This window comes from Mus caroli, unplaced genomic scaffold (assembly GCF_978045245.1).
Source record: "Mus caroli unplaced genomic scaffold, Mus_caroli_1 scaffold_9, whole genome shotgun sequence".
NCBI lineage: Eukaryota > Metazoa > Chordata > Mammalia > Rodentia > Muridae > Mus > Mus caroli.
This window is the reverse complement of record NW_028227264.1, coordinates 85,889,254-85,961,342: the sequence shown is the minus strand read 5'-3', so window position 1 is coordinate 85,961,342 and position 72,089 is coordinate 85,889,254. Positions and strand designations below refer to the sequence as shown.

Genomic DNA, 72,089 nt, shown 5'->3' with positions numbered 1-72,089 from the left:
GTGGACCTCTGCCTGTTTAAGAGGACAATGCTACTGGTAGCTTTTCCTAGGATCCCTATACCTTGTGGACTTGGCCTGGTTTGAATTCTCCCAGCTCCTCAATCAAGTATAGTGGTAAGCCAGTGGTGCAGGGAATTCCCTATAGCTTGCTACATGATGTTTAATCCCAAGGCTTTGAAAGACAGTCTGAGTCTTAAGACCCAGTCTTTTGAAGCCTTAGTCTGGGAGACCTAGTCTTTTCCTCTGAGATATCTAAATCCCAAGACAAGAAATCAGGTAGAGCAGGTGCTAATGGGATATTCCAAGTGTGAGATAGATGGGAGGCTGGATCCAGAGATGCCATGTGCCTGTCAGCTGGGAACAGGGGTGTGATTCACAGATTTGGCTAAGGACTCCTGGGGTGGCTTTCCCCCAAGGGGGCTGTATTCACTCAGAAGGCCATCTGACAGGGGCTTTACTCTAATTTGTGTTTGGACTGAATATGAGTGAATGGATCACTTTCTCTGGGCCTGTAGTTGCTTTATCCTCTTGTCTGATGGGGCTGGGGTAACTGGGATTTACCTGCTATGGCATGGCCTAAGGTCAGTAACCACATGGACTGCTTGGTGTCTGTAGGCTTTGGGGTAATTATTTGAAGTCCTTCTCCATCTGGCTGTGTGTAGAGAGAAGTAGGAAGCCATGATTTGCTTAGAAGCCTGGTCTTCATCCTGGGTTGGATCTCTGAGCTAAGAGAACCTTTCAAAGTGGTACCTCCACAGTGAGATCCAGAGGGCCATAGAAATGGTAGGAGGGATGGGAAGTGGGTTAGTGGGTGAGAATGCATTATCAGAAAGTAAGAGGGCAACTCATACCCCAAGCATGATTCTCACCAATGTGTCTGGCTCAGGTTTAGCTTTCTGTCTGGCTTCAAGAGGCTGTACCAGCAGCAGATTAGTGCCTTTTGTGAGGCAAGGCTCACCTGCCTTGTGGGGAACCATTTTGCCTGCTTCTGTGAAAAAAATGCCTGTCAGGCAGAGTCAGGTCAAGCTGTGGTCAACTGGCAGATTTCCTGGTTTCATGTTGCATAGAAGGATAACAGGGGATACACTAGAACCTCCTGTTGAGGGGCACAATGTTTGTTAATCTTGGAGGAAGGAACAGGGAGGAATAGAGAGTCCTCCCTCCAGATGGGTACAGATATTTAATGTATGTCAGCCATTGTCTCTGATGGCTTGGGATATTTGTATCCCACATATTGTAATATATGTAAAGCCTAAGAAAAGCTGGAGGCTGCTGCAGTATTGACTCGACAGCCTTCTCGAATTCTTTTTCTTTTTTATCTATTAATCACTCCATTTGTTTACATCTCAAATGATATACCACTTCCAGGTTATCCCTCCATAGACCCCCATCCCACATCTGCTCTCTCCCCCCTCCCCTTTGCCTCTATGAGGGTGCTCCCCCAACCACCTTTCTCACCCTTCTGCTCCAGCATCTCCCTAAGCAGGGGCATCAAACCTCCACAGGACCAAGGGCCTCCCCTCCCCTTGCTGTCAGGCAGGGCCATCTTCTCCTACATATGTATCTGGAGCCATGAATCACTCTCTGTAACACTCCTTGGTTGGTGATCTAATCTCTGGGTGCTCCGGGAGGTCCAGCCAGTAGATATTGTTCTTCCTATAGGGTTGCAACACCCCTACACTCCTTCAGTCCTCCCGCCAGCTCCCCCATCAGGGTCCCTGAGTTCAGTCTGAGGGTTAGCTCCAGGCATACAGATCTGCATTGGTCAATGGCTGGCCGGACCTCCCAAGTAACAGCCACACCAGGTTTTTGTTGCAAGAGCCTCTTGACAAGGGCAACAGTATCAGGTTTGTTGTCTGCAGACACAATGGATCCTCAGATTGGAACAGTCCCCAGATGGCCCTTCCTTCATTCTCTGCTCTAATTTATTGTCTCTATTCTTCCTTTAGACAGGAACATTTCTGGGTTAAAACCTTTGAGATGGGTGGGTGGCCCTACCCCTTGACTGGGGGGCTATGCCTACCTACTATAGGTGATATCTATGGGTTCTGTCTCCTCTCTTCTCTGCACATTTTGGCTAAAGTCATTGGGAGCCATTGGGCCTAGGAGCCTCTCATTTGCCTGGTGTTGGCACCTTCCAGTGGCTATCTCCAGTGTCTCATCCCCCCTCCCCATTATATATTTTTATTCCATTTCCTGACCCTCTCTAGCTCTCTCCCATCCCCTGGTACCAGATAATCTCCCACTATTTCCTACCCTCCTCTCTGCCTACCAGGTCCCCCCCCCCCTCTACTTTCTGCAGTCATCCTGATACCCCTCCAATGCAGGACTGAAGCATCCACATCCTGATCTTCCTTCCTCCTAAGCTCCATATAGTCTGTGGGTTGTATCATGGGCATTGTGAACTTTTGAGCTAATATCCGTTTATCAGTGAGTACATACCATATGTGTCTTCTTTGGCCTGGGTTTTGTCTGGGTTACCTTACTTAGGATGATATTTTCTAGTTCCATCCATTTGCCTGCAGATTTCATGAAATCATTGTTTTTAAACTCTGAGTAGTACTCCACTGTGTAAATGTATCCCGTTTTCTTTATTCTTCTTTCCAGGGGTTAACATCAGAATCCTCTTTCAGGATCCATGTAGGTGCAGAGATTGCTCCAGGCAGAAACATATTGACCTGATAATGGAGAATGACCTGCAATAGGAGGAAGAGGGGAAGAAAATATTTGGACAGATAGCAGCAGACATAAAGCAGGTCAGAGCCATGAACTTCTCTCTAATCTGTTCCAGACAGATACCCTCCACCTAGTGAACACTGAGTTCCAGCCTGCAATTCTCCAGGCCCTCACTTCTGCTTCAAGTAGGTTCTGACACCTACAAGGAACTGACAGCTGCTTCTGACACTTTGACAGTCTACCTGAGTCCCTGCCTCTCGTGACATTTCACCTGGCCCTAGCACTGCTCTTTCCATTTGTGTGGTACACAAGTGTCCTCGTCAGCATGTCAACAACAAAAGCAAAGGAATCTGAATGGAGGGAAATATGATTGGGAGAATGTCTGCATCACATAGACTACAGGAAAGATGTGGGGAGTTGCCTCATCAGTGACTGCTATGGGAGTGTGGGTATCCCACTGCAGGAGGTGCCATTACTGGGCAGCATGTCCTGAGTAAGAGACTCAGGTCAGCAAGCCAGTCAGCAGCCCTCCTCTCTGGGCTTTCTTTCACTTCCTGCCTCCAGGTTCCTACCCTGTTTGAGTTCCTGCCTCACCTTCTCTTCAGAGATGATCAAGGATCTAGAAACGTGAGTCTCATAAACCTTTTGTGTCACACATTTCTTTCGGTCCTAGTGTCTGTCACATCTATGACAGACTTGCATTTTGTACACTGGTCCTCAACAGGCAGTGGATGTCCCAGGGCAGAGCATGAAGAAGAAAGGGGGTTGGAGGGCAGAACTTTGAGGAATGGGCAACTCCTAACTGCCACAAGCTGTAGTTGAACTTACATTAACTACCCCACTGCCTGAGATGAGGTACTCAGATAGGCTGCCTTTATCTCCACATGGTATTTCTCACTTGAGGACAGGGTGGTCTCAAGATAGGGTTTCTCTGTATAGGCCTGACTGTACTGGAACTCCCTCAGGAACTCAGAGATCCACCTGTCTGTCTACCAAGTGCTGTAATTAAAGGGGTGCACCTCCACCACAGGTCCTCATGACATTTCTAACCATTCAAATACAAAATATGGAGAGCCCAGTGACCATCCACAGCCACCAGGCACAAAGAAGGGGCAGATGGGAAGCAGGCCCTGTGGCCTAAGGGAACAAAGTTTCAGGTGGGCAGGAGGAATACATTTCAGACATTATACACAGCAGGGTGACCCACATCCTAATGCAGTCTTTTCTAAGATGTTCAGAGCAACTGCCAGCTTCCTCTGGCCCTAGCACCTTAAGGAGACAGCATGAAGACCCATAACCCCTGGAATTGAGGGTAGTGGGTAGAGAATCAGTCAAGTTTGGATTCCTTCCAGAGTCAAATCATAATGTCTCCATATTCTGTGTGCAGGTCCCAGCCTATTGGCCTCCATAGTTGAACATTCAAGAGGCAGGAAGTATTGAGGCTGCAGTTGACCTGGCCCATGATACAAGTCCTCTACTGGATAAAATGCACCAAGATGCCCTTGGGAAAGAATATGAAGGTGGCCTGAGGAAGCAGAACTAGGAGTCCTCTGTCCTTTTCCAGAAAGCTGTCTAAAAAGCTGAAAAGGGAGTCTGGACACATTCCTGTCTCCAATTTATTTTTTAAATATAACTGAAATTAAGTATAGCAAATACTGAAACTTCAGTAAGTGCCTAGACAGATGGTGACTTCCATGTTAGTTGTCATCATACCTAAGTCAAGGCATGCAGGGGAAACACCAAGCCTTTGTCCTCAGCCTTTAAAAGACCTGCTGGAAGGTCTAATAAAAGAATGCTGGCATGGGTGTACTCTTCTGCCACCAGGAATAACAGCTGTGAGTGAGACCTTTCTAGCTTCCAAAGTTTTGCTCAATGCACAGCTCCATGCCTCTGAGAATGTGATATGGCTATCCAAGGGAGGGCAAGCATGGCTGAACGCAACAGCTCCCACATGCTGCTCTCTGGGAGGCCATATCAAAACACAGTTCTAGGACAGTCACAGTGACCTCAGAGGACTGAAGAAACAAAGGACAGTAGAGCAGGGTGAAGATACAGCCAGGTGCAAGGAAGCCCTGGAGGATGTGGGTCCTGTGATTATGAAATTGATCCTGGTCGCTTGATAGTAATTAATGAACTTACAATTCTGTCTAGCTGGGCCCTCACCAGGTATCCAGAACTGCTGTTCTCCCCATCCCATGAATGGGTCATGAAAGCCCAGCCTCCCTTGTGACAGAGGCTGACATCAGGTCCTGAGGCAGTGAGCACCTCACAAGGATACAGTGATGCTGGTGGTGCCCTAGGTCTGCTGTACCTATATAAAGAGGGAGGAGTGTATCTCAAGGAATGTGGGGTTTGCTCAGTTGGCTTCTGCCTCCAAAGAGGGTCTTCCTCCAAAGAGGGACCTGGTGAGGATCTGTCACCTCTGATGAGACAGGCGCCCCATCATGAGTTCCACTATAGGCTTCTTCCTACAGAGGACAGTTAGCCATCAAGGCGGGATGTTCCTGACCTTGGAAGAAGAGGGGTGGAAAGGCTTTCAACAGCCTCTGAGGCTTCTCCTGCAACTTTCAAAAAGTGCTTCCCATAAGGAGAGAAGGCAGTGCCCCTGAAGGAAGAGAAAGCGATGACTTATGATGAGACCTCAGGCTCATCAGATGGTCCACACCAAAAATTCATTCATTCATTCATTCACTCACTCATTCATTCTCTCCCTCCCTGCTCTCTCTCATGCCTCCATCCCTCCCTCTCATACTGAAGGAAACAAACAAGCAAACAAAAACAAACAAACAAAAAAACCCTACCATGTGACCATGAACCTGGTCTCCAAAGTCACGAAATTTGTTGTTCTGCCTCCCATAGTAGGATGTTTTTGGATTCAGGTCTCTGAGCTCAATGCCCTATTTCCTGGAAGTCACAGAAACTTTGCCAGACTGCTGCCTCCCAGAGCACCCAGCCTGCACTGCACTATGCTGAGCTTACTCGGTGCACGTTGGTGGTCATGGGTTCTTTCCTTTGCTTGGGAGCCCCATTCTGCAGCTGTGCCTTGCTTCTCCTCAACCCCCAACACCCAGATGATCCTGTTTAAGTGAGCTGTAGACTTCATTAAATCCACTGGGGTCCCTCTGCTCTCTGAAAACACCCTGGAGGAATCCCGAAGTGAGTCTTCACATATTAGTGGGAACCTGAGAGATTGGAAAAGCTGGAAGGCCCTGGCTAAGCTGCCCAGGCTTGTCCTGCAGATTACCCTCTCTAGGCATGAGGCATCTCCAGGTTTCTAGCAAGGGCAGAAATGGTAGGGCCTCCTTGTGTACACATGGAAAGATACCCAGGGTCAAGCCTTCCGCTGTACTTAGGGCATGAGCATAATGCTTGTTACTGTGCATTCCGTAAATTCTCTTAGCATGGGTCCAGGTTGAGTTCCCATAGAGGACTACATAGAGAAACTTCAGGAAGAAGGACTGGGTTACAGACTGAAGATAAGGGGAGGAGCCTTGCACTGGAATGCTGTCTCCCAGCACTTGGGGGATCAGTGGGAGTAGCGGGGATGGCGTGGAGGGGACACACACTTAGGGCTGAGCTGGGCACTTTGTTCTCTATGTTTTAGGATGGACACAAATACTCGACATACCCTGGCTGTCATGTTAAAAGAACAGATTTCCACACAGAGCTCATGGATATATGTCCTACAGCTTCCAAGGGAGGTGAAGCAATCATTTTTGTGGAGCATTGTACACACTAAGGAGCACAGGTTCAACTCAGTGGCTTGATGGAGGTCACAACAAATGAGGTCTCTGGGTCCCTTCATCCTCTGCTTGCTGCCCCCTGTAATCCCCTGAATCAATTATTCCTTCCATTGCGACACCCAGTGCTCTTTTACATAGCTGACACTGCATGCTGTCTCTGGACAGATTCTATTACCATGATATTGTTGACTGCATTTAGGAGGATTCACATACTCTAAAATAAGGATAATGTGACAGGAATGTTATTTCAATCAGTTATGACCAGTGTATAATATTCCTAGGATATACACCTGGGAAAATTACTAATTTTTTTTTATTTATTATATATCTTCAGACACTCCAGAAGAGGGCGCCAGATCTCGTTACGGATGGTTGTGAGCCACCATGTGGTTTCTGGGATTTGAACTCTTGTCCTTCGGAAGAGCAGTCGGGTGCTCTTACCCACTGAGCCATCTCACCAGCCCATACTATTTCAAAGAAAAGCTATATTTTTCTCTCTCTGGAGTCTGACTTTTGTGCACAGTATAATTCAGTTGGTCAGTGGTGGGCTGGTTTTTTAGACTCCGGCATGTCCTCATCTCTTTAGGGATGCTTCTGAGTATGGATGGGCTTTGTGCAGGCCTCTTTTTCCTTAATATGACCTAGTCTTGAGCCCTCAGCGTGTGTTCAGACGCCAGAGGAAAATGCATTTGCAATTAGTACTCATCAAATGACACATGAGAGTATTCCCAGCGACAGCCCTCCCGGTACCCAGAGGCTGCCATTCTCTGGGACCTGGTGCACATATAACTCTTTTAGGTGAGAAGATACAGGTTTATTTATAAGAACTCTGGATCTGCAACTTGGTGTTGCGGCCCGCCCGCGGTCCACAACACGAACGGTTCACTGAGAATGGCAGTTCCCTGCAAAGAGAGGAATCTAGATGGGGCGGAAGAAACAATGGAGTCAAGACAACATTCGGATCAAGACTCAATTTAATATTTCCAGACACTCAGTTTATAAAGGAAGGGGGAGGGAACCCAATTTCCCGCCAAGTAACTCAGGGTCCAGTAGCAGGACGAACACGTGTGTGCCTCCAGGCAGCAGAGGGCAGGTTCCAGCAGTGGGCGTGGCAGGACGAATGAGCCGGTAGCTCCACCCTAGAGCAGGCAGGTTCCAGGCTGGGGGGAAGGGAGGCCACAACTTGGAAATTGTATTCTATTAGCTTCTACAACTTGAAGAGTGTTATCGGGTTTAATATATCCATGAGCAATGTTAGGCTGTGGCAGTACTTTATGGCTGCCACTATCTCCCTGAATATCTTCTTCCCTTGTTCCTCCTGCAGGAGGCTATTCTCCATTATCAGGTCAAACATGTTTCCTCCTAGAGCACACTCTACTACTAGATGGACATACTCGGATGTTAATCTAGAACCTGGAAGAGGCTGATGTTAGGATGGTGTAGTGAACAAGGTCAAGGTTGTGATGCACCCTCTTATGCTGGCTTACAGTCTCAGTTGGTTCTTTGTTTTGCCTCTTACAGAGGACCCACTTTCTTGGAAGGCATATGGGGGATTTTTGTCTTCAGAGACTTCTTGAAGCAACAAAGTCTTGCCAGGGAAGCCCTGATTTTCCTGCACAGTCTCTCTAAGCACACAATTGTCTGTGGAGATGATGAGGTTACTTTGTGAAATATTCCTTAAGTCTCAGGGGCATTTCCTATTGGGATATGCTGCTGTAGACACAGGGGGACAGACACATCTCCAGAAGGGAGGGGCCAGGCTATATCTGGGCTCTTCTTTGAACAAGTAAAGCAATTGCACAAATCGAAGCATTTCTTGCCACACGAATCCTGATATTGTCAGGACAAAGGTCCATGATCTCCTGTGGGCCATCTCTAAAGGAGGCTAAAGTTGGACACAACCAGAGATAAAGAGATGTGTTGCCAATGGGGGTGACATAGGACTTTGATTCCCAGACTTTACTGAAGTTGTAGATCCATGCTCCAGCTCATTGTGTATCTGTTCTTTTATAATCAAATATTGCCCCATTATTTTGCCATATTTATTCTTTTTCAGTGATTCTGATATCTCATTGGCATTAAACCCCATGCCTCAGAGCATGTCTAGAATGTTAGAATCTGGATAGGTCTCCTTTTGGGTATATAGTTCACATATCATAACCCATGGATGTCTTTCCCTGTTTTCAGTGGAGGACCTCATCTCTGGAAAACTGTGAGGATCTGGTGAATTAGGTTTTCAAGTTGCCCAGAGAGGTGAGTTAGAATGTCATAGGTCCCTGTGACAATCTTTTTCTTCTGTCTCTTTTATGGTGATAAGATCACATGTCCAGGCTCCACATGTCTGCCCATATGGCTTCCCTGAGTTCTGGTGAAAAGAAACACTTGGTCCTACACTGCCATGGCAGTTATTGGTGAGGTCGATCAACTTCACATCCCTCTATGAATCTATGAGTATATTAAAAGGTTTTAATGTCAGGATTGACTATGTTAAGGTTGTGGCAATACTTTATGGATGCTACTATCTGCCTGAATGTTTTCTTTGTATCTTCCTCATGCGGCAGGTCATCCTTCATTATCAGGTCAAACATGTTTCCTCAGGGATTGCTGGGATTCATGGCCTCAGCCTTCGCCTTGTGGATATTTTATAGCTTACATAAGCAATCCTTTTGGACATTCATTGTCATAACAGTAAGAATGTTTGTTGGTAAAGAGGACAGTTGGCCATTGGTTCCAGGACATGAAGTTTGCCACCTGACATTCAGAGAGATCCGGGCTCTTCCCCTCTTCCCTTGGAGCTTCATCTTCTTTATGCTTACATTGCCACTCTTGAATAATGTTTTTTAGAGATTGATCAGTATGATTGACTTGCTCTCATTCTTTGTGTCTCTTTCCCTCCCACTCTCTCACTCCCTTGTTCTGGGTCCCCACTGATTATCCCTGCAGGTAAGGGCACTGGAGTATACTCAATAACTAGATGGACCCACTTTGATGTTATTAGAACCTGGAAGAGGTTAGTGATGTTAGACTGATATAGTGTGACACATGTTGATATTTCTGACAGGATTCTCCTGACAGGCTGCTCAATGTTCTCTACAGCTTTTATGGTCATGGCAGCCTGTGGTTTTCTGTGGCAGGCAAGATTCTCAGTACCAAATGCACCCTAGACAATTGGAAAAAGGATCATATACTGATTCCTGCATTGGTTCTTTCCATGGATGCTGGCCATAAGGATAGGTTTTCTACATTGCTCATGACAGTACTCTACACAATTTATCCCTTGCTTCCCACCCACTTTACAAGATTTATTGCTTTTTCCATTCCACATCTGGTCCTCATTGCACTTTCCTGATTGGTCAGGTAGGGTACTTAGGAATTGGAAAGAACTTACAGACTCTGAGGGATACTCCTACCTTGGCACAAATAATTCCAAGAACCAGTCTGACACACTGTTACCTAGCTTTCTAAGGAACTGGGAAAATTCTATCCTGAAGTTGTGAGACAGAAGGTTCCCATGTTCTACTGCTCCAATTCTTAATTTGAGTGGTCTTTGAGAGATGTCAATTCTAGGATGTTGATTCTTGGCCCCCCAGAGTAGTTTTGTTCTAGTTAATGTTTTAACAGGCTGATAGGAAGGCAGTTGGTGAGAGATGTTCTATGTACAGAGAGGAAAGCACTTTGTGAGAGATGCCCTATGTATAGGCAGGAAAGCAATGGGAAAAAGATGCTCATTGTAGAGGAGGAAGGCAGTAGGAGAGAAATGCCTATGTACAGGGAGGATGGCAGTGGGTGACAATTCTCTATGTTCCACTGATCTTCTCATGTTCATCTGGGCTCATCCAGATTTTTAGATTAGACACTTGGATTCTAGCTATGTTTGGCTCACCTACGACAGCATGTACCAAGGAGATGAGAAAATCCCTATGGAAAGAACTGCCCAATATTCAAAGAGTTCTTCACAGTTTTGATAACTTAGTGTACTCTATCCTAATATCCCTAAATGAGCCCTTCAAAGATGCATAACCTGTTTAGAAATTCGGGCTTGTAGTAGAATGCTTTCCCTTAGTGAACACTGGGACCCCTGAGGACTCCAATGCAGATACAGGTCTGATTTTCCTTGTCTTTCAAAGGAATCAGAAGAGATTAAATATTTTTCACTGACAATTCTGACCAGTCATGTCTGAGCATTTAAATATATGAACCAACTGTTTATTGTGCCACTAAAGATATGAGAATTTTGGCCCATGGCCCCCTAGGCAGGCTGGGACCTTCCTCACTCCACCAGGAAGAGGCTTGAGAGGATCCTGGGCAAGGCAGCGTCTAGTGATCTGGTTGTCCATGGGGCTAAGAGGCTGGACAGATGTCCTCCATGGAACATCAGCTGTGTCTACTGTGTATCAGCTCCACCATCTCAAGTGACTGCCTTACCTGCTATAACCCCAGTATACTTTGCTTTGATTTGTTAGAACTGAGGAAGGAGAGACACTGAACAATAAAGAATGGCAACTGCAGACCTCAGCCCCATGAAGAGTGCGCATTAGGAAAATAACGGTAACTTTGTTGGAAAGATACAGATGGCTCAAGAGATCATGTACTTTCCTTCTGCCCTGATGGTCACAGCAATGAGACAGAGTATCTGAGGGAAGGATAATTTTGTGCTTGTTCACACAAGAGGTGAGTTGGGGTCATTAATTACTGCAGAACAAGGGATATTTCTCATTATCATCATCATCATCTTCTTCAACAACAACTACAAGTGACTTAGTGATAGGCAGAGGACTCTGAAAGTAGTCATTTTGAGAGTCTAATTAATAGGCCCAGCATGTCTGCTGAGGCTATGGTATATGTAGTAGTTTGGCACCTTCTTAGCTGGCTGAAGAAATAGGACATGCTGGCTTGAGGAGAGAACAGGATACAAGCAAGCAAGATCCAACTCCTCCTGGAGTGAGCCAGGCAATAAAGCTTGAAATACTGACATCTATGGCTATGGTAGGAGTGCAAAGCCAAGAAGAGCTTGCTGACCATAGTTAGGACAGAGGCAGTGTATAGGTCTGGCTGGTAGGAAGTTGAGCATCCTTGTGAGGGGATTATAGGAAAGATGAGAAAGAAGACTAGAGACAAAAGTTACCAGTAATGGGCATATACCCCAGAAATGCTCCAACATATGACTACACTATGTTCATAGCAGCCTCGTTTATAATAGCCAGCATCTGGAAACAACCCAAATGCCTCTCAACAGAAGAATAGATACAGAAAGTGTGACCAATTTACACAGTGGAGTACTACTTAGAGTTTAAAAGCAATGGTTTCATGAAATTTGCAGGCAAATGGATGGAACTAGAAAATATCATCCTGAGTAAGGTAACCCAGACAAAACCCAAGCAAAAGAACACATATGGTATGTACTCACTGATAAGTGGGTATTAGCTCAAAAGTTCACAATGACTATGATACAACCCACAGACTATATGGAGCATAGGAGGAAGAAAGACCAGGGTGTGGATGCTTCAGTCCTGCATTGAGGGTGGACCAAGATGATTGCAGGAAGGAGAGGGAGACAGGGACCTGGTAGGCAGAGAGGAGGGAAGGAAATAAGGCAGGCAGTATCTGTTACTAAAGGGAATGGGAGAGAGCTAGAGAGGGCCAGGAAATGGAATAAAGACATGTAACAGGGAGGGGATGAGGAACTAGAGTCAGCCACTGGAAGGTCCCAGACACCAGGGAAGTGAGAGGCTCTCAGGACACAACGGGGATGACTTTAGCCAAAATGTGCAGAGAAGGGGGAGGCAGAACCCTGTAGAGACCACCTGCAGTAGAAAGGCCCATACACCCATCTCAAAGATTTTAACCCAGAAATGATCCTGTCAAAAAAAAAAAAAAAAGAAAAGAGACAAATAATTTGGGCAGAGACTGAAAACAGGGCCATCTGGAGACTGCCCCTACTTTGGGATCCATTATGGCTGCAGACAACAATTCTGACACCTTGTCAAGAGGTGTGTGCTGAAAGAAACCTGGCATGGTTGTTACTTGGGAGGTCCAGCCAGCAACTGACCAATGCAGATGTGTATACTTGGAGCCAACCTTCAGACTGAACTAAGACATGTTGGGACCCTGTTGGGGGAGCTGTCAGAAGGACTGGAGAAATGAAGGGGGGTTGCATCCCCACAGGAAGAACACCACCTACTGGCCAGACCACCCAGAGCTCCCAGAGATTAGATCACCAACGAACAGTGTACAGGAAATTATGCATGGCTTCAGATATGTAGCAGAGAGGGAGGGGAGGCCCTTAGTCCTCAGGTGGTTTGAGGACCCAGCTTAGGGGGATGCTGGAACACAGGGGTGGGAAAGGGTGGTTGGTTGGAGGAGCACACTCATAGAGGCAAGGGGGAGGGGGAGAGGTCAGTTGTGGGATGGGGGTTTGTGGAAGGGTAACCTGAAAGTGGAATATCATTTGAGATGTAAATGAATGGAGTGATTAATAAATAAAAGTAGAAAAAGAAAAAAGAATTGGAGAAGGCTGTCCAGTCAGTACTTTGGAGCAGCCTCCAGCTTCTCTTAGGCTTTACATATGTTACAATATCGTGGGAATCAAAGTCCCAAGCCAGCAGAGACAATGGCTGACATATATTCAATATCTGTACCCATCTGGAGGACTCTCTATTCCTCCCTGTTCCTTCCTCCAAGATTAACAAACATTGTGCCCCTCAACAGAAGGTTCTAGTGCATCCCCTGTTATCCTTCTATGCAACATGAAACCAGGAAATCTGCCAGTTGACCACAGCCTGACTTGACTCTGCCTAACAGGAATTTTTTTTTTTTCACAGAAGTAGGAAAAATGGTTCCCCACAAGGCAGGTGAGCCTTGCCTCACAAAATGCACAAGTCTGCTGCTGGTACAGCCTCTTGAAACCAGATAGAAAGCTAAACCTGAGCCAGACACATTGGTGAGAATCATGCTTGGGGTATGAGTTGCCCTCTTACTTTCTGATAATGCATTCTTACCCACTAACCCATTTCCCATCCCTCCTACCACTTCTATGGCCCTCTGGATCTCACTGTGGAGGTTCCACTTGAAAAGGTTCTCTTAGCTCAGAGATCCAACCCAGGATGAAGACCAGGCTTCTAAACAAATGATGGCCTCCTACTTCTCTCTACACACAGCCAGATGGAGAAGGACTTCAAATAATCCACCCAAAGCCTACAGACACCAAGCAGTCCATGTGGTTACTGACCTTAGGCCATGCCATAGCAGGTAAATCCCAGTTACCCCAGCCCCATCAGACAAGAGGATAAAGCAACTACAGGCCCAGGTCATCAGAGAAAGTGATCCCTTCAGACATATTTGGCCAAAGGTAGTTGGTTGGTATGCAAACCAACCAACGCCAGAAATGGTTACTTGCTATACCAATTAGAATAAGCCAGCTAGCCCTGTTGCCTAAATCTGCCCCTTACAAGGTATAAAAAGTGTGTTCTTTGTTCATTCTGGATCTCTCCTCTTGCTTGCGTGCTGGGAGGGGGGAAGAGGTCCCCCAACATGTTGGATTAAAAAAAAAACCAACAAAACAAAACAAAACAAAAAAACCTCTTGCCATTTACAGTGATGTTGGTCTCTGTGGTCTTTGTTAGTGAGGTCTTTTGGTGGACTCCAACATTGGTGAACTTCTGGAGTACATGAAGGGGCCTATCCTACTGATCCAAAACTCCATGAACTCTGGGACACAGATGATCTCCATGACAAGAAGATATGAGAGGAGTCATATTGAAATTCAAATGTTGATAAGAGTAGCAGAGGCCTCGTACCACAAAAATCAGCCATTATAATGAACATTGCAGGCAAAAGGGTGAGGAACCCATGATGACATACTTCAACAACATTGTCCCCTATAATTGGGGAAAGGGACAAGGGTGAAGAATGGACTGTAGGGTAGGGTGAGTTAGTGGGATTGTGAGTTGTGAAGTGAAATTCACACAAACACACACAGAAATACACACACACACACACACACACACACATTGTCTTAGTCAGGGTTTCTATTCCTGCACAAACATCATGACCAAGAAGCAAGTTGGGGAGGAATGGGTTTATTCAGATTACACTTCCACACTGCTGTTCATCACCAAAGGAAGTCAGAACTGGAACTCAAGCAGGTCAGGAAGCAGGAGCTGATGCAGAGGCCATGGAGGGTTATTATTTACTGGCTTGCTTCTCCTGGACTTCTCAGCTTGCTTTTCTATAGAACCCAAGACTCTGAGCCCAGAGATGGTACCACCCACAAGGGGCCTTCCTTCCTTGATCACTAATTGAGAAAATGCCCCACAACTGGATCTCATGGAGGCACTTCCCCAACTGAAGCTCCTTTCTCTGTGATAACTCCATCCTGTGTCAAATTGATACAAAAAACCAGCCAGTAGAATTGACCCCTTGTCAACTTGACACACAAACACATCACTATCAAGCCTGAACCCTTACTTTTTTATTCATCTCCAAGATCTAAATAATTTCAAAAGCCCCACAGACTTAACATTAAAAGTTCAATTCCTTGAAAATATCCAATATCTTTAAAATCCAAATTCCTTTTACAATTAAAAGTCTCTAAATGTGGGCTCCACTAAAATACTTTCTTCTTTCAAGAGGGAAAAATATCAGGGCACAGTCACATTCAAAAGCAAAATCAAACTGCAATAGTCCAATGTATGGGATCCACTCACCATCTTCTAGGCTCCACCAAGGGCTTGGGTGACTTTACCAGCCCTGCCCTTTGTAGCACACAGCTTTTCTTCTGGTATCCAGCCAGCAGTACTCCACTGATGCTGCTGTTCTTGGTGATCATCTCATAGTACTGGCATCTCCAAGACTCTACTGTTTTCTGTGGGGCATTGGGCTATGCAAAGACAGCCTGGTTTCCAGTTGAGGGTAGATGGTGAACCCCAGGACCCGGTGGTGATAATTCACCTACATGACATTGTAGGCATTCCCTCATGCTCCTGGAACTCTGGCTCCTATCTAAGTTACCACTCCCTCAGCCCCCACAAGAGAAACATGGTTAGTAGTCACTTAGGCAAGGTCCCAAGCTACAAACCTTCAGGCTAATCTCTTCCCCAGTTACCTAGCAAAAGTAAGATAAAGCAGCCCACTATAAGAGGGGCTGTTTGGCCCCTCCTCACTCTCTCACTCCTCTTGCTCTCTTGCTCTTACTCCCCTTATGATCTCCTCTCTCCTCTCTGTTTGTCTTCTCCACTCCTGTCTCCTCTCTCCTTTCTCCTTGCTCCTCTCTCCTCTCTCTCTCTCCCTCATATTCTCTAGCCTTTAGCCTCTCTCTCTCTCTCTGTCTTTCTCTCTCTCTCTCTCACTTTTCTCTTTCCCCCTGCCTTTCTACAATAAAGCTCTTAAAATCATAGACAGTCTCTGCTCATCAAGGCCCGCTGTGCAGATTCTCGCCTGTGTGGGAACCTATCCCCTTTGCCCTCAATTCTATAACCCTGGGGCTACAGGGTGTCGCTCTGGGCCCTCGGTCAGGGCTGCCTCTTGTCCACCACCGCACCCCCGTCAAGTGGGCTCAGTGGATTAGATTCCCACCCGGGGCCGAGTAGAAAGCGTCTTGCAGCCCTCCCACATCTGCCTGCCCAGAACATAGGAGGAACTCTAGCCTGAAGTGGGCTATCCTTCCTTCCCCTCCTTCCCCATCCCCTTTTACTTCACACAGTTTTCCAGTGTAACTAGGCTTAGCCAACAGCCTCTCATAGGCTCTCTTCATGGTGCCAAACCTCAACTCCTTTGCATGACCCCTTCAGTCCTGGGCCATCAATTCCAACTGAGGCTGCACCTTCACCAATGGCCTTCCATGGCCTCTCACAGTGTTGAGCCTCAGCTGTACTGCATGAATGCTTCATGCCTTCAAAACCAGTACCACCTGGGTGACTCTTACACATTACCAAGTCTACTCACAGCACAAGGTACAACCTTGGCTATCTCTGGAACATAGCCTTTATGCTCTCAGAAAACACTTCCCAGAAGATTTCACCTCAGTGATGCTGGTCTCTTCTTAATCACCACTAATTTCTTAGCTCCAGCTAACCAGCACCAACAGTCGCACCAACACAAAGGTTTGCTTTATTATTTATGGTATCTTGGTAATCACTGATGATTCTTCAGCCCCAGCTAACCAGAACCACAGAATCTTCATAATCAAAATAGCAATGGCCCTGAAAAGAAATTTCACAAACCAAGCCTCCATCTTCTGCACTATTCTCAACATTATCTTCCAAGCTCCCACACAACATCCCACAGAGCTCTTAACACAAAATGGACCTTTTAGCCCAAAGTTCCAAAGTCTTTCCACAGTCCTCCCCAAAACATGGCCAGGTTGTCACAAGAATATCCCACTATGCTGGTTCCAATTTGCCTCAGTCAGTGTTTCTATTCCTATACAAACATCATGACGGAGAAGCAAGTTGGGGAGGAAAGGATTTATTCAGCTTACACTTCCACACTGCTGCTCATCACCAAAGGAAGTCAGGGCAGGAACTCAAGCAGGTCAGGGAGCAGGAGCTGATGCAGAGGCCATGGAGGGATGTTACTTACTGGCTTGTTTCCCTCGACTTGCTCAGCCTGCTTTCTTATAGAACCCAAGACTCCCAGTCCAGAGATGGTACCACCCCCAAGGGGTCCTCCTTCCTTGATCAGTAATTGAAAACATGCCCCACAGCTGAATTTCATGAAGGCATTTCCCCAACTGAAGCTCCTTTCTCTGTGATAACTCCAGCCTGTGTCAAGTTTCAACAAAACACCAGCCAGTACACACATACACCACTCAAAATAGCACAAAGTTAAGCAAAACAAACAGCAGAACTCCAAATCCAAAGATCAGGGATCATGAGGATGAGAGCTAGAAAGCTTGTGGATGACAAAGTATAAAAGATATTCCAAGCTAGAGCAGAGCAGGATGTGCTTGGTTACAGCTGCTTTTTAAACATTGTCAGAGCATCCAGGACCTTGAAGGCAGCCTGGGCCTTTCCATTTCATGTGGTTCTTGCTTCATTTTCATGTTTTGAACTTCAAAGTTGTCTTAAGTTATGTTGAAGAAATTGCATCACCCGGGAAAGCCCAGCCTCCTGCCTGTTATTTCAGGTTCTTCTCCTGATGTTTCTGGAGTGTGGAAAATGCCCAAGACATGCAGCTTAGAAGAGGAGGCCAGGGTCCTCAGCAGGCTCTTCAGGTACTAGATGTATGTCCTTACATTTTTCTGCAGGTGAGGGAATCAGGACAAGAAGGAGAGCACAGAAGGTCAGGAGTCCTAAGGACAAGACCAAAGGGCTAACATGTCCCCCTCCTTACCTGTCTCACTTCCACTAGTCAGTGTGTCTTTACAGCTGCCCTGGACAGCAGGAATGTGGTTTCTTTCTTTACTTTTTAATTTTCCTTTGGCATTTGTGAGTGTTTTGTTTGTTTGGATGGCTGTGTACCCCTGCAGTGCTTGGTATGTGAAGAACCTAGAAGATTGTGTTGATACATTGGAAATGGAGTTTCAAGATGTTTTTAGCCACAGTATACGTCCTGAGACTCGGAACTGCTTCCATTGCAACAGCAACCAGTGTACTTAACCACTGCAGTATATGACAGCACACCCATATTATATTATTAATTATAAACTCAAATCCAGATTAACTTCTGGGTTATCTTCCTCTACTTTGATTAAATATATTCCTCCAGCATTGAGAAAAGTTTGTTCAGTTGATGAAAATTAGAGCCCCTAGTTTTCTCCATGGAGTCTCATGGTAATGCCTGGGTTCTCACCATGCCACACAGATGGACATAAAATTTAAACTATGTAAAGTATTTATTTGTGGAACTTTACATTAAATATTTATTCTCTTTATATATACAAGAAGCTGAAATAGTCCCGTGCATCCTATCAGATTACCAAGTACTATGGATAGTCTTCAATAACAACAAAAACAACAGAAAATCACACATGTATCACAGGATGGCCTTGTTGGTCTTTAATGGGAGGAGAGGCCCTTGCTCCTGTGAAGGCTCCATGACCCAGTGTAGGGGAATGCCAGGGCCAGGAAGCTGGAGTAGGTCGGTTGTTGAGCTGGGGGAGGAGAGAGGAGATAGGAGGCTTTGGGAGAGGAAACCAGGAAAGGAGATAACATTTGAAATGTAAATAAAGAAAATACCTAAGAAAAAATTATAAAATTAGAAACTGTGTAAAGGTTTGGAATCTCTGGCTCTAAGTGAAATAAATGTTGAAAAATTCAGATTATAACACATGTGTGTGTTTTTAATGATTCAAAACTATATTAAATACAATATTCACTATGGTTAGCTCTGAATATATGTATTAAAGATAATTTTCTGTTCTGCTATCATATTTTAAAAATATGTAAAGTGTTTATTTTTGCAACTTTACACTAAATAGTATCCCCTTTTTTCAAAACATTGTTTTTAGTTCTATTGCTTGCTTGCTCACTCACTCTCTTTCTATTTCTGTGTCTTTCTTTGTGTCTGTTTCTCTTTTTCGAAACTGTGCATGTAAGTGCAGGCACCTATGACATCCAGAAGAGGGTACTAGATCAACCTGGAGCTGGAATTACAAGTGAATTTTAATGCAGGGATATGAGTTCTGGGAACCAATATAAGATCATTTCCAAGAACCGTAACACTTTAACCAACAACCTTTCTCTAGATGGTCCCACTCTGATTCAAAGGAAGCTATTGATGAACTGGACTTGACTTTGGGGAGAATTGTGTCAGAAAATTCTTCCCAAGAAGAACTTTTTAGACTTGGACTAAATACTAAATAGATCTTTAGAGAAGAGACTTGAGGTAGACTTCCAAAACTGGACATTCGCTAACATCTATCTATGCCCCAAATGCTAGGACACTCACAATCATAAAAGAAACTTGACTAAACCATGAAAAAAAACCACAATGAACCCTACACAATAATAGACAGAGACTTCAACACCGGACTCTCACTAATGGACAGGACATTGACGCAGACATTAAACAAAGGTACACCAAAATTAAGAGATTATGAACCAAATGTATTTATCAGATATCTACAAAATATTTCATACTAAAACAAAATATACCTCCTTTTCACCACCTCATGGTACTTTCCCCAAAATTTTCCACATAATCAGACATTTAAAAAGCCTCAACAAGGAGACTGAAATAGTTCCGTGCATTCTCTCAGATCACCGTGGACTATTGCTAGCCTTCAATAACAACAACAACAACAAAAACAAAAAAACCAGAAAACCCACATACCCATTGATGTCTTATGCCTTTGTTCTTGCTTTCACCTTGAACTGGAAGCTGACCCTCATAGACTGTTTTTGTACACCTCAAACTATGGCAGGTAGGACATCACCATGCCCAGGGTGAAAGCTCCATTCTGCCAGTGAGTGCACTCCATGAGCACAGGTTAGGAAGGAAAACTGCTTCTGAGACCTTGTTCAGGTTATGAGATTGTAGCCAATCAGTCTCTGGTTGCCTTTATAGCAGGAAGTTAAGGGGCCCTAGGATCTTCTCAGCCTTCTTGTGACTCTGCCACATTCACCCATGTCAAGATGCCTGGACGTCATGGAGATGGCCCACACAGAATTCACACATACACATATACATACATACATACTTACTTACGTACATACATACATACATGCATGCACACACACATGTATGTGTGTATTCAAACCTGTCACCTTGCTCGTAAGTATATAAGACAATCCAACCTCTGTCTACTTCCCCATGCTTCTCCAAGGCACTTCCAGAGGCCCAATGCCATTACCTACATTGACTCAGCTGGAGAACTGGTTCACCCTTGCAATCTACTGACCTCTGTCTGCATTGTCTCAAAGAGCTGTGACTGACAGTGCACACGTGAGATTAATAGGGGACTAATAGCTTTTGAGGAGCTCATGACTGAAGAAGGGTTCATTGCTTCTCAACACTGCATTCATGGCAACAATGAAATAGCCTATTGATGACAGGTTAAGTGTTTTCAGATTTGCTGTCTGCTTAGCATTCTGTCTTTGTCTCTGTTATCATCATGATCCACACTTATTGTCTGACTAGTAGATATCTGATTGCAGGATCAGGAATCCATTAACTAGCTATGTGTAATCCTTATCTCTAGCAGGCAAGCTTTTATCCATATTTAGGGGATTAGAAACTGTAAGTCATTCAAGCACTGGTGCAGAGACTATCACACACCGGTAGCACAGTAGCATGGGGTAGGTGGGGTAATCCATGTAGAGATGCACATTCACAGGTCACAACCTCAACTGAGGCTAAAGACTGGACCCTGAGCTGATTTACCTTAGATTCAATTGATGGAGATAAGAGAGTAGAAAAAAATCAGTGGAAGAGTCTGTGGTCTTAAAGCCTTGGGTTCTCTGCAAAGCTTGGGAGGCACTGGTAATGCCTTAGTGACTTGGAAAGGGGCAAACACATATGGCGAGTGGAAGACTCTAGTGTTGAGAGTGGATTTTATGACTTACTTTTCTCCCATCGTGAGAAAATATTGAAGAAAAGCAACCTAAAGGATGGTGTGTCCTGGCTCAGAGGTGATGATGATGATGATGATATAGTGGTGGGAAGAGCAGGGCGTTAGCAGAAAGAGGAACGGATTTCATTGTGACCATGATCAGGCATCCCAGACTGCTGAGGTTTGGGAATCTCGTTGCTTTCTCAGTTTGATGCAGCTGGAAATGCAGCCCGAGGAAAGGTTCCAGAAAACACTGAGTGTGAGCAATTAACTAATTTTGACAAAATCTCTCTAAAACACACACAGACACAGGCCTGTTTCTTTCCATCTAAGCACCTGTCACAGTACTCAATAAGGTTAATTTCTGGGAAGCCAAGGTGCCCATAAAGTGAAGCACTTATGTTCAGAAAGATCATTTCACATCAAGACAAATGTTGGCTAAAAAATGGAGTTGGGAGGACACAGAGCTGGGAAATTGCATGAGGTGGTTTGCACATGCTTGGCACATGGAATGGCACAATTGGAGTGTGTCGTTATTGGAGTACATGTGTCACTGTGTGGGTGTGCTTGGAGACTCTCCTCCTTCCTTCCTGGAAGGCAGTTTTCTGTTTGCCTTTGGAACATGATGTAGAACACTCAGCACCTCAGTGCCATGCCTGTCTAGAGGCTGCCATGCTTCCCACCATAACAATTTGGATTGAAACTCACAACCATTGAGCCAGCCACAATAAAATACTGTACATGACAAGGCAGCAAAATATTGCCTGGGTCATAGTGTCTCTTCACAGCAATAGAAACTTTCACTGTGACAGTTCAGGGGAAGTAAGAGTCATTGCATGCCAGGGGAGGAAACTGTTGAAGATGCAGGCTAGATCACAAGTAGAAGGCTGCTCTGTCGCTTGCTCTCCTTTGCAAGCATTTGAGGAAACCAGTAGGCCTGCCTCTAAGTTGGGATCAGACTGGGCAGAGGAAGCATGGAGATGCCGCCTAAACCAAGAGAGAAGAAAACTAGAAAAGAGAAGCCAAAATCTAAGACCAAAGAAGAGCCAGGAGGAATGGAAGAGGCTGATTCTTCCAAAGAGAAAACATTTAAAAAGAAAGAGCCTTCTGAAGATGGCATGGAAACCCAAAATCCAAGAAGTTCAAGATGCAGGCAGAGGTGCCTCAAGATGACACTGCTTCTAAATGCAAATCCTCCAAGAAGAAATAGGAGCCCCTTGAGAAGGAAGCAGCCACTGCTAAAAAACCATAGAGATAAAAAAGTAAAAGGAGGAGGAGGAGGAGAAGGAGGAGGAGGAGGAGGAGGAGGAGGGAGACCGAGCTCAAGAGTGCCCATGTAGACATGCATGTGTGGGAGCTGAAGGAGAGGCAGCTCCGGAAGAATATTGCCGGAGAGTACAACGTGGTACCAGCCTTCCTGGGCAAGGACAAGAAAGAAAATAAGAAAGTCATTGAAGAGAAAGATCACCAAGGAGGAGAAAGAGGTGCGGCTGAAACTACGGCCACTCTACCAGTTCATGCTCTGCAAAGAATTTGATGATTTATTTGAAAACATGCACAAAGAGAAGATGCTTCGCGCCACGATCTGAGAGCTGCAGCGGTACCCATGCAATGGGATTAAGAAGATGGAGGAGTCAGCCGAATATGAGGCTGACAGAAACAAATGGAAGAGGAGGAAGGAGAACAAAAACCTGGCCAGCTCCAGAACGGGGAAGGAGGATGGCAAAGACAGTTTGCAGCTATTGAGAACCTTCCTGGGTTGGAGCTGCTGTTGGATTGCAAAAAGGTTCTCTGTAGTTCCTTGAATTCGAGTACTGCATGCTATTTGACTGTGAAGACTATGATAATTAAAGATCACCTCCAGACTCGATGAGAGAGCCCCTCTAAAAGTCGCCTTCCCACTTATCTGGACAAGGTCCTAAAGAAAAGGATTTTAAATTTCCTCACAGAAAGTGGGTGGATATCCAGGGATGCTTCCTGAGGCCAGAGGATGCTAAAGTAGCTTGTGATGCAAATGATTGTGGGTCTCCCCCAACATTGTTGCTCTTTTAAACAAATTGAATTCATTTTTCAAGGCTTAAATTTTTTTTCATGGCCCTCTGGAAGAAGCAATTGTAGCAGTCTTACATTGGACTCATGGGGGAGATGGGCATGTGTCTTTATATCATAGTCTAAAGGAATCCTTTCAGAAGACAGCTTGCCTTTGTGTTCCTCTGAAGACTGCCCCCACCTTGGATAAGTCCCCTTTATTTCATGAGCCTTTCTCTGTGTGGGTTTAGAAGCTGTTATGTTGTGGGAGCCAGGAGCCCTGTGTTGTGCCATCAACTTATACCTGGTGACACAAGCTTTACTCAGGAGAGCTACTGATGACACCCTTTTGCTGAGGCCACTGCTGCCTCCTCCCCCCAGCTGACACCCCAAGCACAGCCCAGGCACAGCACACTTTACCAGGAGGCAGGGTGTGCACAGAACCCTCTGCTGAGGAGGCCAGAGACCACCACCAGGCCTGCTCCAAACTGAGCCACTTAAGATGAGCCCCTCATTTGCACACAGTGACCACATGAGCTTCCACTTACCTGACAACAGCCATTTCAAGCCCTCAATAATGCTTGCTTCATCTTAGCCTGGCCCCAGCGTGGGCTGAATGGACAGGCTCTCCTGGCTCATTCCTGTCCCTTGTAATTGGGAAAGCAGTTAATGGGAGGGAAACGGGGTCAGATGGGGCCTGCCTTTCGCTGCAGAGAACACTTATAGTACACCTGACTTGGAAGATGCTTTTGAGTTCAAGGTAGAGGGTGCAGTGGTGAGATGGGGCAGTAGGTGCTCAGGACTTCCACCAGGATTGCAGATCCCATTTCACTAAATATAAGACACACTAGCTAGCCTGGCTCAGTGAGATACTTAAGGTATGGCAGGGGGCCTAGAAGCCATCCTGTCTATGCCTTGGAGCCTGTCTGCTGCTTTTGTTTGTGATCTTGCAACAAACTCAGAAATGACTCCTTCCCAGCTTGTTTCTGGGGCCTCCTTCAGGATTCATAGGATCCCTTCCTTCTAAACGTGAGGAAGGCCTTTGTTTTCCACCTGCTCAGGGCTCTCATGCCCAGACCCTGCTTTAGAGTCCTGGAGTGATATCTAGGTCCTTTCAGCAAAATCTTGCTAGTGTATGCAATGGTGTCAGCGTTTGGAAGCTGATCATGGGATGGATCTCTGGATATGGCAATCACTAGATGGTCCATCCTTTCGTCACACTTCCAAATTTTGAATCTGTAACTCCTTCCATGGGTGTTTTGTTCCCTATTCTAAGAAGGGGCAAAGTGTCCACACTTTGGTCTTCGTTCTCTTGAGTTTAATGCGTTTAGCAAATTGTATCTTATATCTTGGGTATCCTAAGTTTCTGGGCTAATATCCACTTATCAGTGAGTACATATTGTGAGAGTTCCTTTGTGATTGGATTACCTCACTCAGGATGATGCCCTCCAGGTCCATCCATTTGCCTAGGAATTTCATAAATTCATTCTATTTAATAGCTGAGTAGTACTCCATTGTGTAAATGTACCACATTTTCTGTATCCATTCCTGTATTGAGGGGCATCTGGGTTCTTTCCAACTTCTGGCTATTATAAATAAGGCTGCTATGAACTTAGTGGAGCATGTGTCCTTCTTACCGGTTGGGACATCTTCTGGATATATGCCCAGGAGAGGTATTGCTGGATCCTCCGGTAGTACTATGTCCAATTTTCTGAGGAACCGCCAGACTGATTTCCAGAGTGGTTGTACAAGCTTGCAATCCCACCAACAATGGAGGAGCGTTCCTCTTTCTCCACATCCTCGCCAGCATCTGCTGTCACCTGAATTTTTGATCTTAGCCATTCTGACTGGTGTGAGGTGGAATCTCAGGGTTGTTTTGATTTGCATTTCCCTGATGATTAAGGATATTGAACATTTTTTCAGGTGCTTCTCTGGCACTCAGTATTCCTCGGGTGAGAATTCTTTGTTCAGTTCTGAGCCCCATTTTTTAATGGGGTTATTTGATTTTATGGAGTCCACCTTCTTGAGTTCTTTATATATATTGGATATTAGTCCCCTATCTGATTTGGGATAGGTAAAGATCCTTTCCCAATCTGTTGGTGGTCTTTTTGTCTTATTGATGGTGTCTTTTGCCTTGCAGAAGCTTTGCAATTTTATGAGGTCCCATTTATCGATTCTCGATCTTACAGCACAAGCCATTGCTGTTCTATTCAGGAATTTTTCCCCTGTACCCATATCTTCGAGACTTTCCCCTACTTTCTCCTCTATAAGTTTCAGTGTCTCTGGTTTTATGTGGAGTTCCTTAATCCACTTAGATTTGACCTTAGTACAAGGAGATAGTAATGGATCAATTCGCAATCTTCTACATGATAACAGCCAGTTGTGCCAGCACCATTTGTTGAAAATGTTGTCTTTTTTCCACTGGATGGTTTTAGCTCTCTTGTCAAAGATCAAGTGACCATAGGTGTGTGGGTTCATTTCCAGAGATCCATCCCATGATCAGCTTCCAAACACTGACAACATTGCATACACTAGCAAGATTTTGCTGAAAGGACCCTGATATAGCTGTCTCTTGTGAGACTATGTCAGGGCCTAGCAAACACAGAAGTGGATGCTCATAGTCAGCTAGTGAATGGATCACAGGGCCCCCAATGGAGGAGCTAGAGAAAGCACCCAAGAAACTAAAGGGAACTGCAACCCTATAGGTGGAACAACAAAATGAACTAACCAGTACCTCGGAGCTCTTGTCTCTAGCTGCATATGTATCAAAAGATGGCCTAATAAGCCATCACTTGAAAGATAGGCCCATTGGACTTGCAAACTTTATATGCCCCAGTACAGGGGAATGCCAGGGCCAAAAAGGGGGAGTGGGTGGGTAGGGGAGTGGGGGGGTGGGTACGGGGGACTTTTGGTATAGCATTGGAAATGTAAATGAGCTAAATACCTAATAAAATAAATGGAAAAAAAAGAGTCCTGGAGTGACCACGGCCCCTGCCACCTGTCCTTGAGGTACAAGAGCATGTTTACTTCATAGAATGTTTGGTCTGAGAAGTAACAGTGAAGTCATTTTGAAGAAAACAGTTCATTGCCAAGGATGACAGGAAGACATACCCTTGAATTTTATATCCTCTGTCTTCTAAGGTAAGTTTTCCAGCATTAAGTAAATCATTTCAATTATACTGTACATGGCTTTAGTTGTAAAGTGCATTGTGGGCTAGCAGGGGAGTGCCCTGTGAGCAGGCTCAGATTTCTCTTGACACCAGAAGATGCTGAAAAATGCGGTCAAAGGACCAGCTCCACACAGCCCCCTGCAGTTGAATAGTGGACAGTAGCTGGTGTGACTGAACAGCAATGGGATTGTTGGTGCTCGATGCCTAGGTAAGCCAGTGGTTCTCAAAGTAGGGTTCCCCAGGCACTGTCAGAAGTACAGTCATACCCCAGGTAATCTCTCAAGGCAGAGATCTGGGGGCTTCATTAACAGGGACTAGCAGGGTGATTTTCAAACCATTCCCATGACTGGCAGGCAAGCTCAAGTTTGAGAACTACTGGTTTTGTCCTGGTATCTCCAGTACCAGAGTCTCAGCTTGGTGAGTTTTGAAGTTTCAGGTTATCTTCTACAAAAAGACTGACAGACCTATATTAGCTTGAGAAGCAGAGGATTCTGTCAACATGTGCCAGGGGCTGGTGGACAAAAAGCTGTGCTTAAGCAGGCATAAGGTATGTGTGCATCTTTCAATGATATAAATTTATTTGGGTGTGATTGCTTTAAAATACAATAATGAAAGTATAACCATGTCCAAGTCTTAATATTGTTACAAGGGAAAAGTAATATTAGGATTGTTTGCTCTCATGTCTGCCCCAGCTGCTTCTGGCATGTTACTCTCTGTTAGCTCAGACGTTGACAGGTTTCTATTGAATTCTCTTGATACATTAGCTGCTAAAAGCCAATGGAACCAAGTCTTTTCAAAGTTAAACAAACTGTCTTCGGATCAGAACAGTCAGCTAAGTATTCAACAGTTGGAAATAATGCTCTCTGGAAGGCCAACAATCCAAGAATATATTTAGACCTGAAACCCCCTATCATTTTATTATACTTTTGCATTAAAAAGTTGAGACCAACAAAAAAAAGTTGTAGTGAGACAGAAAAGTAAATACCCATGGAGCAGAAGGAAGGAGATTTCTCTAATTTTCCCATATCTGAAGAGAATGTCAAGCTTCTCAGAGCTCCCAGGGTGAACTTCATCTTTCCTACACAAGCCAAGATTTTGCACCATGTAGATAGAGGGAAAGACTTAAATGCTCAAGCAGGGTCAGGACCCAGAAAGGCCTTCTCCTTTGCTATCCCTTTGACTGAGAAACTTCAATGTGGGCTACAAGAGAAGAAGAGAGGCCATGCCTGTCCGGTACTAGTTCAGCACCTACAAGAGAATTAGCAAACCATGTGAGGAAAGACTTCAGGGACTTAAACAAAATGCTATCACTAGCTTGTTTTTATGGTGGAAGTCCCTACAGAGGTCAAATTGAATGAAGGCAGAGTAGGATCGATATCCTGTTTGGGACCCCAGGTCCATAATAAAGAAAACTTGCAGAATGACAAGCTAGACCTTACCAAACTTAAACATGTTTTCCTGCAAAAAGAGGACCAGATGTTGGATACGGGTTTTGCTGATCAGGTGGAAGAAATTTTATGTGTGGCATACAAGAAAGATTCTGAAGACAACCCCCAAACATTACTTTTCTCTGCAACTTGCCCTATCTTGGGTATTTATTATTCTAAAAACTCCATGAGATCTACATACGAACAGGTGGACCTGATTGGTATAAAGACTCAGAAATCACCTATAACTGTGGAGCACCTGACAATTGAGTGTCACTGGACAGAGAGCACAGCAGGGATTGGGATGTGATCCTAGTGTACAGTGGTCATCAGGGCACACAACCATCTTCTGTGGAACCAAGAAGGATGCCCAGGAGCTGGTGCAGAACACATGCATGAAGCAGAATGCCTGGTCCTGACTTGGAAACATTTGGCAGAAGCAAAGGGAAATTACACTGGAAAGATTTTCAAAATGGCAATTTTGGAGTTTTGGTGGCAACCAATGTTGCTCCCCTGGGTTAGACATCCCTGAGTTTGACTTGGTTGTTCAGAGCTGTCCACACAAAAATGTGGGGTCTTCCATTCATGATTCAGGGTGAACAGACAGAGATGGAAGGATAGAAGTATGCACCTGCTTTTACCAGCACAAAGAAGAGTACCAGTTAGCTCAAGTGGAGCAGAAAGCAGGAATTACGTTGAAATTGATGGGTGTTCCTTCTGCAACAGAAATCATAAAAGCCTCCAGCAAAGATGCCATCAGGCTTTGGACTCTGTGTTTCCCACTCTCACTGGACACTTCAATAATTAACTGAGAAGCCGATAGAGGAGAAAGGAACTAGAGAGGCCCTGGCAGCAGCTCTGGTCCACATCTCAAGGGCCACATCAGTCATCCAGCGCTCCCTGATCAACTCGCAAGCATGCTTTGTGACCATGATCATGTGGAGTTCTATGAGATGCACAGTATCGGTTATGCTTGGCAAAAACTTAAGGAGCAGCTTGACTGAGAGCATCGATGACAAACTGAAGGGGATGGTCCTCCTTAAAGAAAAACTGGGAGTTGGTTTTGATGTCTGCGCTGAAGCAGTCACAGAAATACAGGAGGAATGGCATGATTTGAGATGCTGGCAGCTCACCATGGCCACTGAGCAGCCAGAGCAGGAGGGAGCCTGGGAAGGATATGGAGGCAGCAGTCTGCCAGCTGTGGATCTTTCAGAGGAGAACAGAGTGGAAGCAGTCATGTGCAGGGACAGGGGCAGTGATAGCAAGGAGAAAGTAAAAACTTCAGAGAAGAGTGACCAGGAGGTGGCAACAAAAGTAACAAATCCCCAAACAAAGGCCAGAAGCAGTGTGTTTAAAGCCTCTGGTCAGCAACAGGCAAGAAGGAACTGTTCCAACTGTGGATGCCAGGGCTAGTCCTCCTGTCAAAGCCCCCAGTGCTTCCTTACATTTTTATCATTTCTCAGCACACCCCCTGCCCCCACGTCCTTGCAGATAGAGGCTTCTGACTGGCAGACTAACCACCATGACCTGTCTTCACTTTGGAAAATGATAGGAATTCATTGCATCATTTTCCAGCATACCTCTAGATTTTTCAAACAAAATCAACCACAGATCTCCATTTTTAAAAAAATGTAGAGGCTATCATTGGCCATCCACCTTCTTAGAAAACACAGCCTCTTCTCAGTCTGCTCAGTGTGAAGGAACTAGACTCACACTGAGAGAAGGCAAGACTATTGGAAGACTTTTGTCAACTTGACACAAGAGATAAAAGTGGAGATGAAAATTCATCTAAGAAATGACCTCCACTTTTTGCGCTGTGGTCATGACCATGGACCGTTTTCTTGATCCCTGAAGAAGTCCTTATAGAGCACGGTGGGTAGCAGCACCCAAAAGCAGTGGTTCTTAGAAGGTCATAAGAAGGCAAGCTGAGGAAGCCACGGAGAAAAAGTAGGTGAGTAAATTTCTCCTGTGATTCTTGCCCTTGCGTCTGCTTGACTCTTGCAAGGTTTGACTGGGATATACATACTATACCAACCATATACATACTATACCAACCATTTCTGCCCTAACATGCTTTTGGCCATGGCATTGGTCACCGTCACAGAATGCAAACTGGGAAAACAAATAGCTGAGTGGTAGGCCCACTGCCCATTAATTCTTGCATGATATTTGATTATACTCTAAAACCAGAGATTTTGTTGTTTCCTGGTAAATCATGTTCCTGATAGTGATATGATTCACCCTTAATACACATACATAATCCCAAGTGATAAAGGTAATGCTAATATTGTATAAAGTAGCACAAGGTTTGAAAGTTATGTCTGGGAGTGGTAGGAAGTGTGATGAATCAGACAAACATTTGACAGAAGAGGATATGCCTCACTCTCATGAGTAGAAAGGGGGAAAAAGGCTACATAAGAGAGAGGACTGCAGAGAAAGAAAAGAAGACAAGGAAGCTGTTTTACTGGGAGAGATTTACAGAGGTCAAAAGAAGCAGGAAGGGGTGAAGTTATTCCATGGTAAGCCTCAGAGGCGAAAAACACTCTAGGCCTTGATAGATTATATGAAGGCAACAACCTTCTCACACTAGGTTTAAGTTAGCACAATGAGGCAGAAAGCCTGAGAGACTACATTTGTACTAAGAGAATACAGAATACATGTACAAGGGAGTAGTAACAATGAAAGACCCTAGTCCATTGCTTGAGGTTCCCCTGCTCTGTCTCTGAGCAGAATATGAGCAGGACCAGGGATGTGGATCAGGACAGAGTGGTTGTTTTATTTGCCCCCTCAGTCCCCACCTGTCCTTGTGAGCTAGTATATGTTTGTCTCAAAGACAAGCAAGAGCTTGTCCTCTGGTTCAAAATGAGATCCTGTCCCAAAAACGGAGCAGTGTCTCAACAAGTAAAAGACAGGAATAGCTGGAGAACTCCCCCAAAGCAGACCAGAGGCTGAAGCAGTTCTCTAGGAGGTGTTGTGATGTTTCCATGAAAACTGACTCAAGGGCAAATCATCACACAGGATCACAAGAGAGAACTAAAAATCCACTCTCCTATCTGTAAGGAGTTCACTCAGTGGTTTTGCAAGATTCCCTGAGGAGAAGGGGCAAAACAGGAGCCTGGAGGGGAGTCTGAGTACCCCTCAGTGATGCTCAGAAGATGAGGATCTGGTAATAGAATCCAAGCTAACTTAGAAAAACAAAAGCCTACCAGCTCAAACAGACATCATCAAACCCTCTTTATCTGACTGACACATCTTGTATTCCACAGATATGTTAATGTAGAAATGTGGATTATCTGTAAAAGTAAATTGCTTACAGACATGAACAAAGGAAAAGAAGCCATGACAAGATTCACCCTCAGGGATACTGAGTAGGATACTATGACCCTGAGACATATTATTCTAGCATCCTGCTAGGCTCAACCTTAGACTATATCAATAGCTGCTTCATCAAAACTCACTTCTAGGAAACCTTGAAAGCTGCTGCTCCCAGTTGGTCCCTACCCTTAGACTATTACACAAGGGCCTTGCATTAAGCCTTGCACCTTTTAGGAAACAGAACTTGGACAACTAATAGTACAACCAGATTTCTTAACGCTAGCAAATACCCAGTTTTCTTTGGAAATACTTAAGGAAAAGACACCACCAAACAGTAGGAAGAAATTTCAAGAGGATGACATCTCATTCACTAAAAGTGGGATGGATGCTTTGGGTCATAAAACGGGTTATTTATATTTGTCCTCCTTTAAGGGAGATTGGTAAAAAGTTGTTAATTGGCTTGGTCAGGAGGAAATCACAGTAAGGGATGTTAGACTCAGGCCTTTCTTTTTCTCTTCCTTTCTCTTTTCTCTATCCCTCTCTTGCTCCTATCTAATGTTCATGGAAAGGGAGAGAAGGCATGAAAATAAACAGGGGGATAGAGGAATAAGAGCATATATATGCATGCATATTTATAAGTGTGTGTATGTGTTTATGGGTGTATGTGACTTAAATGGTAGGTTATTTAAATGGACTTTAAGAACAAAGATGATCAACAAGCCAAATATTGTCACATTGATATGGTCTTGGTATCGTAATACAGAATAGGATTCTATTTGCAAGAATATATTATGTATACATGTTTCAACTCTTTTTAAGGTATTGTACCTATGTTACATGACGTTCTAGTCCTTGAAGGCTGCTGTTGCCAACTGTCTATGGCTTGTTACATACTAGGATTGCTGATTACAGAAAACGTTTACTACGTTGAGCAGATAGTAGTTAGCTATGAACATGCAATTCACATATGCTATAAATAGATAGTCTTCAAAAACCTCAAACATCTACAGAATATGACATTTAAAGATGTTTTATTAATAAAACACTTAAAGTGAGACATGTCTGTTCCTGGCAGCACACTGATGCTACTTCAAAGAAGATGATGGACATTGAAGAACCTCTGTATGTAGTTTGCTACACATGTGACAAGCTAGACACTAGGCAAGAAATTGTGCTTGCCTAGATTGCAGACAGAATGCTGTCCAAGCTGTGGATAAACAATACACAAGGAAGTTGATGGCCAAGCTCTGCCTCAGGAGTCTTTCATAATTCCTGCTTTACAGAAAAGTCTGTCAGATATTCTGAGCCAGAAGGCTGAAGGTGGATGATCCAAAGACTCATAGACATTTCAGGTGAATGTCTGAGGAACCAGCTGCCTTTGTCATGTCTATAGATTTTGAAGTTGCTTGTGTTGTATTTTTAGGATACTCAGGCCTTCTAACTCCTCATGTCTCTGAAAAGACTGAAGATTGGGTAGTCATAGTCTCAGATTTCAACTTAACTTGTGTGAGAAAATGTCATAAGGTCTAAGAGATATTCTTACCTTTATAAATGGATAGTGTGATAGAAAATGATTTCTGAATGGAAACTCAAACTCCATCACCAAGATAGTCCTGATTGTAGAGTACTTTTCCCCAATGTGGCCAAGTGCAGATAGAATGGACACTGTGAATGTAATTCTTATCTGCTGGTTTTCATAGTTGTTCCTCTGGATTGTAGTTTACTAATGTTAGAGATGGGTGTTCACTTGGACTGTGGAGGGGAATATATAAAGAGAATCTCTTTGGTCCTGTGTACAGGCATCACTTGTCATTAAAATCTGATTGACAATTAAGCAAGGCAGGAAATACAAAGTGAGATATCAGGCAGAGAGAAATAGGACTCTGAGAAACAGTGAAGACCTACAGAATGACCTTGAACTGTGAGGAAGGCAGAAACATGAATTTCAGGAGAGATAACCATCCATGCGGCAGACACAGACTAGAATCAAGAGGTTGTATCACTTACAAGCCAGCTGGGGAACTGGTCAAAGCTTATGGCCTAGGTATTTCTTTGTGAGGAATTAAACCTCAGAGTCTATTCTGTTATCAAAGTGGCTGGGTGGAAAAGCTCCCAGTTACACTTTGTGGTGACATAGCCTCTCTCTCAGAACACTTGTCCAAAATGCACGTCATCCTTGAAAGCCCCAATGTTTGGTTTGACATACTCAGCATCCAGCTACGGAGGCCACCACTGCACTCTGCTGCCTGTAATTGCTAAAGAAGTAAATATCTGTCTCTGATCTGCTGAAGAGGAAGTTGAGAGAGGCTAGTCTCATTTTCATGAGAATGGAAAAGTCCCTCTGGCCCAGAATGAGGACAGCCACTAAGGGCTAAAACCTTCTCTGCTTGGTGCAGTTTTTGCTCTGACCTCACAGAGAACCTCTGTGATGGAAGAATGAGTAGCCTCTGTATAAGACTGTGGACCGGCCTGTTGTATTTGTCCATACAGAGCAGGGAGCTACTTTTGGTGACCTGTGGGACTACTTTGGAGCTGTCTAGCTTGTGGATTGCAGATTGTTGAACATCACAACTTGTGTGCACCAGAGCACAGGGAAAAATCAGCCTCATGGCCAGCAACTCCAAAAAGAAGAGCTTGGGAAGTCAGTATAAGGTCCTTTCCTATCTTGGCGAGGGTGCATATGGCACTGTGAATTTGGCCTTGCACCTGAAAACTGAGGCCCTGGTTGCCATCAAAATAGTAGAAATCAGTCCGAAGACCATAGACGTTATCCTGGCAGAACGCGAAGTATTGAAGACACTAGACCATCCTAATATCATTCGCCTCTTCCAAATTCTATTAACATCAAATCATGTCAACTTCATACTGGAGTACGCACCGGGAGGGAGCTTATTGGATTTAATAGAGGAGCATGGCCCACTGCAGGAAGAAGAGGCAAAAAAAATATTTGGAGAGATACTGGCAGCTGTCAAATACTGCCACAACCTTGATATTATCCATGGAGACATTAAACCAGAAAATATACTCATTGATGAGAAGGGTAATATGAAGTTGACAGACTTTGGCCTGGCCATCAAGCTCAGCCCTGGCAGATTACTGAGCCAGAGGCGTGGTACCAAGAGCTTTTGGGCACCAGAGCTCATGCTAGGGGAGCCATACAATGGCAGGAAAACAGATATATGGAGTCTTGGTGTGCTACTCTATTTTATAACCACTGGGAACTACCCCTTTGTCGGATTGACCTTCAAAGAGATCAAGAATAAGATTACCTCAGGGTCCTATCATATTCCACCTTACATCTCTGTTGAACTTGAAAATCTCATTCACCAGATCTTCACAGTTCCCCCTGAGAAGAGGCCCTCCATTGAAGACATCGAGACACATCCGTGGGTCACGAAATGTGATGTAACTATTCCGATTGATAGCTTCCCAGATTACACCATCATAGACATGCTCTGTGACATGGGGTTTGATGCCAACAAGATCTTAGAATCCCTGCAGAAGAAAAAGTTTGATGAGAACATGGGGACATATTTGCTTTTAAAAGAGCAGGTAGGCAAAGGGATTAAACATACATCTACATTTTCACCCAAGCCTGTGGATCCCTGCCCCATGCCACCACCATCACCAGCACATACCTCTACCTCCGGTCTTCCCCGAAAAAGAAGGGCCAGTGAACCCAACTTTGGCCTCCTCTACATATGGCCCTCAGGACAGCAGGGGCCTGCCACCCTGAAACTTTCAGGACACAAGTTGGCCAGAAGTGTCTCCATGCCTCCCATTGCTCTTCATTTTCCTGAGAAGAAGAGCACCACTCCTAGCTGTGCCCTCCATACCGGAGCTGTGGCTGCCCCATCGGTCTGCAACATCATATTGGAAGACGAAACATGCCTGCCACCTGAGGAAGACATTGCCATGGAAACATCATCTCCCCCTCTGAAGATTGGGTTCTTCAGAAGACTGCGCAATCGACTCAGAAATTGCCTCTCAAGGCTTTGTTGCATCCCCCGGGCTCCAGAGACAAACAGCCAGCGTAGATCCTCCAAGAAAGTGGCTCCCCTAAAAGAGGTCGGATGCAAAACCCAGTGAAAGGGTAGGCAAATATGGGAGGGTACATCTCAGCTCTAAATTTTAGAGTCTCTGTCTTTATTCATGTCTTCTCATTGGAAAAAATCAAAAAGGGGCCTATATCTGGGGTCTCTTGCAATGGTCAGGTGTATATCTACTCCAGCAGGATAAATTCTGCTCCTTGACTTACCATCTGAGGAAGAAATCTAGTTAGATAATGCCTAGGTTATATCTGATGCAACTGAACTAGCTGTAATCAGCAAGCGACTGTGGGAACAGCTAGGATGAAAGGGGGCATGTAGAGCTGCCATCCATGCTGAACATATGCAAATAAGAGACTCTGCTTGGGGACCTAGTGCCTGACAGAGTGACCACAGTCAAAATACAAATTGGCCCCATCTATGTCTCCCTACAATTCAATTGAGCAGGCAGAGTGTGCTGAGCCCTGTTAAGTCTGACATTGCTGCTTGGATACCTCCATGGGGAAGCAGATCTGGATGCCCAGTTCCTGTGTATCCTGAAGGCCCTTGCACGGGAGATGGTTGCAGTGTCTCCTGAATCTCTCGACTATGATATTGAGAGTCTTGTCAGACAGCATTATGCTGGGCTTATGGATAGGGTCCATAACTTCTCCCATCTCTGCACTTGCTCCAGTGTCCTTCCCTCCTGTGCCCTTTGGTTCTTACCCTAGTTGTCATCCCCCAAGGGAGCTCTCATGCAGTAGGAGGTTCTCACAGAGGATGAGCCTGCCATTGCCCATGGTACATGGGTTTAAGTCCCCCTCACATCTAATGTCTTTCCCTCCTTCAGCTTCTCCTCTGCAGATGACGGTGCTGCACTACCGAAGCTCATGGTTGTAAGGCCAGGAAAGTCGTGGATCCCTGACAATGAGGGCAGTGGTTCATTGTTGCTACAGATCACCTTTCAAAATAACAACACTAAACTAGAAACACAAAGTAAAATTGTCCTACCGATCTGAGGCTGTTGTACAGAGGGAAACTCATGTCCAGATGGAATCTCATGTGAGGATCTGGTGCCTGGCAGAGGATCAATTTTAAGGCTCTAATGAGCCACCACAAAGTTTCCCTGCCGTTCAGAAAGACAACCAGGGCCTGACCCTGTGGCTGCTGTATCAGTGGAGCATCTGCCTAAAATGGACACTAGCATCTCTAGACAAAGGAGAGGCTGGAGTGCCACACTTGTACTGCACACCCAACCATTTAAAAAGCAGCCAATCAACTGTTGAGGTGTGTACACAATGATACAGGATTCTGCACAGAGACTTCATTCACAATAATAAGGCCTCTTTCGTAGCCACCCAAAGCATCTGATGAACCGGCAAAAAGACCTAAGCCGATGCCTTCAGCCCCTGTACCCCAAGACCAAATAACAGGCATTTTCACAGGACAGATAACCTGGTCCTTGTTTCGGTTCCTTACCCCATTCATTCTGTCTCCTATCAAGAAAACTTTTCCTGCCCATATCAGAATTGAATCTTGTTCCACAATTCAGGGAACACATGTGAAAAGAGGATGTGGACCTCTGTCCTCATGTCTCTGTATGGACACTCTGGGTGGACCATCTCTGGGAGATCCTGTCCCAGCTGCAGAATGGCCTGAGCACCTGTACTGTCCATATCTACTGAAAAAAACACTCGAGGCAATAGACTATTCCGTCAAAGGCCATTCTGCCCTTGACAAAGATGTGAAGACTCCCCTGTCTCCACATGAACACACCCAGCATGCCCCAACATTGTGCTATTGCACTATGGGGACAAGAAGGAGAAGAGGACTATGAGAGTAGAATGCTGGATGCCAAAATAATAATAATGACTGAGTCATCCTCTAATGATGACGATGAAGCTCAGGCTCTACACTTAAGTGTGAGAACTCAGTGTTACTTCTGGAACCGTGTCCACACCAACACCCAGGAATCCACCGCCTTTGGATGGTGGATGCTTCTGACGGGGAGAGTGGTAAGTTCCAAGAGTGCAATTAAAGAGCACTCACTCTGTGTAGGTGCCTAGTGAGTAAAATAGTCTCATTTCCCTGGGCATCAGGGCCCAAATAAGAATAATAGCATGCATAGGCTTTTCCCTTTGGGAAAGGGGTTGGGGTGGGCACAGACTGGGTATATATCCTGACATTTGAAAAGCATGCAGTTTGGGAGGGAAGCTTGAACCACTGTGAAACATTCTGTCTGCCAGTACCAGCATCCTTCCTGAGAGGAGAATTTGAGAAGGGAGATGGACACCCATGGCATGCATATATACTGACCTCTTGAAGGTCACCCAGTTTGACAGGGAACCTGTAAGGCCTGAATGACTGTGAAACCTTCTGTCTGCAAGTACCAGAATCTTTTCTGAAAGCAGAATACACTTCCAGAACACCAGAGGCCAAAAGTAATGATGTATAAGGTGACAGCTGTTCTGGTGACCTGTAACACCATCAGGAGCCACGAGGCTCACCTTCTCCTATGTCCAAATGTAACCTTCATCAGTGCAGGTCACTCCAGGGCAGCTCACAGTGTTCCAAATTCCTGCAGACGGGAAAGGTAAGGAGGTCCCCTCCTCCCTGTTGCCTTTGTCTTCTCAGGAGGCTTGAGCACTTAAGTCCCTGCAGATTTTTCAACCTGCCTGAACTCTCTGCTAGTCCAGTGTTCCAGTACTCTCCAATGGTGAGGCAAGAGAAGACGAGAGATGTTTGCAACTCTGATCCAGTCTAACTGAGCTTCCAGTGCTCAAACACAGAGAGTGGACAGAGATTTTCAAGGCCTCTCCATGAATACTGTCCAGAATCAAGCTATGGGGGAGTTCAGTGTGTGAGTCATAAAGAGACTTTGGATGGACTCTGGTGTCTAGAGAATGAAATGTGTCTTCATTAGGGCCAGAAGACACATGGGGAATGCCACAGTAGATACAGAAAACACAGTGTCAGGATGTGGAGTCCAAGGCCAAGAGAGGCTACTGAGAAATCCAATGCTTGGATGAGTGAAGCTGGACATGAACAGTGTGGATGGATGTGGTCTCTTTCACTTAAAGCTGCAGTGTTGTCACCAGCTGCTGCAGAAGCCCATGTCCCAGTAGACTATCCTCTGACAAGAATATTATGCCTTTTAAGCTCATATGACTATTTCTCAGTCTCCATATAGGAGACCAGGCCATACAAGTTTCTACTGTCACTGAGAAGACAGTAATGTGAGGAGGACTGTGACAGTGGAAGGCAGCATGCAAAAGTGATGTGAGGCTCAGATGTATCTGGAAGCTATATGGTGCAACCCCTTCTCCCCTCTTCAGACCTTCATTCTATGCTGGAGTCTTCCTAGTGACAGCCCTATCACCAAATGACAACTTCTCCCTGACTCTCCCTCGTCCTTGCTAATCAGTCTGGAGATGAAAGAGCTTAGAGGAGGGCCTCTACAGATCAGTCAGTGTGTGTCCCCTGACCACTGCCACTGCATTTTCTAGGGACTGTTCCAAGTGTGGGATGTCTGAGAGAGCTGGGCTCCCAGCTCTTGGGATGCAGCCTGTTCCTCATTTCCTGGACTGTGCCTGCTCCAGTCTTCTTCTTGCATCATGGAAGCCATTCTTCCCTTCACAGCCCTGACTTCATTCTTACCCACATGGAGGAAGGGTGAAGATTGGCTCTGAGATGTGACCTCAGCTTCTAGACTATATATGTGAAGTGATATTATCTGACGTTTTCTCAGTTGTCATTCTATAGGCATAGTGATGTGCAAGGCTCTAGCTAGGTGCTAGATCCCATGATCATTAATGTCATGGACAACCTGTGCCCAAGGAGCTAACACACTGACACATTCCAGGACATCCAGGAAGACGAAGGTGGTGAGGTAAGTCCACTTCCAAACAGGTAAAAACAAGCAGTAATGAAACTGGTAGTTCCCATCCTAGTACAGGTTGTTGGCAAACACTGTCCCTAAGCAGACAGTTAAGAACAACTGTTGTTGGTCTTAACTGTCTACTGAGCTAAGCATGTAGAGAAAGAAGGCCTGACACAGAGGCCCATGATAGCAGCAATATGACTGGCAGACATCATGAATGACTGGACCTGATGAGTATCTGTGATAGTGTGATTTCTGTGGATACCCTAAAGGAAATTTATTGTAACTGATCTCTTGGTGAAATGGTGTTCTCCATTCAGATCAAAAGCCCTAGGAGTGTTAGGTGTCACAACATGCCAAAAGCCTGAACTCTACACTCCCCTTGTGCTGGTGATGGGAAAGTCAGAAGATGAAGAGGCTATCCTGGTGGCCGGACAATGTAGCAATCCCAGAAACAAGAGGCCATGCTCCTGCATGTAGATCCACCATTCTTCACATATGCATGTTGCGTTTCTAAGCAGGTAAGGAGTGCAGATAAAAACTGTCACCAGAGGTAATCTTAGACCTTGGTTGTCCCTCAGCACTTTAGCCTCCTTTCTCTCTCATGAAGACACTCCTCTTACTGTCCAGGATTTTTCATAACTCTGAAAAGAAGACACTGAGGGATACAGGTAGGAGGGGCTACCTATATCCTCTGTGCTCTGACCTCCTATCACTATTTTCTCTTTAGATGTCCCCAGCTATGATTCTGACCTTCAGAAAAGCAGTCGAAGGTCATGAGGATTCTTGACAGAATCAACACAGGCTGGAGCCAAAACCCTAATGCTGTGCACCAAAGTCCTTTCCTGTTTGGAGCTGCTGAGTGTAGTCTGAACTGTGAGTCTGGACCTGCTCTCTCAGTGAAGGCACAACCTATTGAACTCTGACTCTGAACTGTAGTTGTGGCTAATGCTGCTTATGATCCAAAAATCTAATTCAGCATTGAAAAAACTTCTAACCTCCAACCTGGAACATTCTGTCTCAGAGGGGACAGTGTGTACACTTGAAAGGAAAGACCAGGTGAAGAAGATGGAGAGGTCCCATGTGGCTCACTTACCATGTGCTTAATCTCAACACACTTCCCAAAGGTCCTTCAATCCCAGCCCAAAGTTAGTCGTAGTTCTAGAATGAATAGAGCCCTGAAGTGCTGACAGAGCTGAGGGAACCCTGGCTGCCGTGTCCCACAGAGAGACTCTTCAGGATCTTCTGTGAGGGCTTCTTTTTCTTCATTAGTTGAACATCATGTGGTATGAATGATTTCCCTGCACACACTGACACTCTCTGGTCAGTTTGCAAACCTGCCCTCCCACTTCAGGAAAGTTCTCCTACTCTGACTGACTTCTGGGTTGCAGCTTCATTTCCATAGAAGTTGTTTATTTTTTTTATAACAGGAACCTGACTAACACCTTGCATAGAGTAGCTAAACTTCTATAATGCCTAGAGGCAGCACAAGATGGGGCCACTGGATGTGGTTAGCTCTGTTTCTCTCAGCACATTGAAAGACACTTTTCTCTGCTTCCATCTTCAGTTGCTAGGTCTTTTCTGAATGGCATTTCACTGATATTAACCTTCTTGTCTAGCTCATGGACTATCCTGTAATGTTCTACCATCTGTACACTCTCTGATGTCCTCTTCTTCTGGGAATTTGACCCCCAAGCCTCCCTTCCTGGGGAGCTCATGCTCTGGTCTATTCACCATCTTCTATCCAGAGTCTCAGTACAATGTCAGGATGTCAGGAAGCTATGGGCTGGATAATGACCCAGGTACTATGGACTCTGTCCTTCTCATCCCATGATATTCCATCCTCTTACTTCTCCCTTGAAGATCCTTGTGCTTTCCCACAAGAAGTTGCTGAATGTGGCTACCTGGAAGGACAATCAAAGAGGGCTGCCAGAGAGGAGGGCACTACCAATAAGTCAAGCAACCCCATCTGCATCATCACAAGCATCTGTAGTATGGAGGTCTGCTAAACACGGTATGGGCCTCTCCCTTCCCTGGATGCCACCATCAAGTGTGATATAGGTCGTTCACATCATGGTGTGGACCTAGAATTCATCTGCAGTTAAGGACTTGGGAAAAGAGCCGTGTGGAGAAGTGCTGGCGGTGATGCCATTGGTTATTTCTTAAATACGAGTAATCCATGTATATCCAGCTCCTACAGAGCACCTTCCTTCCTTGCTCTTCACCCATGCTTCAGCAAGGATGCTGCTCACTGACCTATCAGTGGGGTGGTGGCAGAAGGGAGGTAAACAGAGTATCATAGGCTTGCCTCTCAATGTGATTGGTAATTTCTGGAAGGTCATTAGTGGAGGGATGTTCAGGGTCTTAGAAACTCCTCTTTATTCTCATCTGACACGTGCCATGTGCTGACAGAGGCCCCTCTAACCCTGATAAGAACAGCCTGAAGTCAATATTTAGATTATGACTGAAGATGAGACATTCAGAGGGAGTGAGGCAGTGTGCCTCACCAAGCATGACATGGGATCTACAGTTTGATAACTTTAACTGATGAAGGGAACCACCAGATATCTTCCACTGTTGTCCCTGGTTAGTTTTAAAGGCATTGTGATTTTCTGAAACAAAACTTTTATACCTTCATATTCATCACAGTGACTGGACACTTCCAGGTTATATTGCATTGCCAGAGTGAAGCCAAGGCACGTGTGCAAAAGGGACACCCATGTCATATCCACAGTCAAGAGCAGAGATAAATAAATGCATGCATGTAAGCTTGCTTGCATGTGATCATCTAAAGCTCTGTGCTATTGTGCAGTCTGGTACCCAAGCCCAGGGAATATCACTGCCCAAATTGTTGTGTCTTCTCATGTCAATTAAGATAATGAACTTGATCCTCTATAGACAGGCTCACAGGGGAACTTCATCTTCATCCCTCCAGGTCACTTCTGCACTACTTAAGATTTCTAATTAAAGGGCATGAATTGCTCCCAGTGGCCACCATAGCTCCCAACATTGAAAATTGTCAGATTCGTGACTAGAGGTTTCAGCTTCTCATTTTACCCAGGCTCAAACCTGACATCTTGTGGTGTGTCCTACCTGGCCCTCTCAGCTTCTCCCTGCATTATACCTGACACTGTTTTCACTCAACCATCAGCTCATCACTGGGATGTCTCTACTGTGTCCTTGACTAATGCTTTCTACCCAGGGATTAAGATTTCACAGCAGATTCCTTTGCCTTCAGGTTGATCTATTTTTCCATTTCCTCTGCCAGGTGCTTTTCCAGGTGTGGAGTCCCTCCCTCCAAGAGAAAGTCAGACTTTCAGGCCATTTTCCTTCTGCTAGCCTGTGCTTTGAGTAGGTCCAATTCAGTGCTACTAGGTATGTATGATGCTTACAGACCTTACCGTAACTTTTACAGATGGTATGGGCATTGAGAGCATGTAACCTTGGAAAGCATTTTAAATTAGTTACATATGTTCTCACTTAGGATGTATTTGCTGTCTCCTCAGTCTGTCTCTTCTGCTTCTCTGGTTCTACATCTCTCTGCTACTCCAGCTTTGTCTCTGTCTCTGCATTTGTTTCTGACTCTCTCATGTTCTCTATCTCTCTTCCTCTCTGCCTCTCAGCTTCTCTCTCCCTGTCTCTGTCTCTGCATTTGTTTCTGATTCTATCATGTTCTCTTTCTTTCTTCTCAGCCTCTCAGCTTCTCTCTCCCTGTCTCTGTCTCTGTCTGTGTTTCTCTCTCTCTCTCTCTCTCTCTCTCTCTCTCTCTCTCTCTCTCTCTCTCTCTTTCTGTGTGTGTGTGTGTGTGTGTGTGTGTGTGTGTGTGTGTGGTAGCATGCATATTTTGTGGGTAGCCTGTGGATGTCAGAGGATAACTCTATTGAGGCATTTCTCAAACCCTTAAAGGACCCAGAGATTTAACTCTATTTACTATTCTTGGAAAAGTTTTATAGGTGGAAGAACATGAAGGATCTGAGGCTGTGCCAGTCCATGCTGGAGAAGTACCTGACTGGACTGAGGAGTAGAAACCTCGGCCATGGACCATGAATGTGCTGTTCTCCTTCCTTGGATGACAGTTAGGACAATGGAATCTTCTCTGTCCTTCAGAATTTTCTTGGTTGCTGATTTGGGGGATCCTCAATCTCTCAACTTAGTTCTCTAATGTCAAGTAGTATTGAATCTTAGCATCCTACTTATTTGCCCCTGTTATTTCTGTCTACCTTTATTTTGCCAGAATTTTTTATGGCTATGACAGTACTTTGGTAACACTTTAGGACTGGCAAGGCCACATCAGGGTACCAAGAGCCCTTACTTACACAGGATAGACTTCTTTTAACACTAATCTTGACTCTGTGGTGAGAGAGAACTTAAAACTCAGAGTATGTCCTGCCCCACTGTGGTTCCTGAGCCTGAGAGCTCAAAGCTCAACAGTCCAACCTTCTTGGTTTATTCGGGGTTGGGAATTTTTGCAGTCTTTTCTTGTCAGTGTCAACCACTACTTCAGTTGAAGCTGGAAGTCCAGAAACCAAGGGGTGGGAGTGTCTTGCAAGATCTTGATACATGTTGGATCTTCTGACTTCCATCGCTACATTCAACATTAAATATATCACATTTCTCCAAAGGCCATGCCTGTTCCAGTATCCTGAACTCAGTGAGGAGGATGGACCAAGAGTCAAAGGAATGAAGGTCAAGCTCTTGATTTTATCAGAGAGTCTGAGCAAGACCACTGATGTTCTGGGAAAAAATTGACTTCTTAGTGGAAACTGCATCTGCTGTAAATAACCAACAACCTGTTCAAGGAGAAATATTCCTCTGCCATGATGAAAACAGTGAGTCCACACAGGAAATGGGTCCAAGGTCTATCACCTTAATGCTTCCAATTCTATCTTATAGGGAATGCTAACAAATCTGCATAGTTCTATGTTCCAGAGGATGATAAAAGGTGCTGCAGTTGGCATGACTGCTGACAAGAGACACTCAGAGGTTCACTTCAAATTCAATGTTCTGATCGTCTTCATGGTCTTTCCTTAGTCTCCCCTTAGAGACAGAACTGAAATTCACCATGGACCACATCTTTTACATGCAGGTAAGATGATCACTTTAGATAACTTAGCTTTTGATGCTAAGGCAATGGGATTCCAAAAAGCTATGAGAGGAGAGGGCACAAAGTGTAGCTCAGTCCTGCAGCTCATACCATGCATAGCTGATGTCCTCAATTCTGTTCTCAGGGAGAAGCATGGGGAAATGTCTATTTCATGTCAAAGGAAACTCCCAATCAGTCTCATGTTCTGCACCTAGAGCAGAGGCTTTGCTTGCATCACATCCTAAAGCAAGTGAGGTTGGAAACGTGGTTGCATATGACTAGTCCTACCACACTTGCTGCAGCTGTTGTGAGGGATGTTCCCCGTACATCTTTATCCAGTGCCATCCAGGTATGAGTTAGGTACTCGTGCTACAGTGACAACCCAATGCATCTAAATTGTCCATATATGGAAGGACAGGGTATTTAGTGTTTTGGTAAAAGTACCCATATCTGTCCATGACTAAGATAAATATACACTGTGTCCTTGTGAGAAAGGGGAAACCATGCTGAGGAAGGTCCTTTCTGAGGACAAGGGCCCTGAGAACACAGAAACCCAGCAAGGCTCACAGGAAAAGCCACATTTGAAGCCCTGCTTGACAGACCCAGCATCTCTCCTTCCTCCTGGCTTTCTTTGTAAAACAGGCTCCCCCTCAGACACACCCATTCCAGTCATTCTCACAGCCATCACCTTATCCCACAATCTGGATGTCAGTCAACGCTTACACCTCTCCCTTTGTGAAACAAGGGAAGGTGATAATCATGCCCAGTGTCCTATGAGTTCTATATTAAGCCTGTCTTACTGCACGTTTAGACCTGTCAGCAGCCTTTGCTCTTGTGGAACATGGGCAGATGTTGCCCATACACAGTATCCTAACAGCTTTAGAATGGGCCTACTTCACTGCACAGCTAGGCCTGTTGCATCAGGCTTTTCTGTGAGCCATGTGGACATCTTTTTCCTTTGGTTTGCTTGCCTTGTAAAGTAGACCTAGGGGATGATATCAGGAAATCTCTTCACCTTTTAAGTCTTTACAGCTCCTCCCTCATGTCCTTGGCATTTTTAAATGAGCCAAGCTCCAATTACACCCATTGCTAAAGACAGCCAAATCACACCCCTTTAATTCCTGACCTGGTCCTGATCTCACCTCCAAAACACTCAGAGGACATAATCCATCTCTCAATTCTCTGCGGTCCAGACAATGAGCTGACAGTTGGAGGGAACGTAGAGGCAAAGTGGCCTTTGTGAGCACCATATTTTCTAGGAACATTAACCAATGATATTGAGATTCTTCTAATGTGGCAATGGCTCATACTCTCATAACAGAGTGCTGTGTCTTTTTAAATTGTAGAGGGGAGATGGTCTCCTTCTGCGACAGATATGAGCTGGGTTTAGTACTGCTCATGCTGAGAGATGAGCATGTTCAATCAGAAGGTAGCCTTTTCTTCTGGTCCCACATGGAGCCATTGATCACCTGTCTCATTCTTTCTGCTGCCTGGAAATCCCCAGCGCTTTTGAGTTTAACATAAGGAGCCATGGGGCTATCGTTTCCTGCACATTCTTCCCACATACCAGCCATGCTCTCTCGATTCACAGAATACTAAGGTGTCCTGTAAGCTTTCCCAGTCTCTCTGAAGAACTCAATCTGCCTGGTTATTGGCACTTGCTCTGGACGATGCCACTGAAAAACCATGTGCTTTTATTATTGTTATTGCATACTTTTACTGCTCTGTTTTGGTATAAGTGAACATTCATGAAGATCAACTTAAAAATATACATGCAAATTGTATTCACAGAAGTGTCAATGCTCTTGTCCCAAGCTATTATGCCCCCAAGCCCCTCTAACCCAACAAGTTATCTCATTCCCAAGATTTTCTTGGTCTTTGCAGGATTTGCTCAATTTGGCCCATATTTCCTGGGAATGTTTGCTTCTGGTTTGTAGCAATGACCCTGCTGCTTTTAGCTGGCAAACCATATCTTTTTTCTCAGGTGTTTGTTAAGCAGGCCATCTCCCTTGTCTTATCTCATGTGAAGTTATCATTATAAATCTCCTTGCAAGAAGGAGTTGAAATAACACTTGCAATGTTGTATTTATGGGCTTGATCGTCAAGGTTACTCATAGACATGAGAATGAGGTAGGTTAAGAGAAACATAGTAAGCTGATAAATCCTATCAAATTCCCAGTGATGTGTTCAAATCTGTGATGCTTAAACTTGGGTGACTAAATAGTACTTTGCAAAAGTCTAGACTTGAGCCTAGCCATGCAGAGTCCAAAGAATTGCACTTCAGATTTTGGGTTTACCCAGGGCTGAAAGACAAATCTACAATAGCCATCGGCATTCCCACAAACATATAAAAGCAAATGCTACTACTAGATGCCATGAATGATCCTTTTCTTGTAGTTTACTTGTCATCCTTTAGGATTTTAGCATCCTTTTCTGTCATGTGTTCTTGAGGGCTCTTGGATTATAGCATGCTCCCTTCTTTGCAGTGGCAGCCTTGCCCCAAAATCTGGGATATTACAAAGCCTGGATGGTGTTGCAATGAGGGGTCTGCTGGCATTTTCCCTAAATAGAAGCTGAGTGAGTTGTTGGGTTTTCCTGAGTTCAGAGTTATTGAGCAGAGTGAGGCAGGACAGGTGCACACAGTCTCAAATCAGTGGTCATGCTTTACCCACACACTGCTCTACTGTGGACAGCAGCACAGGATAGGAACTTGACACTTAGCTGGCTTGTTCCTCACTACGTTCTCACAGCTTTTCAACTTGGACCACATTTGTTATGGTCAAAGATGCAGTCTAGTGTGTTTTAAGTTCCAATCTATTGGTTGGTGGATGAGTTAGGATGCTGAAAGTTACTGTTTATACCATTCTGTGCCCTATTTTGATCCCTGCCTTTGGTATCACCATGTCATGTGTTCCCTCCAGAGTTCATCCCAACATTTATCATCATTCATAAGCTTTCCAACCAGCTCTGAGAATTCATTTCCCAGAAAATAGAATATCCTTGGATGATAATAACATCTCTGGGCTCTTATAAGACCATCCTGGTGAATGGTATTGCTCTGCCAGGAATTGGTCCATGATAAGCAGATTCCAGGCACCTTTGATCAAAATGTAATGAGATGATCTTGACCCTTAGGCTGTTAGTAAATATTCAAAATGGTTCTTGGACACCCTGCACAAAGGAGCTAAGAAATTTTCAAAGGGCTTTTGGGGCTTTTGGACCCTGCTTGTGTGTTTATCAAGGTACTGGTCTGGGTGAACATCTCTGCACAGCAGCATATCTGTAGTGTCTCGTCATTACTTCATTATGCTCCCAAGAGACTGGGGAATGGAGAGGACACAGTCACACTAAAATCCAATCTCTGGTGTATGAATGATGGGTTGTGCACAATAGAGTGGGTACTCATCAGAAGTAACATTTGGATATTATTTTTCAGCTATGGAGGAAGAACCTTTTGGCCATCATCTTCAAGCCTGCATGTGTTCATATTTGTGTCCCAGGCCTCGAGCTTTTGAGTCTCCAGGGGAAAACTTTTGGTGGGGTGGCTACAGGATCTACATGCGGGTCTCTTTGTTTGCCTTCTGTACATGAATAACACAGGTGATGTACTGAGTAACTGGGTATAGGACCCCTGAAGGGGTAGTTGTGTCTCTCTCTCCCCTCGGAGCACACAGGGTCTTCACATTCTCGGTACACATGTACTCCATTCTTGAAGCTCTTGCACACCTGCTCCCCAGTCACGGTCTGACCACAAGTGATTAGACTTTTGATGTTCCTAGGAGAACACCCCTAACTGGATGTTTCCATTCTTAGCCCCTGTGTAGGGAGGAGAACAAAGACCTGGAGATGTCATGCTGTTCACCTGTTCAAACAGTGCAGAAGAGCAAGCAACCAACACCAGACCTTCTGGGTGCTAGGACCCTGTCACTATCCACCGGGTATCTAGGATGCCTCTGTACAGGCGGTATGGCAGAAGTTAATTCTTTCCAAAAGAGCCTGACTGACATAGTGAAGAGAGCTCCCACAACCTCTCTGTCACAGTCTCCATCAGTTCTTGCATGTCTCCTTGGCTATCACTTCAGAGAGCTTCAGATTCTCCTGACAAGAGAGTTCCAGCAAAAACTCGGACTTCAGGTTAGAGGGACAAGTATAGCAATGGGGTTCTTATGCATTGGTGCAGTGCTAGCACATCTGGGGGGTGCAAAGACTGGTGGGAAGGACCTGGGAAAATATCTTCGGCAAGAAATCCATTCTTCTCTCAACTCACAAGTTCCTTCATTTTGTTCTCCATATTCAGTCTCATGATACTGAACAGACTGTTCTAGCTGATGAGGCCGGGCTTAGAAGATGGACTACAGCCAAGAACCCTGGCCACCATAACAACAAGTCACACCTTTAGGAAACACTTGAAAAGCACTTGTGCACAGTAGAAAAGTACAAGGATTAAAGTCTCCTCAGGCATTCCAGCATAGAGTCTGACAGACTCAGGTCAGAGGTTACCTCCAAATAATAGAAGAGGAAGAAGGTCCCACTTGACAGAAGAAGCCTGTGGCTGAGGCCGTTGCAACAAGGACTATGATTGTGAAACTTGTTTCTCCGTGGATACCGGTTTCAGAAATCTGTGCCCAGGTATCCACAGTCCTCCTCACATACCTCATTTTATAGAACTTTGCAAGTCCTGACATTGTGTCATGTGCTGATGATATCCCACTAGACACATCGGGTAACAAAGATTTTTACCCATTTAAGAGTCTGGAAATAGGCTGGACCTACTGTTGACATTAAAGGTGCATTTCTCTACTTTGTGATTATTGACCCTTTTCAAACTTGTTTGACATCCTCTACATCTATGATGACAGGGAACAAGGCTCAGGGCCTGATATTTCCAAGATTCATCCCTATGAAATTCAGAATCCTATACCTCAAAACTGTACAGATACCACTGTGGAATGTATTAAAAAACAAAGTATCTGATATAGGAATTTTACAGATTGATTTATAGGTCCAGCACTCAGCCACAGAAACCTACAGAGAATCATTCAGGGATTCCAACTTTAGATATTGAGTGATGCCAGTAAAAAAGTGACCTGTGGAAGGCTCACATAGTCACATCATTGCCTCTGTGACCTATAGTGCATGATTGCCTTGCTCTCTGTCACCATTTACAGAATAACAGTGCAGGGCAGCAAGGCAGTACAGTATTCCTAGGGTGGTGTGGTGTGTGGTTCCAGGGCATACCACCATCCCTTCATCCTCTACATCTAGGATGAAAGCAAGAAGAAAATGGGAGGGATTGTGTGAGGGCAAGATTCGTGGCCCAATTCAGCCTAGTTGTCATCTACCAGGCTGGAAGAGCACAGCTGCCTCTGTATCGAGGATTCAGGTCAGGAATGTCACCAGAGACAGAGGAGTCAATGTTTTCCCTATGAATGTACTATACCTGACATCTTTCACTATGACAGAACAAAGACAGGATAGCTTGCCAATACAAGAACTAGCACGTGACTGGCATGGGGGATTCCCTGGTACAGGATTGGCTGAGTATACAGAAGGGCTGACAAGCCAGCAGAAATGTAGGAAACACACTGAGGTCATGTGCCTGGTAGCATGAGATATGTAGCCACACAGCTGCGTAGATGAGCTTTCTTGCTCTGACTGAGGCAGAACCATGGCAGGGCCTGCCTGGGCCCTCCATCAGTACCTTTGATTCCAGCTGCTTCTCTCTCTCTTGTAAGTCACAAGCCGTATGAAACACTACTCTTGGCTGCCAGCATCACATTGGCTTTGTTCATATTACAGACATGACATATAAGTATCTATTCCCCTCCTACCTATGAGCTGGACTAGGGACATGGGAACATCAGATCCCTAGGTCCAGTCTTCTGACTATTCCCATAGAGTGTCAGGGAAATATTTTAACCTTGGATTTCCTGCTCTTAGAAGCCAAATTAAACCAGTCAGTCCAGCAGCCTTATCAAGGATGACACTCTGGGAGTCATCTAAGCCCATCCTCTCACTTGGCTTTTCCTGCTGGCTATTTCCTGGTCAGTCACTTCCTCTGTGGCATTGAAAATCAGCAAGGAGCTAAGAAAGGACCCCAAAGTCACCCTAAGACTCAATACTGGTATTCCCACACTGTGAGGCACTTAAGGTTGACCTGAGAGCTGCTCAAGAGAACATGCTTTTGCATACACTAGCAAGATTTTGCTGAAAGGACGCAGATATAGCTGTCTCTTGTGAGACTATGCAGGGGCCTGGCAAACACAGAAGTGGATGCTCACAGTCAGCTAGTGGATGGATCACAAGGCCCCCAATGGAGGAGCTGGAGAAAGTACCCAAGGAGCTGAAGGGATCCGCAACTCTATGGGCGGAACAACATTATGAACTAACCAGTACCCCGGAGCTCTTGACTCTAGCTGCATATGTATCAAAATATGGCCTAGTCGGCCATCACTGGAAAGAGAGGCCCATTGGACATGCAAACTTTATATGCCCCAGTACAGGGGAACGCCAGGGCCAAAAAAAAAATTAAAAACTGGGAATGGGTGGGTAGGGAAGGGGGGGGATGGGGGACTTTTGGAATAGCATTGGAAATGTAATTGAGGAAAAGATGTAATAAAAAAAATATATATATATAAAAAAAAGAGTACATGCTTGGTCCCCACCACGAGGAAAAGTAGATCAAAGCTGACATGCACTCAGGAGTTTAGACCCTGACTCCACAGTGCTTGCCCTGTGAGCATTTTACACACTGTACTGTATCCCCAGGACCAGAATCAGAGCCACTAAGTGAGTGGCAGGATGTGGTGTGCACTTAATAGCCAAAGGCATCCTCAGTGGCAAGCCGAGCGGCTGCAGGGAAATCTCTAACCCAGAATGCTGGACGGGGCCAAGATCCAGCAAGGAAAACTTCCCTAGAGAAAACTGTTCCAAAGACTGTTACAGCTCAATAACAGGGATGCTCTCAGATGATTCTTGGTGAAATAGCTCATACATTTTTTTCCCCTTGTGAACAGAGAACTCATAAACAATATGGGTTGAGGTGGGACCCCGGGAAGGATGCTGCCAGTTTGCTCCATCTGAGAAGTAGGATACTTCATTTGCATGGAGGAGGCCCTCAGGTGTTGTCCCTAGATAACATGGTCCTCCTAGTAGAATGTCATTTTCACTTGTTCTGAGACCAGTAGGACTTTTTAAACCTACTTCAACATTGCCAGGTCTTATGTCTGGTGGCAGGCTCCACTGCTCCACATGAAACTACACACACACAAAAAAGGTATGTCATCTAATCAATACATGGGGTTGAAAGCTAAAGCAATGGCCCTCAAAAAAAGTCATGCAAAGTCAGCTTCCTCATCATCCTGGAATTGGAATTAAAGTTGTGTTCTGTGACCTGTGCTCTCTCCACCATGGTAACAAGGAAACCAAGGACAACAAATGATGGGCAGGCCAGGGAGAATCTTGGATGCTTACTCACTGATGGTGTGAAGTGAAACTGGGGCTGCCACCCTGGAGCCAGCATGGAAGTTCCTCAGAACAAGGAAAATAGGAGTGAGTGCTGTCTGATCCATCAGTAGGATGCAGGGATGCTCAGACATCCAGGCTCATTGTTACACTGTTCACTGTGGCTCAAAAAAGGAACCAGCCGGGAGGTGTTCCAATACACGAGTGGAGATAAGAAGTCAGAGCACTGACAGATCATTAGTGTTCTCTTTTGAGAATGTGTGTGTGTGCACGTGCATGTACAAGTTTGTGCATATGTACTTGTATGTGCAATGTGTCTTATTTTCCTTTTCTCCCCAGTGGCCTGTTTAATTTCCTGAAACTGATTTGTGGATTTCCTTCCATTCCTCACTCTGATGTTCTCTCATAGGAATTACGTACTCTGCGTCCCTCTTTTGCCCACAATATCTCTTGTCCTTCCCTCTCAGAACTGGTCTACTCGTTTCTTTAGTAAGTGTTCACTGCCCTCTGCATATACTAAGTGGTTTTGGCTTTGTTTTAGGGCAGTATATGATTGCTGTTAGGATCTGTTCAGATAGTTTCTGATCCTTGTCTTCTCAGACTTAGCAAGATTCTTCTGCCAGGAGGAACCTTCAATTATTAAACTAAAAGATAGATGTCATTATCACATGGAACATGAACATTGAATTCAGATGCTATAACTTTTGGAGAACAGCAATATCAAAACAAATGTAGTAAAACTGCTTCTCTTTGCTTTCCAGGGTAGTAGTAGTATACCTGTCAGGTCCCTGCAAGGCCAGGGTAGGTAAATGTGACAAAGTCAAGCCCACATATCTGTGCTTACTCCTGAGGTTTCTCTTTCTGAGGAGGCTGGCCATGAAGTGAGGTTGAGTACTTTCCTTGATCTCTGCTGACAGGTCCAGGGAAAATCCCAACATATGGACTAGAAACTGAACCAGGATAGGTACATGTGAGTCCTTTGGTTGCAAAAACCAGCTCTCTGAACGATAGGGACAAAACTCCAAGCCAGACCCCAGACTTATATGTGTAGTGTCTCTGTTTCTGTTATAATTTCCTCAAAAATGTTCCATATGAGCAAAAATTGAACAATGCACCTCTTACCATATCTCCAGAGTGGCTGTCTTGTCTTTTGCCTTCAGGGCCTTTCTCTTCCTTCTGACAATGCTGAGGGTCTGTTTAGGGGATTGAATGATGCTGGTGCCCCTAGGGTCATGTGCTTTGGTATTTGGTTCCTAGCTGGTACATCTGTTTCAGAAGGAGAAGCAGTACTTCTTGGGGAAGAGCTGTGTCCCTGGGGTTGGGTTTATAGGTTTCAAATGCCCAAGCCATACCCAGTGATTCCCAACCTGCCTTCACATGTACACAAGTGTTCTTCACTGTTCAGCTGTTCTCAGTATGCCTTCGCTGTACCACAGTGGACTTGTTCAGCAAACTTGAGTCTGAATTATACAGGCCTTTTAAAAAATGTGTTGTCTTTGTCTTGGAGTCTTATTGAAGCCAAAGAAAGGAAGATGAAGCTCTTAGAAGCTCTTGCTTTAGTGGATCAAATAGGCTGACATTTACTCATTCAGAAGTCAAAGCCTGTAGATACTTGTGTCCTTTGCGGTTGAGTGTATCATATCCTATATCCTATATCCTATATCCTATATCCTATATCCTATATCCTATATCCTATATCCTATATCCTATATCCTATATCCTATATCCTATATCCTATATCCTATAATCCTATCATATCACTTGTGACTGCCTATAAGTTGGTTGTTGAAGAGAGACAATCCTTAGTCCTACTCACTTGGAATGCCTATGGCCCAAAACTGTGACCACCATGGCCTAATGTCCAGTTGCCAGAAGCTCCAGAAACGGGGACTTTCTAAGGTGAAGCCAGTGTTGGGTCAGGCATTTGGAGATCAGCAGCCCTTGAGTCACCCCTTCCTATAATCAACTCTACATGCATACTTCAGCAATGAGCTCCTGTGAAACCACTGATTGAATAAACTAGAGATAGGTAGAATAATTCTGTGGTCTGTTGCTGGGGACCATGCTTGACATAGGATCATTGTTCTCAACTGGAAGCAGGGATATGTTGAAGGTACTTAAAGAACAGACAGGCTGTGCTCCACTCTTTGCCCCTGCATTTCCTTTAGATAGGAACAATTCTGTGTTAATATTTTTGAGATGGGTGGGTGGCTCCATCCCTCAACCAGGGGCTATGTCTAACCTCTGGATATGGTCTCTACAGGTTCTCTCTCCCTTTGTAGGGAACTTAAGCTAATGTCATCCCAGTTGGGTCCTGGGAGCCTCTTGGTTTTCTAGCATCTGGTACTTTCTTTTTTTTTTTTTTGATTTTTAATATTTTTATTACATATTTTCCTCTATTACATTTCCAATGCTATCCCAAAAGTCCCCCATAGCGCCCCCCACTTCCCTACCCACCCATTCCCATTCTTTTGGCCCTGGCATTCCCCTATATTGGGGCATATAAAGTTTGCAAGTCCAATGGGCCTCTCTTTCCATTGATGGCCGACTAGGCCATCTTTCGATACATATGCAGCTAGAGACAAGAGCTCCGGGGTTCTGGTTAGTACATCATGTTGTTCCAACAATAGGGTTGCAGATCCCTTTAGCTCCTTGGGTACTTTCTCTAGCTTCTCCATTGGGAGCCCTGTGATACATCCAATAGCTGACTGTGAACATCCACTCCTGTGTTTGCTAGGCCCCGGCATCGTCTCACAAGAGACAGCTATATTTGGGTCCTTTCAGCAAAATCTTGCTAGTGTATGCAATGGTGTCAGCGTTTATAAGCTGATTATGGGATGGATCCCTGGATACGGCAGTCTCTAAATGGTCCATCCTTTCATCACAGCTACAAACTTTGTCTCTGTAACTCCTTCCCTGGGTGTTTTGTTCCCAATTCTAAGAAGGTGCACAGTGTCCACACTTTGGTCTTCATTCTTCTTGAGTTTCATGCGTTTAGCAAATTGTATCTTATATCTTGGGTATCCTAAGTTTTGGGCTAATATCCACTTATCAGTGAATACATATTGTGTGAGTTCTTTTGTGATTGTGTTACTTCACTCAGGATGATGCCCTCCAGGTCCATCCATTTGGCTAGGAATTTCATAAATTCATTCTATTTAATAGCTGAGTAGTACTCCATTGTGTAAATGTACCACATTTTCTGTATCCATTCCTCTGTTGAGGGACATCTGGGTTCTTTCCAGCTTCTGGCTATTATAAATAGGGCTGCTATGAACATAGTGGAGCATGTATCCTTTTTACCGGTTGGGACATCTTCTGGATATATGCCCAGGAGAGGTATTGCTGGATCCTCCGGTAGTACTATGTCCAATTTTCTGAGGAACCGCCAGACTGATTTCCAGAGTGGTTGTACAAGCTTGCAATCCCACCAACAATGGAGGAGTGTTCCTCTTTCTCCACATCCTTGCCAGCCTCTGCTGTCACCTGAATTTTTGATCTTAGCCATTCTGACTGGTGTGAGGTGGAATCTCAGGGTTGTTTTGATTTGCATTTCCCTGATGATTAAGGATGTTGAACATTTTTTCAGGTGCTTCTCTGCCATTCAGTATTCCTCAGGTGAGAATTCTTTGTTCAGTTCTGAGCCCCATTTTTTAATGGGGTTATTTGACTTTCTGGAGTCCACCTTCTTGAGTTCTTTATATATATTGGATATTAGTCCCTTATCTGATTTAGGATAGGTGAAGATCCTTTCCCAATCTGTTGGTGGTTTTTTTTGTCTTATTGATGGTGTCTTTAGCCTTGTAGAAGCTTTGTAGTTTCATGAGGTCCCACTTGTCAATTCTCGATCTTACAGCACAAGCCATTACTGTTCTATTCAGGAATTTTTCCCCTGTGCCCATATCTTCAAGGCTTTTCCCCACTTTCTCCTCTATAAGTTTCAGTGTCTCTGGTTTTATGTGAAGTTCCTTGATCCACTTAGACTTGACCTTAGTACAAGGAGATAGGTATGGATCGATTCGCATTCTTCTACATGTTAACAACCACTTGTGCCAGCACCATTTGTTGAAAATGCTGTCTTTCTTCCACTGGATGTTTTTAGCTCCCTTGTCGAAGATCAAGTGACCATAGGTGTGTGGGTTCATTTCTGGGTCTTCAATTCTATTCCATTGGTCTACTTGTCTGTTACTATACCAGTACCACGCAGTTTTTATCACAATTGCTCTATAATAAAGCTTTAGGTCCTGCATGGTGATTCCACCAGAGGTTCTTTTATCCTTGAGAAGAGTTTTTGCTATCCTAGGTTTTTTGTTATTCCAGATGAATTTGCAGATTGCACTTTCTAATTCGTTGAAGAATTGATTTGGAATTTTGATGGGGATTGCATTGAATCTGTAGATTGCTTTTGGCAAGATAGCCATTTTTACAATGTTGATCCTGCCAATCCATGAGCATGGGAGATCTTTCCATCTTCTGAGATCTTCTATAATTTCTTTCTTCAGAGACTTGAAGTTTTTATTATACAGATCTTTCACTTCCTTAGTTAGAGTCACGCCTAGATATTTTATATTATTTGTGACTATTGAGAAGGGTGTTGTTTCCCTAATTTCTTTCTCAGCCTGTTTATTCTTTGTGTAGAGAAAGGCCATTGATTTGTTTGAGTTAATTTTATATCCAGCTACTTCACCGAAGCTGTTTATCAGGCTTAGGAGTTCTCTGGTGGAATTTTTAGGGTCACTTATATATACTATCATATCATCTGCAAAAAGTGATATTTTGACTTCATCTTTTCCAATTTGTATCCCTTTGATCTCCTTTTGTTGTCGAATTGCTCTGGCTAGGACTTCAAGTACAATGTTGAATAGGTATGGAGAAAGTGGACAGCCTTGTCTAGTCCCTGATTTTAGAGGGATTGCTTCAAGCTTCTCACCATTTACTTTGATGTTGGCTACTGGTTTGCTGTAGATTGCTTTTATCATGTTTAGGTATGGGCCTTGAATTCCTGATCTTTCCAAGACTTTTATCATGAATGGGTGTTGGATCTTGTCAAATGCTTTTTCTGCATCTAACGAGATGACCATGTGGTTTTTGTCTTTGAGTTTGTTTATATACTGGATTACGTTGATGGATTTCCGAATATTGAACCATCCCTGCATCCCTGGGACGAAACCTACTTGGTCAGGATGGATGATTGTTTTGATGTGTTCTTGGATTTGCTTAGCAAGAACTTTATTGAGGATTTTTGCATCAGTATTCATAAGGGATATTGGTCTGAAGTTTTCTATCTTTGTTGGGTCTTTTTGTGGTTTAGGTATCAGAGTAATTGTGGCTTCATAGAATGAGTTGGGTAGAGTACCTTCTGTTTCTATTTTGTGGAATAGTTTGTGAAGAACTGGGATTAGATCTTCTTTGAAAGTCTGATAGAACTCTGCACTAAACCCATCTGGTCCTGGGCTTTTTTTAGTTGGGAGACTATTAATGACTGCTTCTATTACTTTGGGGGATATAGGGCTGTTTAGATCATTAACCTGATCTTGATTCAACTTTGGTACCTGGTATCTGTCTAGGAACTTCTCCATTTCATCCAGGTTCTCCAGTTTTGTTGAGTATAGCCTTTGGTAGAAGGATCTGATGGTGTTTTAGATGTCTTCAGGATCTGTTGTTATGTCTCCTTTTTCATTTCTGATTTTGTTAATTAGGATGCTTTCCCTGTGCCCTCTAGTGAGTCTGGCTAAGGGTTTATCTATCTTGTTGATTTTCTCAAAGAACCAGTTCCTTGATTGGTTGATTCTTTGAATAGTTCTTCTTGTTTCCACTTGGTTGATTTCGCCCCTGAGTTTGATTATTTCCTGCCGTCTACTCTTCTTGGGTGAATTTGCTTCCTTTTGTTCTAGTGCTTTTAGGTGTGTTGTCAAGCAGCTAATGTGTGCTCTCTCTAGTTTCCTTTTGGAGGCACTCAGAGCTATGAGTTTTCCTCTTAGAAATGCTTTCATTGCGTCCCATAAGTTTGGGTATGTTGTGGCTTCATTTTCATTGAATTCTAAAAAGTCCTTAATTTCTTTCTTTATTCCTTCCTTGACCAAGGTATCATTGAGAAGAGTGTTGTTCAGTTTCCACGTGAAGGTTGGCTTTCTATTATTTATTTTGTTATTGAAGATCAGCCTTAGTCCATGGTGATCTGATAGGATGCATGGGACAATTTCAATATTTTTGTATCTGTTGAGGCCTGTTTTGTGACCAATTATGTGGTCAATTTTGGAGAAGGTACCATGAGGTGCTGAGAAGAAGGTATATCCTTTTGTTTTAGGATAGAATGTTCTGTAGATATCTGCCAGATCCATTTGATTCATAATTTCTCTTAGTTTCTCTGTGTCCCTGTTTAGTTTCTGTTTCCATGATCTGTCCATTGGTGAAAGTGGTGTGTTGAAGTCTCCCACTATTATTGTATGAGGTGCAATGTGTGCTTTGAGATTTACTAAAGTTTCTTTAATGAATGTGGCTGCCTTTGTATTTGGAGCATAGATATTCAGGATTGATAGTTCCTCTTGGAGGATTTTACCTTTGATGAGTATGATGTGTCCCTCCCTGTCTTTTTTAATGACTTTGGGTTGGAAGTCAATCTTATCAGATATTAGAATGGCTACTCCAGCTTGTTTCTTCATACCATTTGCTTGGAAAATTGTTTTCCAGCCTTTCATTCTGAGGTAGTGTCTATCTTTTTCTCTGAGATGAGTTTCCTGTAAGCAGCAAAATGTTGGGTCTTGTTTGTGTAGCCAGTTTGTTAGTCTATGTTTTTTTATCGGGGAGTTGAGTCCATTGATATTAAGAGATATTAAGGAAAAGTAATTGTTGTTTCCTGTTATTTTTGTTGTTAAAGTTGGCATTCTGCTCTTGTGGCTGTCTTCTTTTAGGTTTGTTGAGGGATTACCTTCTTGTTGTTTCTAGGGCGTGGTTCCTGTCCTTGTATTGGTTTTTTTCTGTTATTATCCTTTGAAGGGCTGGATTCGTGGAGAGATAATGTGTGAATTTGGTTTTGTTGTGGAATACTTTGCTTTCTCCATTTATGTTAATTGAGAGTTTGGCTGGGTATAGTAGCCTGGGCTGGAGTTTGTGTTCTTTTAGTGTCTGTATAACATCCGTCCAGGATCTTCTGGCTTTCATAGTCTCTGGTGAAAAATCTGGTATAATTCTGATAGGCTTGCCTTTATATGTTACTTGGTCTTTTTCTCTTACTGCTTTTAGTATTCTATCTTTATTTAGAGCATTTGTTGTTCTGATTATTATGTGTCGGGAGGTATTTCTTTTCTGGTCCAGTCTATTTGGAGTTCTGTAGGCTTCTTGTATGTTCATGGGCATCTCTTTCTTTAGATTTGGGAAGTTTTCTTCTATAATTTTGTTGAAGATGTTTGCTGGTCCTTTGAGTTGAAAATCTTCATTCTCATCCACTCCTATTATCCGTAGGTTTGGTCTTCTCATTGTGTCCTGTATTTCTTGGATGTTTTGAGTTAGGATCTTCTGGCATTTTACATTTTCCTTGATTGTTGTGCCGATGTTCTCTATGGAATCTTCTGCACCTGAGATTCTCTCTTCCATCTCTTGTATTCTGTTGCTGATGCTGGTATCTATGGTTCCAGATTTCTTTCCTAGGGTTTCTATCTCCAGTGTTGCCTCATTTTGGGTTTTCTTTATTGTGTCTACTTCCCTTTTTAGGTCTAGTATGGTTTTGTTCATTTCCATCATCTGTTTGGATGTGTTTTCCTGTTTTTCATTAAGGACTTCTACCTGTTTGATTATGTTATCCTGTTTTTCTTTAAGGATTTGTAACTCTTTAGCAGTGTTCTCCTGCATTTCTTTAAGGGATTTTTGTGCTTCCTCTTTAATGTCTTCTACCTGTTTAGCAGTGTTCTCCTGTATTTCTTTAAGTGTGTTATTAAAGTCCTTCTTGAAGTCCTCTACCATCATCAGGAGATATGCTTTTAGATCCGTGTCTAGCTTTTCTGGTGTGTTGGGGTGCCCTGGACTGGGCGAAGTGGGAGTGCTGGGTTCTGATGATGGTGAGTGGTCTTGGTTTCTGTTAGTAAGATTATTACGTTTACCTTTCGCCATCTGGTAATCTCTGGGGTTAGTTGTTGTCGTTGTCACTGTTTAAAGATTGGAGCAGAAGCTGTGTTCCACTCACCAGCAGTCTCAAAATCCTGTGGCGGGGGTCGTGGGTAGCTGGCGGTACCCCGGTGCTGGTCCAGCCAGAAGAGGCCTGTGGTCCTACTCAGGCCGGTTTTCTGCTTCCCTAACTAATGCAGTCTCTGGTCCCGCGCACAATTGGATTGGAGCAGAAGCTGTGTTCCACTCTCCAGAAGTCTTAAGATCCTGTGGCGGGTGTTGTGGGTAGCTGGCGAGTGTCAGCCAACCCTGTGCCCTAGCTACCCCGGTGCTTTTCTGACTGGAAGAGGCTTGTGGCCCTATGTAGGCCGGATTTCTGCCTCCCCAACCAAAGCAGTCTCAGGTCCCGCGTGATTGGACTGGAGCAGAAGCTGTGTTCCACTCACCAGCAGTCTCAAAATCCTGTGGCGGGGGTCGTGGGTAGCTGGCGGTACCCCGGTGCTGGTCCAGCCGGAAGAGGCCTGTGGTCCTACTCAGGCCGGTTTTCTGCTTCCCTAACTAATGCAGTCTCTGGTCCCGTGCACAATTGGATTGGAGCAGAAGCTGTGTTCCACTCACCAGAAGTCTTAAGATCCTGTGGCGGGTGTTGTGGGTAGCTGGCGAGTGTCAGCCGACCCTGCGCCCTAGCTGCCCCAGTGCTTTTCTGACCGGAAGAGCCATCTGGTACTTTCTAGTGGCTACCTGAGTTCCCTGTCCTCTGCTGTTATACATATTTGCTCAATTTTCTGACCCTCTGTACTTCTCCCCAGACTCTAGCCTCACTATATCCTTCCCCCCTTTTCCTCCCCTCCCTCTCACTCCCATGTCCCTCCAGAACTCCCTCTTCCTCCAATGATTATTTTGTTCCCTCTTCTAGTGGGACTGAAGTATCCACACTTCCATCCTACTTCTCCATATGGTCTGTGAGTTGTATTGTGGGTATTCCAAACTTTTTTCTAATATCCACTTATCAGTGAGTACATGCCATGTGTGTTCTTTTGTGACTGGGTTACCTCACTCAGGATGATATTTTCTAGTTCCATCCATTTGCCTGTGAATTTCATGAAGTCATTTTTAAATGGTATTCCATTGTGTAAATGCACCACATTTTCTGTATCCAATCATCTGTTGAGGGACATCTGGGTTGTTTCTAAGAATGCCCATAAGAGTTCTGAGCCTATTATTCCTGTTTTTAGGGAAATAGCATTATCTGGCCCTACTTTAAACTTATCCTTGCCCTCTGGAGGTTTTGACTCAAAAAAAAAAAAAAAAAAAACATCCGCTTTGGCTTGAAATTTTTCTTGGGCATAATGACAATTAGCATTCTGATCATCATAAGTTAATGATACACTGCTTAAGACATGACAATATAACCAGGTTGGCTTACATAATTTCATTCTGTCTAGTGCCCTGTTAACCACAATATCCTAAATGTTCGGTTCTGGGGTTAATGAAGGAGATTGATTGTAAAAGATAACTCTGTTCTGTAACAGTTTACGAATGATGACTAAACTTATGACCAAAAGGAAGATAAAACATGTGTGTGGGAACAAAATGATATGATCTATGTTTTGGAACATGACTCTATCCTTGCCTACTGAGTTCTCTACAAATAAAGACGCAACTACACTGCCAGTCAGGCTTCAAGATTCCTCCAAACCCCATTCCTGACTCACTTCTTCCTCTCTAGCTCCTTACCTCCTCTGTGGGACCTGGTTGTCACTAGGGCTGGCCTCTGGCAGGTTATAGTGTATATGTATGGGCAGAAGTCCAGGATGTTGCACAACCGCATGGTACAAAGATCTACATGTCGTATATCAGCATTGGAAACCGTCCTGGATATCATGTACCTTCATAACAACCAGCCCTGAATATGTTGGACTCCTAAGGGAAGCTGTCCTCAGAATTATACATTCACATGGGAAGTAATTGTGCACAATATGTTCCTGTGTGAGAATCATTCCTCAGTATTGGTACATGCATGGTAAGGAGTGTATGATATAATATTGCCACATGGGAAGAATTCCTACCACAAATGAGGAGTATTCACGAGTACCATATACCTGTCAGAAAAACAGACTTGGACATCATGCCCTCTCATATGTAGAAGTCCTTGATATTACATACATATATGGGGAGAAGTCTTAGTTTTCAAATGCTCATATGGGAATCCATCCTAGATATGTATGTGTACATGATGTGCACATGCATGGGATAAAGTACTGCATGCCTTGTTCCCACATCTGAAAAAGACCAGCAATTTATGTACCTTCATGGAAAGAAGTCATATATACCATGAACCCTCATGGAAAGCAGTCCCAGAAATGTTGCACCCACATAGGATATAGCCCTGCCTGCCATATAACTAACTGCATTGGAAGAAATCCTGGGTATCATGTACCAGTATGGGAAGACTGCCAGCTTATGAGTTACCTGCACCTTCACAGGGCAGTATCCTGATTTTGATGTTACCACGTGGGAACAGTCCTGCATATCATGGAGTCACATGGGTATGTGTACTGGTTACCACATACATACAATGGAAATATTCATGTAAACAATGTCCCTGCATAGGGAGATAATCTGTATTTGTTCTATCCTCATGTAAATGTTTAATGCATGAGAAGTACTTTATGTCTTGTGCACATATGGGAGGAAGTTCTGGATATCATGTGCCTGTATAGCATCAGTCCTAATATTGATTGGTACCTGCATGAGAACAGATACGGGCTTTCATGAACCAAGTGAGGAATCAGTCCTAATGATGGGAAAGAAGTCATTGATCCTATGTACCTGTATTTTTAACATTTCTTATACTGGCTTACCATGCTGTCCTAGTTATCATCTACTCAGAGGAGATGTTTCCTGGATATCCCATACCCACAAGGGAACCAGTCCTATATATAATGTATTTGCAAAATAAACAGTTGTGAATATGATGTATCTGTATATGTAAAGCCCAAAATACATGAGATATAGTCTTGAATGTCATGGACAGGCATTGAATATGATCCTTGATACCATGTACATGCATTTAAAGAGGTATTAAATATCATGTATGCACATGTGAAGCAGTGCTAAATAACATGTACTTGCATGAAAATCATTCATATCATATTTGGTACATAAATGTCATGAAGTCCAGGTTATCTTGTATCTGCAAGGAACTTGTCAGCATTCAGAAATATCCTGGATATCATGTATCAACATTGGAATTAGTCTGGCATATCATGTATCAACATGGAAAGCAATTTTTCCTAGTATTTTCCTGCATAATAAGCTGTTGTGTCTTGATGTGCAATGGTGGGGTGATACCCAAAGGGCCTCCTCCCTCTCAGAAAAGAAGGGGAGAGGGAGGTGGGAGAAGGGACTTGTGAGGGAGGACCAGGAGGAAGGGGTGCAGTGCCCAGGATGTAAAATGAATAAATAAATCAATTAACAAAAAGAAGTTGTCATATATAAATTTTTCATGCATAGAAAACAGTCCTGCACATCAAGTATCCAAATATGAAGAGTTCCTAGATATCATGTGTTGGGGGCAACAAGTCCTTAAATCATGTAGCCTTATGGGCATCAGTCTTGGATTTGGTATATGCATGGGAGGAAGTACTGCATGTATGTGCCTCCATACTAGTTCTTGTATTTCATGTTCCAGCATTGGAAGAATACATGGATATGTAGTATCTACATGGGATGGTCCTGTGAATATCTTGTATCCAAATATGTAGTAGTCCTGGATATCATGTTTCCATTTATAAAGGAGTCCTGGATAATATTTACCCACTTGGAAAACAGTGTTCGATATTATGTACCCACGTGGACAGCAGTCCTGGCTAATGCATTGACAACTGGAAGAGGACTGGCTTATCTTTTACCAACATAGGAGGAGACCTGGAAATCATGTAACCACATTGAAAGCAGTACTAGATATGATGCACTGCCTTGGAATTACTGCAGGATATCAGGTAACAATGCAGAAGGCATTCCTGAATTTCACATAACCACCTGAAAACAGACCTGGAAATGTTGCTCCTAAATGGAAAGAGGTCAAGAATATGCATGTGACAAAGTACTGAAAGTCATATACCTGTATGTGAGTCAGCCTTTATTACTGGTAGACACATGGGAAGAAGTAATGGATATCATTAAACAGCAGGGGAAATCAGTCCTGTATATTGGGTATCCACACAAAAATGTGGTCCTATATATCTTGTTCCCACATGGGAAAAAGTCATAGATATTATGTACACAAACGGGAAGAAGTAAAAAACATTACTTATCCTGAATAATGGAGTCCTGAATATCATGTACTTGTATGGGAAGCAGCCTTGATATTGAAATCCACACAACAAGTATTAGATATAATGAAACAGCAGAAGCAATTCTGTTTATTAAATACCCACATGGGAAAAAGTCCTGTATTCCTTGTTACTGTATGGGAAAAGATCTTGGAAGTTATGTTCTCTGATGGGAACACGTTGTAAATCTCTAAAATTATGATATGACTCTAAGGAAGTTCTTACTTATCTAGGAGGTTCCTCACTCTGGTCTCAGGACTTAGGTTTGGTCCCTTCTGGTATGCTCCTTAAGAATTTTTGAGTGTTAAGTTGATATGGAGGGAGCATACATGCATGTATGTCTTGACGCAAGATGTGACTTCACATCTTTTTCTAAAAACCTCTTTTTTAAAAAGATTTATTTATTTGTTTAATCTTGGTACAGTGTACTTACATAGTATGTAATTACTTATATTGTATATAAGTACACTGTCATTGTCTTGAGACATACCAAAAGACGGTGTCAGATTCATTACTGATGGTTGGGAGCCACCATGTGGTTGCTGGGAATTGAACTCAGGACCTCTGGAAGAGCAGACAGTGCTCTTAACTACTAAGCTATCTCTCAAGCCCATGATTTCACATCTTGAAGAAACAGATCTTTATGAATTCCACTAAAGGGAGCGAGGGAAACTTTCTTAAGGTTAGTGGAGACTGAACAAGTTGCTGAAGATGCCATTCTTCTGGCAGAAAACAGGAAGATAAGCCAAAAAATATATTTAGGGTCCATGAAGATCTATAATATAGATCTATAATATAGACCTATTAACTATCAATTCAATGTATGCTTTTGAATAAAATGAATACAGATAAACAAGAAAACATTTCCTTACAGAAATGCAGGCTTTTATAAGAGAGAGAGAGAGAGAGAGAGAGAGAGAGAGAGAGAGAGAGAGAGAGAGAGAGAGAGAGAGAGAGAGAGAGAGCTGCAACAACAGAGCCACATTTGAAGCCATGAATCAAGTTTTTGAACTTTTGAAAAATTGATTGCATGATTGACGTCATGCAGAAGCTCAGTGCCATATACCTGGAATACCATGGCAAGTTTTTACAGTGCTTAAGACAGTTTCAAGAAAGAAATAAGGCAATCATTTAGGCTCTACTAAGAGATGTATTTCTTTCCCCCATGTTATCATTTATTGTTTTCTACTTCCTGCATTTTTGTTAATTCACTAAAATTATAAGTCAAGATAAAGTTTCCAGGGTAATTAGAGGAGAAAGAGATCCCACTTTCAACTTCCTTTGCCTCAGGCATTGGACTTTTCTGACCTCATTGAATACAGCAGCATTCTTTCCAGCCTATCAATGCTTATTAGATTTGATCCTGCCTGATTCTGACATCCAGAGGGAGGTGATTCACTCAAAATGAGCATGTTAAGCAGTCTCTGTGGGCGTGTATAATCTGGATGATATCCTGTCTGGATGGGATATTTTAGGTGGAGAATACCTAGAGCTCACAGAAGGAAATTTTCCATTTGCTTTGTATCTCTGGTACATCCATTAAGGCAGTCTTGAGGGGTATCTTTGAAAAGAAATAAGCATGATATATATTTAATCATGCATATCCATATTTCTGATACTAATCATTGTAACGCTTTCCAAAAAAACAACAACAACAAAAACACAAAACAAAACAAAAAAAACAAAAACAAAACAAAAACCTCTCTTTTAAAGTATGTCTCTCTAAGATCCTTTCAGTAATCATTTGTATTCTAACACCTTCTAGGTGACAGTTACTGATAGTCCTAAGGTTTGGTCAACCTATTCACATGCCGAGGAGCCTCACTGAGACATTATGAGGGATAACAAGACTATTTGACACCATGTGATGTTATATAATGTGAGATTGAAAATGAGACTCACCTAAGAGAGCTGGGTGCATTTTCTGAAAAAAAAAAAAAAAGAATTAAGGAAATCTCCATGTAGGTAGACAGATTTTTTTTTTTTTTGTCTTTTAAAAAGAAATTCTCCAACTATCCAATTGTTAAAAGATCATGGCATATGGAGTAGGATCTAGTCTCAACCCCATCCTTATCAGATATGAACTACCATGTCTCCTTGCTCAGGTGCCATTTCTTGATAATACAGGGATGGTTTAGCCAAAAGATATTGTAATCACTATTTTGATATAATCCAATATACTACTTGGATTACTAGAGCAGGTGTTTTAATGTGGTTCATAAGACAGGTTCATTCATGGTCTAAATTTAAATTCTGTTTCCACCACTCATCTGAGTCATTTGGGGAAAGTTATTTGAGATGGTTAATTTTAATGAAGAGTTTTCAGATCAAATAGGAGAGGTAGTAGTTTGAATGACATGTTTGCACACTTGGCCTTCAGGTAGTAGAACTGTTTGGAATGAAATAAGAAGTGTGGCCTTGTTGGAGGAGTTGTGTCACTAGGGGAAAATTTTAAAGTTTTTAAAGCCCACACCATTCCCAGTTAGCTTGTGGTTCAAGAAATAATCTGTCAGCTACTGCTCCCATGCCATAACTGCCTTTGTGTGGCCATACACCCAGCCATGATGGGCATGTAGTCACCCTCTAAAACTATAAGCCACAAATAAACTATTTATATAGTGTTGTATTACAGCACTAGTAAAGTAACTGAGACAGAGACTAACTTCTGAACAACTGTGTGAAGTTGTATAGGAAAGTGTTTAACTGAAATAGATTTTCAGAACAAAAACAGCATCATCCCATGGATTAGGGTCCCAGACTAAAGGAAATGGGAAAGTAAGTAGATTTATCTTTCTGCTTCCTGACTGCAGACACAATAGGAGCTACTACCTCCTTGTCTGGCCACCACATCCTTCCCAGAGTTATAGAACACTAGTTTTGTAAACCCAAAGAAACCCTAACTGAATTTTCATTTGTCAGACATTTTGTTACATCAATTGAAAAGTAACTAATTACTATAATGTAAGAGCCCCCAAGTCTAGAATCCCACATTAGTGGACCAGAAATATTATAAATAACAATTTTACAAGGATATTATGTTTATTAAAAGAAAAGTTGAGAGGAAATACTTAGAATATTATCTGGTATAAAATAACAACAACAACAACAACAAAAACAAACCCAGACCATTGAAGTAAGCGTATATTTTATTTTCCTAGGAGAAAGAATCATTTCTGTTCTGTAGATCTGCTTGTTATGGGACACTGTCTTTATCTTACTAGGCCGTTGTTTTTGCATAATGGTATATATATATTATGATAATAAGCATTGGACAAAAATCACATCAAAACTATTTTATTCTACATTACAATAATGTATGAAGACCTGCAATTTCTTGGAGAAGAAAGAGGTAGACACAAGTCATATTGAAAGATCAAGATTTTCTGGATATAAGGATGAAGACTGAGCATATTAGTACAGAGGCATGAAGCCCAGGCTTGTATTCTCTTCCAGCATTTTCATATGCTAAGCTCAATCTCAGATGATTCAACTAGACACATCCAGTCCCTGGTGACATCACTGCACTGCATAGATACACAGCATGAGTCACCAAGGCTGTTAGATAATGGGTTGGGAAGAGCTTTAAAAAGGAGTAGGATGGGGAGACAATGAAAGGAGCTCCAAATGGGAAAATCGGGCACAGAAAGAGTCAGTGCTGTCCTATGAAGGTCGGAGAAACATTATTTTCCTGGCAGTCTGAGGGTTGCAATCTGTAATACAGACAGTGATCTCCACATACACACATGAAGGAGACAAGGCTTAATAGCTGGACCGTGAGCTAATTTTCTGTACTTTTTTTTTTAAACTTACACAGTAGGAAAAAATAAGCATTTTCCTCTTTTATCCTATTCTTTTAACTTGTTTAGAATTTAGTGGAGTTTGGCTTGTTGTTGCAGTTCTTGTAGATTTATGGTACAAACTCAAAAGAATATAAAGGATGCAAAGCTAGGAACATAGATCAATGGTAGAATGCTTGCTTAGTATATATGAGCCCTTAAATTCAGTTCCCAGTACCACAAATCCGAACACAGTTCTCCTACTACATCAAGCCCAGGATATCCTAGAACCCCTGAAGAGCAAGGCTGTGACTGCAAACCCCATCTCATGAAGATGATAGATCCTTTTAATGGAGATAAAAAGAAATCCCTTAAAGAAATATAGGAAAACACAAACAGGTACAAGCCCATAAAGAAAACAAATAAGTCCCTTAAAGAAATGCAGGAAAATATAAACAGGAAAAGGAAATTGATAAAATGGTCTAAGACCTAAAAGTGGAAATAGAAGCTATAAAGAAAACACAAATGGAGGCAACCCTGGAGATGGAAAACCTAGAAAAGAGAACAGGAACTACAGATACAAGCTTCACCAACAGAATACATGAATTTCAGGCAAAGGAGATACTATAAAATTGATACATTAATCAAAGAAACTGCCAAATGTAAAAAGTTCCTAACTAAAACATCTAGGAAATTGGAGACACTTTAAAAAGAGCAAACCTAAGAATCATAGGAATAGAAGAAGATGAAGATTCCCAGTATAAATGGACAGAAAACATCTTTAACAAAATCCTAGGGGAAATTTTTTCCCACCTAAAGGAAGACATAGCTATGAATGTACAAGAAGCACAGAACAACACATAGATTGGACCAGAAAGGAAAATCCTTCCACCACATAATAATCAAAACACTAAATGTATAGAACAAAGAGTATTCAAAGCTGCAAAGGAAAAAGGCCAAGTAGGTAATAACAGCAGACCTATCAGAATTACACTTGACTTCTCAACAGAGACTCTAAAAACTACAAGTTTCTGGATGTATATTTGCAGACCCTAAAAGAACACAGATGCCAGCCCAAACTAATATACTCTGCAAAACTTTCAATCACCATAGATGGAAAAATTAAGAAATTCCATGATAAAACCGAATTTAAACAATATCTTTCTACTATTCCAGTCCTCCAGAGTATACCAGAAGGAAAACTCTAACATGTGGAAGGTTAACTGCACCTGAGAAAACATGAGAGATCAATTACCACACACACACAGTAACACCTCCAACATCAAAATAACGGGAACTAGCAATTATTGGTTATTAATATCTGTCAATGTAAACTAATCAGTAAAAAATAGCTACAGACTAACAGACTGAAGACTGAATACTTAAACGGGATCTATCATTCTACTGCATACCAGAAACACACTTCAGCAACAAAGATAGACTCTACCTCAGATTAAAGGGCTATAAAAAGAGTTACAAGCAAATGGACCCAAGAGACAAGATGGAATAGCCATTGTAATACCTAATAAATTAGACTTTCAATAAAATGTAATCAAAAGAGATGAGGAAAGACACTTCGTACTCTTCAAAGGAAAAATCCATTAAGATGAAGTCTCAGTTCTGACAAGGACATCCACATTCATAAAAGGAAATTTACTAGAGCTCAAAGCACACATTGAACCCCACACAATGATAGTGGGGGACTTCAACACTTCATTCTAATCAATTTACAGGTCAATGAAACAGAACTTAAACAGAGAAACAACGAAACTTAGATGTTATGAATCAATGGATTTAACAAATACCTATAGAACATTTTACTCCAAAATAAAAGAATATACCTTCTTCTCAGCACCTCACAGAATCTTCTCCAAAATTGACGATATAATTGGGCACAAAAGAAGCCTCAATAGGTACAAGAAGATTAAAATAACCCTATACATTTTATCAGATCACCACAGATTAAGGATGGATTTCAACAACAGAAACAACGAAAACACATCTACTCAGGGAACCTCAACAACTCTCTATTCAATGATCATTTGGTTAGAGAAAAAAAAAATAAAGAAATAAAAGAGTTTCTAGAATTCAGTGAAAGTGAAAGCACATCATACCCAAACTTATGGCACACAATGAAAACACTGGTAAGAAGAACAGTAATAGCTCTAAGGAAACTGGATATGGATATTGGAGAGATCTCATACTAGCAACTTGAAACTACACCTGAAAGCTCTAGAAGAAAAAGAAGCAAAAACTCCAAGAGTAGTATTTTGGTGCAGGGTCCTTCCCCAGGGATTCTTATGTGTTGTGACCCTTAGTATTTCTGCCCAGTTTGCTTGATAACAGAGATGGAGACACATGTTTTTCTTCTCAATAGAGATGTTAGGGAAAGAAAATGACAAAAGGGTCAGCAATGTTTAAGCTTCAGGATGAAAATTTAAGAGGAATATCCCCAAATACTCAGCTGTTTCCTAACAGTCATAGGAGGCATTTCACCACAAATTTTCTATCCTACAGGATAGAAATGTGCTGTTTAGTATATGACCTGTTTAAATCTGATGAGTCTTGACATGATGTTCCCAACATTGGCCAAATTATGAACTCTAATGATAGTAACTGCAGATCCCTTGAGACAGCTGCAGGCAGAAAAATCTGATTATCTTCTATATCCAGAAATGTCTGTGTAGAGCACTGTCAGGGAGTTCAGCTGAAAAGAGTCCAGCCCCAGGGCTCTCTTGAACAGTTTTTAATGTCCAGGTCTGCTGTGAGTTGAGTCAACAGATTGTAGAGTTGGTGGATTATGAAATACAGCCTGGGATGAGTGATGTGAACTTGGATTAGGAGTTAGGATGAAGCCAGTCAAGGTTATATTGATGAAAAATGAGATAATAGCAGTTTACATGGCTGTTTAGCAAGCACCCACCCACATCAGTCCAGCACCTATCAAGTCAGCCTTTATATCAGCACTTCCAGAGAATGTTTTCAGAAACAAGCAGTCTTATACCATGGGTCTGGAGTCCTTCTGTGTTGGTAGCTTTTTCTCATTATCACTATCACAAAGTGAATGACAGAAGCCCCTTAAAGGAGGAAGGGTTTGTTTTGCTTCATAATTCCAGAAGGTTCAGTATTATGTCAAGGAAGACATAGCGGTTAAATCATCTGGCTTGTGGTGATAGGAACCAGAACACAGGTGATTGATTACCACTGACTTGCTTAGGAAGCAGAAGGCCCAAGGTGGCATCAGAGCCAGGTTATAACTCAAAGCCTAGATACCTGTTTTCTCCAGGTAGGCTATACTCCTCAACATTCCACAACCTACAAAACTAGTATTATTATGGGGTCCTCTTGTATCCAACTTTTTTTTACAAATATGACATGTTTATTTAATTATTTGTTTTTTAAAACATGTCTGCCTAGTTTCATTTATGTTGCTATGATAAAATGCACTGACACAAAGCAATTTGGGGGGGGAGAGGAGAAGATACCTTGCTTTTCAATACCAGGTTACAGACCATCACCATGGGGATGTCACAGTGGCATGAACAGAGAGCAAGAACAGTTGTATCTATGCTATATTGTTTACTTGAACTAAGCCCAATTTCTCAACTCTCATACAGTTCAAACCCTCTAGGGAATGGTGTTGCCCACAGTGGGCGATGTGTTACCACATCAACTAATTTAATTAAGATAATCTCCTCATGGGATGGCCACAGGGCAAACCAATGTAACGTATCTCTCATTGAGACTCTCCTTTCTGGTGAGCTGAGGATATGTCATGATGCTTGTTAGTGCTATCCACTGTGTATGTGAACATTGGCAAAAAAAAAAAAAAAAAAAAAACATTTATGTTTATTTCAAATTAGTATGTTGAAGCCCTAACAGTAAGTTAGGAGGTGGGGTACATTGGGATTTTTGTAGTCTAGATCTTGCCAATTTAAACAGCAAGTTAATGCAGAAAAGAAAAGTTTATTGTCATAAGCCACTACAGAGATTTGGGACAGACTCTGGAGATGAACTGTTATCCTGAGTCAGAATGCTATAGAATTTCTAAGCAAAAAAATAACCACAGCTATAACCATCTGTGCCAAGTTGCAGTTACGCTTCCCACCAATAAGGACTTTACTGGAAACATTTCTTTGTGGTACATTTATCCGGGTCTCATTGCTCGGTTTGCTCAACTGTGGCATGGTAATTCGCCCAGCATTCATGTCTCACCTCGCCAACCAAGATGACATTCATCCAGGAAGGTTTGGGGAAGTTAAGCCTTTACCCCTATTCAGACTGGAAGTTTTATTCAAAATGGCTTCAGTTTGTTTCCTCTTTACAGTATCACCAACTGGAGACTAAATATTCAAATACATAGGCCTATAAACAACTTCTCATGTTCAAAACATGACCCTCTGATCTAAAGACCTCCATCAAGGCCCAAGCATGAGATTTTAACTTGATTCTCATTATTCTACTTAAGTTTGTACACTAGTCAGGATCTAATTTCTACCACTTAATCAAAACACAGCTGTCCACCGCCCCCTTTCCCTCCTCTCTCTCTCTCCTGTCTTAAGAAAGCGATT

At 43.4% G+C, this 72,089-nt stretch overlaps 3 pseudogenes; all 3 read left to right on the top strand.

The window, feature by feature from the left end:
* The first annotated feature begins 21,890 nt into the window (after nucleotides 1-21,890).
* On the top strand, nucleotides 21,891-22,891 carry LOC110302720 (transcriptional adapter 2-beta pseudogene; annotated as a pseudogene).
* Nucleotides 22,892-26,607: 3,716 nt separating this feature from the next.
* LOC110288002 (nucleolar RNA helicase 2 pseudogene) lies at nucleotides 26,608-28,890 on the top strand (annotated as a pseudogene).
* A 4,567-nt stretch (nucleotides 28,891-33,457) lies between these two features.
* On the top strand, nucleotides 33,458-34,939 carry LOC147002709 (putative sperm motility kinase W pseudogene; annotated as a pseudogene).
* Nucleotides 34,940-72,089: the final 37,150 nt, after the last annotated feature.